Source organism: Ostrea edulis, chromosome 5, assembly GCF_947568905.1.
Source record: "Ostrea edulis chromosome 5, xbOstEdul1.1, whole genome shotgun sequence".
In the NCBI taxonomy this organism is placed as follows: Eukaryota; Metazoa; Mollusca; class Bivalvia; order Ostreida; family Ostreidae; genus Ostrea; species Ostrea edulis.
In genome coordinates, this window is record NC_079168.1 from 83,915,838 (window position 1) to 83,972,031 (window position 56,194).

The 56,194-nt window shown below is 37.4% G+C and overlaps 4 protein-coding genes across 5 annotated transcripts; 1 reads left to right on the forward strand and 3 right to left on the reverse strand.

Moving 5' to 3' along the window:
- The first annotated feature begins 26,569 nt into the window (after positions 1 to 26,569).
- On the forward strand, positions 26,570 to 31,721 carry LOC125651619 (lysophospholipase-like protein 1). The gene is made up of 5 exons (XM_048880308.2): positions 26,570 to 26,757; positions 28,434 to 28,533; positions 28,614 to 28,783; positions 30,627 to 30,742; positions 31,383 to 31,721. The coding sequence occupies exons 1-5, from the start codon at positions 26,667 to 26,669 to the stop codon at positions 31,602 to 31,604; spliced, it is 699 nt and encodes a 232-aa protein (XP_048736265.1). The 5' UTR covers positions 26,570 to 26,666; the 3' UTR covers positions 31,605 to 31,721.
- Positions 31,722 to 36,170: 4,449 nt separating this feature from the next.
- LOC130055031 (uncharacterized) lies at positions 36,171 to 38,192 on the reverse strand. Its single transcript, XM_056166190.1, has one exon. It carries the CDS (start codon positions 38,190 to 38,192, stop codon positions 36,171 to 36,173), a length of 2,022 nt encoding a protein of 673 aa, XP_056022165.1.
- A 19-nt stretch (positions 38,193 to 38,211) lies between these two features.
- On the reverse strand, positions 38,212 to 40,571 carry LOC125649571 (uncharacterized). The gene is made up of 3 exons (XM_056166191.1): positions 40,448 to 40,571; positions 39,767 to 40,155; positions 38,212 to 39,633 (listed from the first exon to the last, which is right to left on the reverse strand). Exons 1-3 carry the CDS (start codon positions 40,569 to 40,571, stop codon positions 38,212 to 38,214), a joined length of 1,935 nt encoding a protein of 644 aa, XP_056022166.1.
- An 11,473-nt stretch (positions 40,572 to 52,044) lies between these two features.
- On the reverse strand, positions 52,045 to 53,823 carry LOC125651620 (uncharacterized). 2 transcript variants are annotated; one of them, XR_007361290.2, is made up of 3 exons: positions 53,531 to 53,778; positions 53,281 to 53,345; positions 52,045 to 52,545 (listed from the first exon to the last, which is right to left on the reverse strand). XR_007361290.2 is itself a non-coding variant. In XM_048880309.2 (2 exons), exons 1-2 carry the CDS (start codon positions 53,558 to 53,560, stop codon positions 52,144 to 52,146), a joined length of 432 nt encoding a protein of 143 aa, XP_048736266.2. In that variant the 5' UTR covers positions 53,561 to 53,823; the 3' UTR covers positions 52,045 to 52,143. The 2 variants fall into 2 exon arrangements, 1 of the variants encoding a protein (XP_048736266.2); XM_048880309.2 differs by lacking the exon at positions 53,281 to 53,345 and having other exon boundaries at positions 53,531 to 53,823.
- Between the last annotated feature and the right edge of the window lie 2,371 nt (positions 53,824 to 56,194).

Below are 56,194 nucleotides of genomic sequence, written 5' to 3' on the forward strand. Positions count from 1 at the left end.
GCGACAACGAGCCAATTTCACAAAGAAATCAATCCACATCATCAAAAACTTGTACAAGAAGAACCTGGATCTTCCGTATCTGGACAACACCGTGGAACTGGTTGAAATCCAGAAAGGCATAACAGCAGAGAAGACGAAGAAGTGGCTCGGGGACAAGGTAAACCGTTCAAACAACACTCTCAGGCTTACATGTAAGGTGAAGATAACGAACAGTGATCAATCTCATAACTCCTATAAGCAATACAAAATAGATAGTTGGGCAAACACGGACCCCTGGACACACCAGAGGTGGGATCAGGTGCCTAGGAGGAGTAAGCATCCCCTGTTGACCGGTCACACCCGCCGTGAGCCCTATATCCTGATCAGGTAAACGGGGTTATCCGCAGTCAAAATCAGTGTGCCAAGAACGGCTTAACAATCGGTATGAAACGTATCAGACAGCATTTGACCCAATGCGAGGTTGTACTGACGAAGTAGATCGTTATAACGACCATAGAATTTGCGAAATGCTGACTTCAATGCAAGGTGAAGATAACGAACAGTGATCAATCTCATAACTCCTACAAGCAATACAAAATAGATAGTTGGGCAATCGAGACTTTTGAAATCCCTGTACCATCAACTTGTTTGTCAGTAGCTTACCTCGATTTAAAAACTGACTATACCCAGAACAAGCTCTTGCATATCGAATCAGTTGAGATATATAAACACCATATGCAGGTGATAATGGAATATTGCTACATGAATATGGGAAGTTGACGATGGAGAAGCTGAAATCATCCGTTTGTCATACAGTTGACGAGTCAGTTTGCCGTTAATGTCTACTTTCAATAAAATATCTAAGTATGAAGCAGAAGTGGACGACTCTGTGGTGTCCTTTATTTCGAGCTCACAGGGATATATCAAATCGACACTGTTCGTTATCTGCACCTTGCATGAATGAAAGCTATCATTGTTAATAGACAAAACATCATCGATATATCTAAAACTCGAATTGAAGGCCACAGCGAGAGATTTTTTCTTTTCACGTAGAAGTTTTTGAATAAATTCTGCTTCATATGAATATAAAAACAGGTCAGCTAACAAATGAGCACAATTCGTGCCCATGGGAATTCCAACAGACTGTTGGAAGACCTGATCACCAAAGACCACGAAGATATTGTCAATGAGGAACTCTAGCATATTTTTTATTTCAACTTCAGAGTACTTGTTCGTGGAATCAGAGTGGTATTTAACAAAGTATGTTTTTGAATCACTGATCACTAGATAGGAATATTTCCGTTTTTGTTGAAGACGCAACTGTCTATGATGCCAAAAGCCTAGGCTTTAATTTATCGTGAGGAATGGTCGTGTATAGTGTTGAAAAGTCATAGGTTTTAATGTTATTGATTTGGGAAAAATTCTGCGATTTCAAGTTTACTAAAAGTTCTTTAGAATTTTTTAGAATCCCCATTTGATTAACACCACTTCTGGCATAAATCGCAAAGAAGAAACGACAGTATTCATTCAACTGCTTTTATATTCATCAAGAACCAAACAACATTGGCCTTCTTCGGTAGGGGACTAATAAGATCCGGGTTAGAATAGGTCCTCAGTACCCCCTTGCTTGTCGTAAGAGGCGATTAAATGGGGGTGGTCCTTTGGATGAGAGCGGGAAAAAAACATCGAAATTCCGTGTCACAGCAGGTGTGGCACGACAAAGATTCATCCTTTGTTATTGCAAGCGCCGTCTATAGGAGTATATTTTGCAGCCCATCACCGGCAATGGTGACACTGACCACGTTAGGCGCGCGGTCCCTGGCGAATACAAGGATTAAATATGCATTTGATATTGCATTTCTATTATCTTAATATGTTGCTATCTCGCTCGAGATGAAAGCTGAAGTGTGCTTCTCTGACGTTTGTCGATCGTTCATTTGATTATTTGTCATTTGTATATACGTATGACCGGTCGCGGTAGCTCTGGGATAAACGGGAAGGTTCAAGTCCCAAGTTCTGATTAAATGGGGCGGTCCTTCGGATGAGACCACAAAAACCGAAGCCACGTATCACAGAGGGTGCGGCACGATAAACACCCCTCTCTGTTCAAAGGCCTAAATTTTCTAGCCCTTAAGCGGCATCGGTGACGTATCCATATGAATGAAACGTTAAACATTCATTCTCGTGTGAGACGTTAAAGCTGTATGGTCCGAATTACAATTTTTTTTTTCATCTCGTAAAAACGCTATTAAATCATCGCACGTATGTAGTTATGAAGCTGTACGACATATCATAAATTATTTCACCTGTTTTAACCCAAATTATTTGATTTTAAATCGATGTTTACAAATACATGTAACCGCGTCACTGCCATTTCAAGTGACAGTCACGTGACCAGTTCAAACTTTCAGATCATCGGAGGCCTTATCTGTGTAAAGCTGTGTATTTTGTTATAACAGTACTGTACCATAAGTTTAATAGAAATAAAATATCAAATATCTCTTAGTAATTCGTTGTTTTATGCTCTTTCAGCCTTAAAACTAGACAGTTGCGTATGAGTTAATACATCATGTTGGGATTCCCCTGACGCGCGTGGGTCTATTTATAGACGTCTATTGTGGGATGATTTATATATGTACCCACTATATTTACTTTTTAAATAATATTCGCACTGTTTTCTTTTACATGCAGATATTTTCAAGTATGTAATTAAGAGAAAGTTAATAACTTTATAAAGTAATTAATCTGCTTTAAAGTGATTATGTACCAAAATAATACATGAACATCGGGTCATACAGCTTTAAACAATATAACATCAATCAACCAATCGAGCCCCGTTCATAACATGATTGATTGTATCTCGAGAATTTTTCACTTATGTGGAGACGTTACCAAGACCGGTGACGGTGTTCAGATTGTGGCCTATGCTCGACACTTACGGCCATTGAGCAGTGAGGGTTCTTTAGCATGCCACACCTTCTGCGACACGGGACATTCACACCACATGCCGAGCGTTTGTCGAACTGTCACTACCTGTGTTAACGACGTGGGTCTGTCGCCTGCTGGATTTGAACCCCGACCTTTCGCATGCGGGGCGAACGCTCTACCTCTTGACCACCACGACGTAAATACATGTAAACATAAAGAGTGATTGCTTAACAGTAGAAGTGACAATCACGAGTCTTTCGGGTATGACCTTAAAAACGAAGTTCCTGTGTCACGGCAGGCGTTCGCACGTTAAAGAACCCTCACTTCACGCTATGCATGAAAGGTGAAGACAACGAACAGTGATCAACCTCAAAACTCCTTAAAGCAATACAAAATAGAGAGCTGGGCAAACTCGGTCCCCTGGACACACCTGAGATGGGACCAGGTGCCAAGGAGGAGTAAGCATCCCCCGCTGAGGGCCACACCGTGCCTGAGCCCCACAGGCAAATTGTGTCATCCAAGAACGGTCTATCAATCGGTATGAAACACGTCAGACAGCATCTGACCTATTGATATGTTATATTGGCAAACTATAACGTTATAGTAGAAGTCCGATTTTGTTGTCCTTCACCTACAAATGGTGACGTCTTAATTAATATTGGTGAAAAATTCTCAACGCGACCTAAAAATAATCAAACATATGTTTGTGAATATTTCCAATTTGTTTTACTTCCCAGAATTCTTCCATATTGAGACAGCAACAGGTGAAGGTAGGGGTCAGATACAAAGAAATAGTAAGAAAAATAGTATATACCCATACGTCAAATAAATATTCTAAAGTCCATATTACAATAATGCCGCGTCACACGTAGGACGTAAACCTGGGTAGTGATAGCTACTTCACCATACGCTCGGCATTTATTGATGTGAAGATAACGAACAGTGATCAATCTCAAAACTTTCTCGGCCTCCGTGTGCTTAGAGCATCGCGCTCAAAATCACACGGCCTCTCACCTCTGTCGTCGCGGGTTCGAATCCCGCGCGCGGCGGTAAGTGAGAAAGTTTCCCAGTTTACTTTCGGAAGGTCGGTGGTCTCTTCCCAGGTACATTGTATCTGGGTTCTCTCTTCCACCAATAAAAGCTGGGCGCCACCAGATAACTGAAAAATTGTTGAGTGTGGCGGAAAACATCAAAACAAAACAATCAAACCTAACTTTCTATAAGCAATAAAAAAAAAATAGAGAGTTGTGCAAACACGGCCACCTAGATATACCAGAGGTGAGATCAGGTGCCTAGGAGGAGTAAGCATCCCCTGTCGACACCTGCATAATCAGTCAATCCTCCTAAGCACCTGACCCTACCTCTGGTAGGTCCAGGGATGTGTATTTTATTTTTGGAATTATGTATTGTTATGTTGAGTATTGATCACTTCGTTATCTTTGCCTTTTCATTATGACAGTGACATGGGGATCCGGGTTAGAATAGGTCTTCAGTACCCCTTGCTTGTCGTAAAAGGCGACTAAATGGGGTGGTCCTTTGGATGAGCCCGGAAAAACCGAGGTCCCGTGGCGCAGCAGGTGTGGCACGATAAAGATCCATCCCTGCTCAAAGGCCATAGGCGCCGAGCATAGGCAGAAATTTTGCAGCCCTTCACCTGCATGGAAAACGTCTAGTTGTTTAAAATTTTTTTAGAATCGACATAATTTGATTTAAACCACTCCTAGCATAAGTTGTGGCACAATACGATTAAAGTTTCCCTTCACAGCCGTTAATATTATTGTGAGGAGCAAAGATAGGGGCTTGGTAGAACATTTACTGGATACAGCAATGTATCTATGCCTTTATGGGTTTTACTTTAGGAATCCGGTATAGCTACAGTAATTCATATTCATTCGTCCCATTGACTACTATATTAAATCCGTTTAAAACTGAAGCATAATTTTGAAGAATTTCGTGTTTTGAAGAAATGTCCCAGTGAACTCAAAATAAAAGACCAGTCTTCCACATTGTTTCATACTTAGATATTTTATTGACCATAGATGTGAACGGCAAACTAATAGTGATTTCAGCTTCTCCATCGTCAACTTCCCATATTTATGTAGCAATATTCCATTATCACTTGCATTTTATGTTTCTCACAGATCCGATAAGCAAGAGCTTGTTCTGTGTATGGTCAGTTTTTAAATTGAAACAAGATACTGACAAACGAGTTGATGGTACAGGGGTTTCAACAGTCTCGATTGAAGTCAGCATTTCGCAAATTCTATGGTCGTTATAACGATCTACTTCGTCAATACAACCTATCAATGGGTCAAATGCTGTCTGACGTGTTTCATACCGATTGTTAGGCTGTTCATGGCACACTGATTTTGACTACGGATAACTCCGTTTACCTGATCAGGATATAGGGCTCACGGTGGGTGTGACCGGTCGACAGGGGATGCTTACTCCTCCTAAGCACCTGATCCCACCTCTGGTGTTTCCTGGGGTCCGTGTTTGCCAAACTACATGTATATATTTTGTATTGCTTATAGGAGTTATGAGATTGATCACTGTTCGTTATCTTCACCTCATTTTTATGCCCCCGAGATCGAAGATCGGGGGGGGGGGGGGGGGGGGGGGGGCATATTGTTTTTGTCCTGTCTGTCATTCTGTCTGAAAATTTAACCTTGCTAATAACTTTTGAACAGTAAGTGATAGAGCTTTAATATTTCATATGAGTATTCCTTGTGACAAGACCTTTCCGTGGGTACCAACATTTTTGACACCTTGACCTTGGAGTTTGACCTACTTTTTGAAATATTTAACCTTGCTAATAACCTTTGAACAATAAGTGATAGAGCTTTGATATTTCACATGAGTATTCCTTGTGACAAGACCTCTCCGTTGGTATTTGACCTTGACATTTGACCTACTTTTAATTTTTTTTTATTACATTGGTCATAACTTCTAAATGGTAAATATTAGAGCTTTCATATTGTACATGAGCATTTCTTTTGACAAGATCTTTCTACTGGTACCAAGATATTTGCCCTTGTGACCTTGACCATCTTCGGAATTGGCCATTATCGGGGGCATTTGTGTTTCACAAACACATGTTGTTTAGTTTGCCGTAGCAATTTTTATGTTTTATGAGTTTTGTTAATATTAACCTCCAGTCACATAATTGAATGCGTTTGTTTAGGGGTTCTAGGTCTGCTTCCTGGTAGTTCCAAACGTTGCGTTTGTATCCAACATTAGTGTTGAAGTTCTGATAAATATGTATGTAGCTCCATGATCAGTAAATGTATGGTTAACGTTTAAGATACCAGAATCTTGCACTTTTATGTTTTCACTAATGATAATTGCATCTATAAGGGTATCATTATTACCGCTGATTATTGTGGGCTATTTTATAATATTTGAAAGTCAACAGCTTTTCATGATGGTGTGGAGTTTGTGCGAAAAATCAATGTTTAGGTCAACAAGTATAACAATATTGTGTGAGTTATCAACAGATGTATCTGCCAACAGACGAAGATAGATTCTGATAGAAATTGCTATTTAAGTGAGGTAGGGCAATAAAGTAAATGACATATATTTTGTGGTATTTCTACCCTGATGATCTCTGTATCAGTGGGTTTTAGATCTTCTCTACGAATAGCCTTTAGAAAATTGTCAACAAAAATCATGACAACTCCGCTAACAGAATCACTGGGGTGGGGGTTCTTCTAAAATTAGTCTTGAAACCCTTCTACAAACACACTATCATTTGTAATACTTGGGTCCAGGTGGGTTTCACGAAAACAAAGAATATCAAAATCTTTATACAATAGGGGACCAATCTTGTTTCTAATACTTCTAATATTAAGAAGCAAAATATACCAGGTGGACCCGGATTTGTTCGACATCGCCGGAGAGCAATAAGTTGTACAAAGAAATTGAATTCCAGATACCAAGATGCCAGAGTCTTGCATTGTTGTTTCAAAACGTTTGATATGAATATCAAAAACTTACTTTGTTAAACACCACTCTGATTCCACGCACAAGTACTCTGAAGTTGAAATAAAAAATATGCTAGAGTTCCTCATTGACAATATCTTCGTGGTCTTTGGTGATCAGGTCTTCCAACAGTCTGTTGGAATTCCCATGGGCACGAATTGTGTTCATTTGTTAGCTGACCTGTTTTTATATTCATATGAAGCAGAATTTATTCAAAAACTTCTACGTGAGAAGAAAAAATCTCTCGCTGTGACCTACAATTCGACTTTTAGATATATCGATGACGTTTTGTCTATTAACAATGATAGCTTTCATTCATATGTCGATTTGATATATCCCTGTGAGCTCGAAATAAAGGACACCACAGAGTCGTCCACTTCTGCTTCATACTTAGATATTTTATTGAAAGTAGACATTAACGGCAAACTAACAACTCAACTGTATGACAAACGGGATGATTTCAGCTTCTCCATCGTCAACTTCCCACATTTATGTAGCAATATTCCATTATTACCTGCATATGGTGTTTATATATCTCAACTGATTCGATATGCAAGAGCTTGTTCTGGGTATAGTCAGTTTTTAAATCGAGGTAAGCTACTGACAAACAAGTTGATGGTACAGGGATTTCAACAGTCTCGATTGAAGTCAGCATTTCGCAAATTCTATGGTCGTTATAACAATCTAGTTCGTCAATACAACCTCGCATTGGGTCAAATGCTGTCTGACGTGTTTCATACCGATTGTTAAACCGTTCTTGGCACACTGATTTTGACTGCGGATAACTCCGTTTACCTGATCAGGATATGGGGCTCACGGCGGGTGTGACCGGTCAACAGGGGATGCTTACTCCTCCTAGGCACCTGATCCCACCTCTGGTGTGTCCAGGGGTCCGTGTTTGCCCAACTATCTATTTTGTATTGCTTGTAGGAGTTATGAGATTGATCACTGTTCGTTATCTTCACCTTGCATGAATAAAATATTTTTCAATAGGTTAGCAGATTTTAAGATTATGACAGCAGACTTTGTCAGTAAACAGTGACTTTGTATGAAAAACCCAATATGGGCACGATATTGTTCTACAGAGTTACACATTGTCTATAATAGTATGGACATCCAAAATAAAGTTTAAGTTGCTTTTTACCCGCATTCAGATGGAATTATATAAAGAATGAAATGCTTTCTGTTTCATCAGGTGATGAAGGTAGCTACAATGTAGCATTGCAGAAAAAAATTCATAACCAATAAACAACAAAGAAAGACATTTTATTGTTTATATTTTTATGTATTGTTTTAAAACACAGGGGATGCTTACTCCTCCTAGGCACCTGATCCCACCTCTGGTGTGTCCAGGGGCCCGTGTTTGCCCAACTACACTGTATCTATTTTGTATTGCTTGTAGGAGTTATGAGATTGATCACTGTTCGTTATATTCACCTTGCATAAACTAGAATTAAGTACTAAGATATGATATGGTTGATACATTCGTTACCTTAAATGGAACAGCCATTGCACTCTTTGACCTTGATTACGCTCCATATTTGGTAATGATTACAGACAGATGGTACTAAAAGTCGGATCGAACTAGTTAGCAACAAACATGCATTCATTGTCGCACGGTAGCTAGAAATAGATTTTTATATACATATTATGAAAAACCATTACTAGTCACAAAAGGGATAACCTTTTATATCAAAAAGGTTTTTGACTTGATCCAGCGTAGTACTGGTCAATTCAGATCAGTCATGACGCTCGATGGGAAAAAAGCTTTATTGCCACATATTACACACTCGATAATTTAAGGTATTTCCACCCTCCTGTGACGTCATAAGATTTTGCAAAGTCAATGATTAATAAGATTTAAGCATGACAGGAACATAAATTTTGTTAGAGTCTATTTCAATAGTTATTGTAAAAAAAAAAATGTTAACCATAAGATATTTTCAAAGTCTTAAGTTATATATGGATAATCAATTATATGTTTCAGAATATTGAATCCAGGGGCAATAACTCTGTTTTCATTAAATTATTTATCAAATCCATTATGCGATAGATTTATTTTATTTTTCACCAACATTTTGGTATATATATTTTTTTAAAGAAACAGTTTCATGAAATTGTTATGAATACTATTATGTCGTAACAACCAGTTTTTGTGAAATTTAAAGAAAATGCAATTTTCTGACGTTTAGAACAGGGGTATTGTGTTAATTGATAAAAACAAATTATTAATACCATGACATGAACAGGTGTAGGTAGGGGTCAGATACAAAAAAAAAATAGTAAGAAAAATAGTATATACCCATACGTCAAATAAATATTCTAAAGTCCATATTACCATAATACCGCGTCACACGTAGGACGTAAACCTGGGTAGTGATAGCTACTTCACCATACGCTCGGCATTTATTGATGTGAAGATAACGAACAGTGATCAATCTCAAAACTTTCTCGGCCTCCGTGTGGTTAGAGCATCGCGCTCAAAATCACACGGCCTCTCACCTCTGTCGGCGCGGGTTCGAATCTCGCGCGCGGCGGTAAGTGAGAAAGTTTCCCAGTTTACTTTCGGAAGGTCGGTGGTCTCTTCCCAGGTACATTATATCTGGATTATCTCTTCCACCAACAAAAACTGGGCGCCACCAGATACCTGAAAAATTGTTGAGTGTGGCGGAAATCATAAAAACAAACAAACAACCCAACTCCATGCGATCTGAATTAATTGACTAGATATTGCTTAACGTCCCTCTCGAGAATATTTCACTCATTTGGAGACGTCACTTTTGGCCTTTGAGCAGGGAGGGATCTTTATCGTGCCACACCTGCTGTGACACGGGACCTCGGTTCTTGCGGTCTCATTCGAAGAACTGCCCCGTTTAGTCGCCTTCTACATGTACGACAAGCAAGGGGTACGGAGGACCTATTCTAACCCGAATCCTCACGGGACCCAATTACTTTGTCCTTTGTGAGAAAAACGTTAATGACGACGTTTAGTGTGAACTTGTCAGGGGGGGGGGGGGGGGGGGGGAATTCTCTTGTTTTTGTTGATGACAGACGAATTTGCCATTAAAAAAAACCCAGTAAATCATAATCTAAGTTTAACATAATTATATAATATACACTCGCTATGTGACAATTTTGATGTTGATTAGACTTGAATTATGCAGTTATTGCATATTCAACATGTGTTTTCTGTCTATAATACTCACTCCTCCCGGAGACAAAGAACGCCTTGACTGGGCCATATCGTAATACCTCTCGCTGGTCCCTGGGGCGTGCAACATGTGTCGGGCCAGCATCTCACATATCCAAGAGTGTGCCATACTGGTGTTCGTGGCTACCACCTTACAGTAATTTGTGGCGTTGAGGGTTTTGGTGGATCGTGGACCATAGCTGGCTCAACCCTTGGTATATCCCCGACCTCGAAAGTGGGCGGATGGGTCCGGAGATGTCAAGGGTGATGAAAACGGATTCCTCGCGCATCCTCTGCGTGTTGTATCCCGGAAGAGCTTGGACGCCTTGAAGGAAGTTCTTCATCCACGCCCACATGCGCTCCATAATCGCAAAGACCGCCGGAGCAACGTATTCCATCCCGTGTTGTGCTTGGCCACCTGTCAATAAAGAAATCATTTGAAACATTGCCGATCAATAACAAGAAAAGTAACTACAGTTTATTCCACTTACATTGAAGTCGGTTATATTGAAAAATCTGTTATATTGAAGTTAAAATGAATCCCCTAGTAGCAATATTTGTGTAATTCAGCATTGGTTATATTGAACTTTGGATATAATGAACAATTCAGGTCGGTCCCCAGAATTTCATTATATCCGGAGTAGACTACAAGTAATCTTTAAAAAATAATTTGCCATTAGAACAGCTCCCTCGGGGCGAACCTCCGCTTGTTCAAGCACCTAGGGGGTGATGGCCATCACGGCGCCAGTCCTCTGCCCATTTTCCATAATGAGGCAGAACAGCAAATAGTTTCTTACTCGGCGTAGGACGTCAGGGCTGGTAAAAGGCTGTGTCCTTGCTAAGCGCAACTGGATGGCGCGGACGCAATCTGAGGCGAGCACCTGCTGTATCTCTGCTAGCGTGATCATATTTGCTGTAAAGAAAGTAGATATGAATAAATGATGGAAATATGTATACACGAATATCAGACAACAATGAAGGAAAGGAACTCGCCCATGGCTTTTGTTTCGATTACGGTCCTCCTCTACAATATCTTCCTCCGCATCCGGCTCTGCATCCTCTTCAACTCACTGATAGCTGCTTCCGCCCTGGGTACACCCTCGCATTTCCTGGACGCAATGGTGTATTCCAGCAAGAGGACTAGTGACCCCAAGTAAGACTTGGTCGTCCCCGGTGCGACTGTCTGGACGAAATCCTCCACCCATGATGCCTTTGCGTGTTGAGGGTCGAGGAGATCGCTAATCTCGTACAAGTTCCCCCGACGCACCTCCGTCAAGATTGTAAACACCTGTCGATCGTGTTGATATGCTACTCGCGCATCCTTGCCCATGTCTACTGATGTGAGCCATCGGTAAAAGCGTCTGAGGAGGGGTACTGAAAAAGAAATGAATGTTGAAAAAAATGTAGACTACATATTCCGATCCCAATGCCGGCTGCGTAAATACGTAATGACGTCATAAAGTACTCACCTGTCATGAAGCCGGTAACGTCACTGGGGACCTCCGGGGACGCGGGCCGTTGGTGGGCGGTGCTGATGGATGCTCCTGTCGTCTGGGGGACGGGAGGAATGGCAGATGATGGCCCTGTTCCTGAGAGTGGGTCTATGAAATCCGGAAGGGGCGCTCTAAAAGAAGAAAAGAATATTTCGTTAGGGTTAGGAAAGAATCCACAATGTATATTGTTGTTTGAAGTGACAGAAAAGCATGATCTTAAGGAAGGCATTTAAAATTGTAGAAAGGCTCATAGTTTTCGTGAGTACATGTATCCGCCATGGTTGCCGATTTCGTTTTGTTTTCTCTGTAACATTTATACATCTAATTTGAAAAAGATTATAAGACTCTCTTGTGGATAACCATGAAATATAAGGTCATTCCAACCGAGGGTTGCGAAAAAGTGTTAAATCCCGAGGGTGGAATTACTTAATATTCCATGGCTACACATAAGAGAGTTTTTCTCTCTCATATTTCAAATTATGTTTCGTTTCCCTTGTGCCCCGAGACGCCATATTGAGAATTTCCAAATAGATTTAATCTTTGCTGTACATTACAATTGACCCCAGAATTGGATTCTACGACCTTAATTTTGGCAACTACAATTTACGTTGCTGACAGAAAATCAACGGATTAATGATTGCGTGAATAGTATTAGAGTTATTCCTCTTTGAATAAATTCCAAGAGGTTTGTAACACAGGATCCTGCGGTTTGTAAGCATGTTTTCATGCTTGCTGATATTAACTATACAGTTACACATATTTAACGACGAGTGTGATTGATTGATTGTATCTTGCTTAACGTCTCGCTCGAGAATTTTTCACTCATATGGAGACGTCACCAAGACCGGTGAAGGGCTTCAAAGTTAGACCTATGCTCGGCGCTTACGGCTATTGAGCAATGAGTGTTCTTTAGCGTGCCACACCTACTGTGACACGGGACATCCGTTTTTAAGGTCATCTCCGAGGACCTTGATATTCACACCTGATGCCGAGCGTTTGGCGATGGAACTATCACTACCCGTTTTAACGACTTGGGTCTGTCGCGGCCGAGATTCGAACCCCGGCCTACCGCATGCAGGGCGAACGCTCTAACCTCTCGGGCACCGCGGCGGTCTAACAGCGAGTGTGTGAACAGATTTCAAGTAGTATTTTTTAGTGGACATAGACATGGATTTTTTTCCGTTTCCAAACCTACATAAGCTCAAGTCTCATTTAGGCCTACATTAGAGACATTTGTTACATCGGAGACACGCCAACTGTTAGTCCCCGAGGGTCTCTACAGCCCAGTAGCTAAGTACTTCGTTACTAGCTTGAAAATACGGATGTATATTTAATTGCTGTTATAAAATTTAGAAATTCATTTCAAAATTAAGGATTATCTCCCTCATGCATAGCTCTTATCCTTGGACGAATTTGGCTCCACTTGTTTGGCACGCTGTTTTTGGCTATATTTAGATCTAAAACTTCATAGTTATTTCGGATTTCAAACATTTCGGTTGAGCATCACTGAAGAGACATTATTTGTCGAAATGCGCATCTGGTGCATCAAAATTGGTACCGTATAAGTTTTACATTATGACCCCTGGGTCGAGGCCTCTGCTGGTGGACTGTTAGTCCCCAAGGGTCTCTACAGCCCAGTAGCTAAGTACTTCGTTACTAGCTTGAAAATACGGATGTATATTTAATTGCTGTTATAAAATTTAGAAATTCATTTCAAAATTAAGGATTATCTCCCTCATGCATAGCTCTTATCCTTGGACGAATTTGGCTCCACTTGTTTGGCACGCTGTTTTTGGCTATATTTAGATCTAAAACTTCATAGTTATTTCGGATTTCGGTTGAGCATCACTGAAGAGACATTATTTGTCGAAATGCGCATCTGGTGCATCAAAATTGGTACCGTATAAGTTTTACATTATGACCCCTGGGTCGAGGCCTCTGCTGGTGGACTGTTAGTCCCCAAGGGTCTCTACAGCCCAGTAGCTAAGTACTTCGTTACTAGCTTGAAAATACGGATGTATATTTAATTGCTGTTATAAAATTTAGAAATTCATTTCAAAATTAAGGATTATCTCCCTCATGCATAGCTCTTATCCTTGGACGAATTTGGCTCCACTTGTTTGGCACGCTGTTTTTGGCTATATTTAGATCTAAAACTTCATAGTTATTTCGGATTTCAAACATTTCGGTTGAGCATCACTGAAGAGACATTATTTGTCGAAATGCGCATCTGGTTCATCAAAATTGGTACCGTATAAGTTTTACATGTGGACGTGAAAACACGATTACTTTTCATTGTGTGTAGCGTGCTGTGTACTGCAAATCATTTTACATTCATGCTTGACACAATGGCAACGTTTATTTAACACTTGTTCTAACCAAATGATTTCAGTAAACATCCCTCGTAAAATTCCAGGCGGTGTTTGGAAGACTTGAAACCGGGGCATTGTCTTCCGTTAACGCAGACCTATAATTTTTTTCTTTCCCTTTTGTCTTTTCCCTCCCCAAGATCATTATTAAAACTAATTAACGAAATCAAATTTGATTATGTTGATGATTCTGAAGACTATCTTGGTCGTTTAGAAATGGTAAAGTAAGCCCAACACCGTTGCATGTTCTAAAGTCCTGCATGACATACTTCCATATATTATCGAGGGAGGAGTAATCGGTTACACAATATCGCCCCTCTGAGACACCGATCTCTGTCCTTCGCTGTCAAAACATAATCGTACACAAGTTCTTTCTCGTTCACGATCGACACGGATCTTGCTGTGTAGTAAATTTTTTTACTGTGTTGCACACATGTTTGCTTTGTCGGGCAAATTTTTACTGAGTCGGAACAGCAGTCAAAACACAAATGGAAAACCCTGATGACTCGTGTATAGCTTAATGACGTGGCTTCTAAATATAGATTGCACCGTGCAAAGGCACCCTAGCCAAAACGGTTTCATGTACAGATTCTTATTGAATTTTGAATTCCTTAATTATTACAGAGGCAGGTTCAAACGGAAATTTTAACTGAAGGATGACCTGCTTCTGTGTCCCACTTTCTCCAAGAATGAAGGCAAACTGTCATCTTTTTATACATATTTTATACACTGTCCAACGAACTGTATTTCCGAAAAATTTGCCCCTGCGGATATGAATGTAAACCCCATACTAGATCGGTTACAAAATTACGACTACTTTAAATACGACCTCTTTACTACAAAGATGCATAAATTTGTATATAGATGGCGATAAACCGGAAACACGATGACGAAAGCAAACTCCAACTAGTGGCAATAAAACGCAGCTACGCGCTTTAAAAATAATCACCTCAGGTACCGTAACTGCTGTTTCTTCTGGCAACTGGGCATAACTATGTTAATCTGAAATGCGTATATTCAGTTTGAATAAAAATTAATGTTAATACAGGAAAATAGTTTTTCAACACCAAATATGATTCTGACATAATTGCAATATCAATGATAAAAAATGATATACATGTACTACTAAGAAAATAAACACAAAATATTAAACCCCTCGATCTTTAACCTAATAAAATCAATGTTGGAAATCTACAGGCCGTTGCAGGGGATGTCTACTTCTCCTAGGCACCTGATCCCACCTCTGGTGTGTCCAGGGGTGCGTGTTTGCCCACGTATTTATTTTGTATTGCTTATAGGAGTTATGAGATTTATCACTGTTCGTTATCTTCACCTTTCATGGGAGAGAGGTAATTAACTACCCATGGGTTTAAGACGGTATAACCAAATAAGAATTCTAGTACCAGCTAAGATGATGTAAAATTCACTTAAAATGTTTGGGGCATGTCTTTCAAGTTAATTGAAACATGTAGTACTAGAGAAAACAATAGCTGGCCTGAACCTGTTTCGAATATATTATAGGATTAAACATTCTTTTTGAAAAATTATGTGTAAACTCCGAACATTTTACTCACAAACTGAATAAATGTGCGAAGCACATTACTCTGGAAAATCATCCGTTGCTGTTCTTGCAGACACAGTTGATGTTGCTTTCGTTGCAGAAACTATTTCTGTTGCAGATATTGTTGGTGTTGCTGTTACGCCTGTTCTGGCAGACACAGTTGATGGTGCAGAAACTATTTCTGTTGTGGCAGATATTGTTGGTGTTGCTGTTACACCTATTGTGGCAGATACAGTTGATGTTGCTTTCGTTGCAGAAACTACTAGTATTTCTCTTGCAGATATTGTTGGTGTTGCTGTTACGCCTGTTGTGGCAGACACAGTTGATGGTGCAGAAACTATTTCTGTTGTTGCAGATATTGTTGGTGTTGCTGTTACGCCTGTTGTGGCAGACACAGTTGATGACTCTGTTTCTAATATCTGATATGTGGAACTAACTTGGAATATAATTCTAATTTTGATAGTTGGCATTTTAAATTGTCATGTATATGTAATTCATTTAAATTCATGTATATGTAAGTGAAATATAAGTCGGTTGGAGTCATCCTGTCTTACCCTTTAACCTACATATTTTAAAAACAAAACACAACTGTTATCTGCAATAGAAAATATCAATTAAACAAGTTTTTAATTTCAAAATTATTTGATGAAACGATAATTTTTATAACATTATTACTATAGCAAAGGACACAAGGTTTTACCTTCAGGTGTACAAGAAGACACTGTTTGCAAACTCTAAATGCTCATTATCACAGGTTCAAACATAACCAACATCTGGGACATTCTGTACAATAACAAGATCTGTTTCCTGAAATAAAATCACTAAAGTTTAAAAATGAAGCAAATATATATAGATTCTTAACCTAGAAGTTTAGGTACTGAACCATACTTTCATAAGAAAAAGACAGTATATATGTATGTTGTACATGCATTTCCATAAACCGTTAAAAACAAAAATAAATTACAATTTATATTACATACTAATATGTTTACCAAAAATTTTCATTATACAAGTGAATACATTTTTAGGGTGGGGGGTGTATCCAGGGATATAAAACTTAAAGTAACATTTAAGGTATTTGTTTCTCCATCCCAGTCCACGAGTGCAAATGCAGAAAATGTATCACCCAAAGATGCAATTCCATCATTTTGACTGAAAGCAAATCTACATAGATCAAAATCAGAGCTAGATGTGGTTCCATACAATTAATGTTTCCACTTATGGACAAGTACTCTGGAAAATCATCCGTTGCTGTTGTTGCAGACACAGTTGATGTTGCTTTCGTTGCAGAAACTATTTCTGTTGTTGCAGATATTGTTGGTGTTGCTGTTACGCCTGTTGTGGCAGACACAGTTGATGTTGCTTTCGTTGCAGAAACTATTTCTGTTGTTGCAGATATTGTTGGTGTTGCTGTTACACCTGTTGTGGCAGACACAGTTGATGTTGCTTTCGTTGCAGAAACTATTTTTGTTGTTGCAGATATTGTTGGTGTTGCTGTTACGCCTGTTGTGGCAGACACAGTTGATGTTGCTTTCGTTGCAGAAACTATTTCTGTTGTTGCAGATATTGTTGGTGTTGCTGTTACGCCTGTTCTGGCAGACACAGTTGATGTTGCGTTCGTTGCAGAAACTATTTCTGTTGTTGCAGATATTGTTGGTGTTGCTGTTACACCTGTTGTGGCAAACACAGTTGATGTTGCTTTCGTTGCAGAAACTATTTCTGTTGTTGCAGATATTGTTGGTGTTGCTGTTACACCTGTTGTGGCAGATACAGTTGATGACTCTGTTTTTAAAATATTCTTAGCAACCTCCGTTGTTGGTTGTTTTTTTCTGTTAGAGAAATATATTGGAAGATATTCAACTGTGTCGTTCCAGGTCACTACAGCATATTCATGATAAGTTTAATTAGTGTTCTGGGAATTAGCAACTCTTGTTCCTCTCCTCTTGGGAATTATCTTGGAAAAATCTCATGGCAATTCTCCAGCAATGAAAGGTTTCCCAAGTGAGGCTACTGTTTCTCTAAAATGGTAAATAACATTAGCATCTTACATGAAACACACCTATAAGGTGGATTGAAAGTTTGGTGCTTTACATCTATTATGCACCACGCCTCTGACAAGCTGTAATTTTGACCTACAGTGTATATGCAAAAATAGTCCCCTTTAAGGGTTATTTTACCTGATGCATCAGAGACCTACATAAATTCACATCTTGCCTATTGAATTATTTATAGAAGAAAAATGTTATATATCAAAGCCTGTATATACTATGCAAGGTGAAGATAACGAACAGTGATCAATCTCATAACTCCTACAAGCAACACAAAATAGATAGTTGGGCAAACACGGACCCCTGGACACACCAGAGGTGGGATCAGGTGCCCAGGAGGAGTAAGCATCCCCTGTTGACCGGTCACACCCGCCGTGAGCCCCATATCCTGATCAGGTAAACGGAGTTATCCGCAGTCAAATCAGTGTGCCAAGAACGGCTTAACAATCGGTATGAAACACGTCAGACAGCATTTGACCCAATGCGAGGTTGTATTGACGAACTAGATCGTTATAACGACCATAGAATTTGCGAAATGTTGACTTCAATCGAGACTGTTGAAATCCCTGTACCATCAACTTGTTTGTCAGTAGCTTACCTCGATTTAAAAACTGACTATACCCAGAACAAGCTCTTGCAAATCGAATCAGTTGAGATATATAAACACCATATGCAGGTGATAATGGAATATTGCTACATAAATGTGGGAAGTTGACGATGGAGAAGCTGAAATCATCCCGTTTGTCATACAGTTGAGTTGTCAGTTTGCCGTTAATGTCTACTTTCAATAAAATATCTAAGTATGAAGCAGAAGTGGACGACTCTGTGGTGTCCTTTATTTGGAGCTCACAGGGATATATCAAATCGACATATGAATGAAAGCTATCATTGTTAATAGACAAAACGTCATCGATATATCTAAAAGTCGAATTGAAGGTCACAGCGAGAGATTTTTTCTTCTCACGTAGAAGTTTTTGAATAAATTCTGCTTCATATGAATATAAAAACAGGTCAGCTAACAAAGGAGCACAATTCGTGCCCATGGGAATTCCAACAGACTGTTGGAAGACCTGATCACCAAAGACCACGAAGATATTGTCAATGAGGAACTCTAGCATATTTTTTATTTCAACTTCAGAGTACTTGTGTGTGGAATCAGAGTGGTGTTTAACAAAGTAAGTTTTTGAATGACTGATCACTAGATATGAATATTTCCGTTTTTGTTGAAGAAGCAACTGTCTATGATGTCAAAAAGTCTAGTCTTTAATTTATCGAGGAATGGTCGTGTATAGTGTTGAAAAGTCATAGGTTTTAATGCTATTGATTTGGGAAAAATTCTGCGATTTCAAGTTTACTAAAAGTTCTTTAGAATTTTTTAGAATCCACATTTGATTGACATCACTTCTGGCATATGTAGTCGCACAGTAAGTTTGAAGTTTCTCCTTCACAGCTGTTAACATTTTCGTGAGGAGCAAAGATAGGGGCTTGGTAGAGCACTTACTAGATCCAGCAATGTATCTTTGTTTGTAAGGGTTTTTATGTAGTTTAGGAATCCAGTATAGGTACGGTAACTCATATTCATTCGACCCATTGACTGGAATATTAAATGTGTCTAAAACTGAAGCATGGTTTTGAAGAATTTCGTCTTTTGAAAGGGCAGTTGGAGTATAAGTATGATTACCAAATGTGGAATTAATGCCAAGTTCGTTTAAAATACAGTTGTAATAATGAGCCTTACAAACAAAGACAATGTTGTTACTAGCTTTGTCAGCTGGAACCAAAACATATTCCTCATGTAACCTATCTAATTCTTTTATCACTTCTGGTTTACTAAACACAGAAGGATAGATGGTACGTACTTTTGTTTTCATGTGTCTAATTCGGGATTTTAATATCCCTCTTATGCTTTTAACCCATTCTGACAATGTATCAAGTTCTTCTTTTTCATATTTAGCCCATCGTCTTCGACAGAACTCATAATAGAGATGAAGTTCTGTCGCCAATTAAAAGACCGAGGTTCTCTGTATTTAGGACCTTTAAGAATAAGTGATTTGAGGTCCTCATTTTCAACTATATCAACATCACCAGTAATGACATGTCCAGCTGGACTGTAGTTGAAAGAAGACGAAGAACAAGAACATGTTGGTGGATTACGTATAAGATGGTCTATATCTAAGCACTGTAAAGTTTGTTTATAATTAAAACGTTTGGATGCAATAGTAGAAGTATAGCTGTAGGAAATACAGGGTGTAGACTTGAACTTGAAATAAGTTGGAATACACGACTGAACCCTTTTATGACGAAGAATGTTGCTTATGTTGACGGCATCTATTCCTTTGTTTGTAAATTTGAGCTTAAGGAACTGACGGCATGATTTGGAAGGACTATCATCCATGGTCCGTGCTGGTTTATAGAGCCTGTGGTAGGTAACATCCATAATCATAGAGTCCAGTCTATATTCAGGTGTTGAAAAATCCAAGTATAGACTAGCCATAGCTTCTTCAAATAACATATGTAAAACCCTCAATGGAATAGAGTAAAGTTTTGTACGAATATGATGTGGACCCAATTGTCTGTTGACGCGTTCAATATGTAATGTGTATTGTACAACAGCGCGATAACGCTATGCACGATTTCGTGGATGATGATACTCTTGAATAGCTCTATTCAATACCTTTCCAACGGTATAAACACGAGCCTTCAGCTCCACCTAGTTTTAAACTTATAGTCATTTCAATAGAGCCAGTCGTTGACCACTGTTGTAAAAATGGTTGGGAAACGGGTTGAGAATATTGAAGAAATTAAAGCTTATATAAAAGTTCGCACAAAACTCGGTAATGCAGATTTTTACTGAATTGGGGAAAATGTATGGGTCTGATAAGGTATCTTATGAGACAGTTCGTAGGTGGATAAAGAAATTTCTGATTGGCACAGAGTCCGTCAAAGAATAGATGCAGCAAAATCTGGCCGACCTGTGACTAACAGGCAAGGTTAATATCTCAAACGTCAAGGAAATAATTGAAAGTGATGGCAGATACACGATTCGTGACATTGCCAAAGCTGTTGGCATATCGCTATCGCGGGTGCATTTCATTTTGAAGCGTACTTTGAAAGTACGAAAGATTTCTGCCAAGTGGATACCGCATAATTATATTGACAGATGACCAAGAAAACGGATACGAGTACATACCGCTAAGCAATTGCTCAAAATGTTTCCCAAATTCAATCAAAGACAAGTTGCAAACATTGTTACTGGTGAGTAAATACAGTCAAAACTGCCATAACGACTCACTGGTCGTATGTGACCATAAAAAGTTCCCACCAAGACGGTACTGTATATATTGTACCTGTATTAAACGACCACCTGTCTGACGCGATCGACGACCATGATTTTTACAACCTTTTCGTGTATTTCACGAAATTTTACCTCTATTTAACGACTGTACATTTTTCGATTACAACGCGATTACTACTTTCGATTTTGGTTGAGTCGACTATTCTGGGAATTATCGCCCCTATACACTTTCGTTTTCAAACGCACGACTATTATGGGAATTATCGACCCTAACACTTTCGTTTTATAACGCATAGTTTGGCGATGATCTTGTTTAGTAGGCCCTCTCAATTAATTATTATACCCAATCTGTCAACATGCAGGGTCGTGTGTGGTTAATTAATAAAACCCAAGTTGTTTATTTAACAAAATCAAGGATCAGGGAATCAAGGCCGGTGTATTTGAAGGTGTGAATTTCGACAAACTTTAAGAAGTGCCGGGTACGCTAGATCGGAAATGAAAATCTACCACTTGTTATACCATTATGTGCAAAATTTGCCCGATTGCGATATAAATCAGGTAAATATTGTGCTTAGGACTGAAATTTTAAACGAAGTATTCGCAGTTTTCCTGCATGAGATACTCGAGGTTTCCAGAATAATGACCGGAACTAGCGGCTCACTTCGACATGTCCCGAGTATTTGACACGTCCGAGTGTAAGAAAGTTGCCTGCATTAGTTCAAAGCTTAAAAGATTTGCTGTGCATGTACAATGGATATTGTGATTTATTTAATTTTTCTTAAATTGAATAACATATTTCCAGCATGTATTGTACAAAAGGAGACACAACACTTCATCATTTGCTTTCTTACCACAAGCATTGCATTTTTTAGTTACACTGTACAAGTAGGCTATACATGAATACTCTTTACAACAAAGTGTTTATAAGTTTTAGAAAATTTACAAACAGTTCATAAATGAGATTTAAATCTCATGTAAATGTGTAATATGAAATGCATGTTTATCATTCTTAAATAGATTAAATGTAATTTTTGATGAATAATTGATTATGATACAACACATTGTATTCTAGATTTTTAACTAGTGTATTTAATTTATTTTACAACTATTAAAACCATACTTGATATTCTTAATAATAAATTCCAAATACATGTAGTAATTTTCTCCATTGTACAAATTATTTGCGAAATTTTATCCATTAACTGCGGAAAATAGGCAACCTGTATTAAGAGACCACCTGTCATATGTAACCTTTTTTTCCATTCTCCGTTGGACGGTCTCTTGATACAGGTTTGACTGCATGAGTTCACTATTTCGAAGCAGTAAGAAATATTGGAAACAAAATATGGCTAATTAAACACGGTAGAAGGAAGAACCATAAGCACAAGAAGGTTCTTTATTGTATATTCTTCTCATGTGATGGTATAGCCGTACAAATTCCGGTGCCGAAGGGCAAAAGTGTTACAGGTCGATATTACCGAGATGTTATACTAAAAAAGCTCAAGAAATATTATCATAAACGACGCCGTGTCAGGATTTAGGCATGTTCGTCTACTTCATGATAATGCTCCATCACATACATCTGAGCTTGTGAATCAATTTTTGAAGTCGGAGAAGGTTATCGTCTTGCCACACCCACTATACTATCAAGATCCAGCCCCATGCGACTTTTTTCTTTTTTCCAAAACTTAAAAAATTCTTATCTGTCTTCGCCCTCCCCCTGAACTCCCCCCCCCCCTCCACCAAGGCTTTGCACTGGACTCACTAGGGATATTAAGACAGTCCCCAGACATCCAGCAGTTTACTGCATCCTTTCGTTCAGAATTATCTAGATCAGCCATTTGAATATGCTGATCACATTAGACGCATATAAGCGATCAATTAATGGGGGGGGGGGGGGGGGGGGGGTTACACCATTACACTTAGCAAATACGGTACATTCCTGCGAAACGTGGCTCCTGAACTTTACCTCTTCAACATCTCGCGCATTACCAAATTCGATGATTAATCCATTGAATAGTTGTAACAAACCAAACTCGATGTTAACAATTGGTGGGGACCCAAGGGCCGAATTAAGTCCCCCGAATCTACTGAACTCTGACTAGATGAAAATGTGCATGCTTTTCTGGACAGTTCTATTTTTTTTAAATGATCAAGGAGGGTGCCATTACTATAGCTAGCTACGTATTTTAAAAAATAACTAGTCCTGCATGGACCTGGTCGCGGTAGCTCAGTAATACATCGCTTGGTTTGTGAGCGAGAGGTCGTGAGTTCGAAAACCGTTACTGTCATTGCCGCATCAAACCTTTGACATAAACAAAGACAGTGATTGCTCCTTTGCCAAACACTCGGCATTTAAAAGTGAGAATCACGGGTCTTTCCGTAATAACCATAAACATTCCGTATCGCTGCACAGGCGTTGGCTCGATAAAGAACCGTCATTGCTACGGCCCTGTGTGCTAAGCACGTCTACAGATGTGATACATCAGTGACGTTAACTAATGAAATCCTTCGTAACAAATCAAAATAAACATTCCCTGGATACAATACAAATGAAAAATTATACAATGCAAATTGAAAATATAGAATACAAATGGAAAATTATACAATACAAATGGAAATTATACAATGCAAATGAAAAATTATACAATGCAAACGGAAAATATAGAATACAAATGGAAAATTATACAATACAAATGTAAAAGATCAAATATTGCAAAGTTTGACATGCCATACTCCTGTAAACAAGTGCATTTCGAGTGTTGGTGTATTAACAGTGTGTGTTTATTTGAGATTACTTAAAGACCCAAAAAAAAACACCGTACGGTTGCTCCACAGATGACTGAATATGGGCGGAGCTTATCCATGGTCAATGTTATTTACCTGGAATTTACCTGGCCAAGAGATCGGTTGTTGTGTATATTTTTATGATATACACAGGAAATTTATCAGGTTATTACAAATTATGCTTAGTGTCTTGATTTGTGCAAAAAAAAAAAAATAATTAAAATTTCTACCTACATGCATACCGCATTTCTATATCCCGTAAACCTTCAAACTTGGTCATATTTATGTATTGCAAATGACAGGTTTAGCCCATTTCTAAACCTTTGCTTTTTAAAACTTCTAATTAAATTGTTATATATCGTATATAAATAATTTCCGAAATATAATATTACCCGGCGTTTCCAGGCACTTCCTGGTGTCCTGGGAGTTCGCGGTGTCGTGGGTGAAGTAGGTAAAATATCCATGTTTCGAGGGAATGAATAAATCCAAGTAGATCTGTGTACATGTACAACCAAATGAAGAATGGTCAAGATACCCCTCAATATGGGCCGTCTGTAGGGTTTCTGTAGCTGTAGTGTTTCGTAATGGTGGTATCCCAAACAGAAGCTGACACGAAGTCTCCCCCCTCCTCTCTCTCTCTCTCTCTCTCTCTCTCTCTCTCTCTCTCTCTCTCTGATTTCTGTGGACGTAGTGTTTGTGTAACGATGGCATCCCAAACAGAAGCTGACGCGAAGTCTACACCCCCTCCTCTCTCTCTCTCTTTAGGGTTTCTGTGGACGTAGTGTTTGTGTAACGATGGTATCCCAAACAGAAGCTGACACATAGCTAGTCTATCCCCCCCCCCTTTCTCTCTCTCCCTTACTCTCAATCATTGACTAAATGAGTAATTATTGTCATATGTATGCAACACTATTGCCATGCCATATTATTTCATCTATATTATTGCTACAGTTTTACACATTTCTCTCTCTCTCTCTCTCTCTCTCTCTCTCTCTCTCTCTCTTTCTTTATAAACATAAAACCGTGATAAATTATAAATAGCTCAATAACTCTCTCTCTCTCTCTCTCTCTCTCTCTCTCTCTCTCTCTCTCTCTTTATAAATATAAAACCGTGATAAATTATAAATAGAAATATCTCAATAACTCTCTCTCTCTCTCTCTCTCTCTCTCTCTCTCTCTCTCTCTCTCTCTCTCAATATAAAGCCGTGATAAATTATAAATAGAAATATCTCAATAACTTATTTATACTTTTTTACTGTTGTTTGATTTCTGATTGTGTAATTTATAATCCATGTGGTATCTCAAACAGCAGCATTTTTTAAACTACTGTAACAGTTTTACGCATGGGCAATATAACCATTATACATGTTGATGTGCTGCGCCAATAAAGAATTGTTCATGTTTTTATAAATGTAAAGCCACAATAAATCATTAATAGAAAATATTCCAATTACTTATGTTTGTTTGGTTTTTTTTTAATTATTATTGTTTGATTTCTGATTGTTTAATATATAATACATGTATAAAGATGAAGAGAGAAAATACGATGATAAATTGCATTGTATAGGGGACGTTAGAAATAAAAATATTCTAGGTGCGAGTCAATGCTATCAAAACTCAGGTATACTGGGGCTTTCCTCGAGATCTGAAGACTGCCGGTCATCATTAGCCATGATTGTTATCAAAACATCTTTCTCAGGTAGCTGTAGACCAAAATACAAACCTCGTTGTCTTTAAAGATAGAACCCAATGATCTCTACCCATGTGAAGTAATTGTATTGATGACGGCGAGGTAGATTGAAATTGCTTAAAACATTTCTATGAATTTGATTTAATGTCGAAAATTGGAGCAAGATTTGTCATTTGAAGACCATATGATAAAACTGACTGAAGATAATCTGTAGAGTTTGGTTCGTGATATCAGAACAAATCCTTCCCCGGGGATATTTTCGTTATGAGATAATTTAAGAGAATAAACCCGTTTTTTTAAAAATCAGAATCATTATTACCTTCTTAAAGTTCCTTTTCTTCCATTTTTTTTTTAGCCTTATTTGGTTCCTCACTTACCTCATTTTCCAAAGCAGCGGCAGAATCAGGAGCTGGTACGACATCTTTGCCATAATCAATCGGTCGCGGTTTTTACCTTCCTGAATTTTTTATCATTACGATTTAAATTATCTTTTGACAACTGTTAAAGATTAACAATTTTCTTTGTCCCTGAAATATTGTTCCCAATTTATAATTCCATTATTTTCTACTGTTAACTTAGCTAAACATGCCTGTGACATTGTGGTCAAAGCTTTCACGGAGATTTTAAAGATTTTTTGGCCGTCCGTTTCAATAGTTTTTACAACAGAATGCTTATCAATAACAGGATCACACAAATCATCACAACGGACCCTCAACATAATCTATAATATCACCAGGTTCTAACAATTTCTTTAGGATTACACTCTCATCTTTTGGTATCTGTATACAAGAAAAATATCTAATAATTTGTACTGACCAATACCCGCCATTCCACATTGAATAACTTGTAAAAATATCTGTACTATACATGTAATTGTAAATTTAGAGCAAGGCATCAAGGTTGTAGTTTTCATTGTTACGCACAGTTATTCGTACGCGCCATTTCAAAAACGTTAATTAAAGCTTTTTGGTGAGAGAAATTATTCGTTTTTCTATTTATAAAACATAATTAAGTCATAAGAACTGAAACTTTTAATTATAAGTTTCATTTCTTAAAGAAGGAAATCAGTCATTATGACACTATAGTATGCCTCTTTATTATTTGTAATGATAAAAGTCATGTCGGACATCCTTAGAAATACATACCTGTAACAAGTTGAATATGTTTTATCAATTGGACAAAATTTGCCAAAACATCGGACCACACAGCTGATTCTTTGCGAACGCGACAGGAAATCAAATCGGGATCGGAATACGGTCAAATGTAAACAGTGTGCTTCTTCGAGTATAAATAATAAAGTCATAAGTCACATTACTTCCTCTTTACCTTACTGTCTGAGTATCTTATGATGGCGAGCAAGTGGAAAGTTTTACCAAGGATAGTTTCTCCATCTGGACCTAAAAACAGTGCCTCTGTGATATGGCTACACGGTTCAGGTATTGCACAATGATTTTAAAGAATTTGCACATGTATGTTTGAGGTTCAAGAACTGAGCGTATCACGGTGATTGTATTAGAATAACGATGTATTTAACTGTTTAATCTGACTCGGTGGTTACCTGTAGATGAAGTCAGATATGTAATTCATTTTAAATGTGATTAATGGCAGGGGTCTATTACTATTATTTACAAAACAAACACAAACAAGAGGCCCATGAGCCACACTGCTCACCTGAGTCACATTGGCTCATATTTAAAGATTTTCCCTATAGATTCGCTTGTAAAACTTTGATCCCTATTGTGGCCCGATCCTACTACCAGGGCCATGATTTTTTCAAAATTGAATTTGAACTATGTCAGGAACTTCCGAAGCTTTCATGTAAATGTAAACGTTTCTGGCCTAGTGATTTTTCAGAAAAAAAATCAATGATTTTCCCTATACATTAGTATGTCAAAATTTTGACCCCCGGGGACCATGATTTTTACAAACTGGAATATGCACTATGTCAGGAAGCTTTCGTGCAAATGTAAACTTCTTTGGCCCAATGGTTCTTAAGGAGAAAATTCTTTAAGATTTGTTTCTATTTATTAGTTATGTAAAACTTTGATCCCCTATTGTGGCCCCATCCTAGTCCCAAGGGTAATGAGTTTAACGAACTTGAATCTACACTATGTCAGAAAACTTTCATGTAAGTCTCAGCTTTTCTGGCTCAGTGGTTCTTGAGAAGAAGATTTTAAAAGATTTTCCCTATACATTTATATGTAAAACTTGGATCCCCTATTGTGGCATCGTAGCCCCATCCTACCCCCCGGGGCCATGATTTTAACAAACTTGAATCTGCACTATGTTAGGAAGCGTTCAAGTAAATTTCCACTTTCCTGGCCTAGTAGTTTTTGAGAAGATTTTCCCTAGTATATATTTGTATGTAAAACTTTGATCCCCTATTGTGGCCCCATTCTACCCCCGGGGCCATGATTTTAACAAACTTGAATGTGCAATATGTCAGGAAGCTTTCATGTAAATATCAGCTTTTCTGGCCTAGTGGTTCTTGAGAAGATTTTTAAAGGGTTTCCCTATATATTTGTATTTTAAACTTTGATCCCCTATTGTGGCCCCATTCTACCCCAGGGGCCATGATTTTACCAAACTTAAATCTGCACTATATGAGGAAGCTTTCATGTAAATTTCAGCTGTTCTGACCCAATGGTTCTTAAGAAGATTTTTAAATGACCCCACCCTATTTTTGTGATTATCTCCCCTTTGAAATGGACATGGCCCTTCATTTGAACAAACTTGAAAGCCCTTTACCCAAGGATACTTTTGGCCAAGTTTGGTTATAATTGGTTCAGTGGTTCTGGAGAAGAAGTCGAAAATTAAAAAGTTTACACAGATGGACAACAGGCGATCAGAAAAGCTTACTTGAGTTTTCAGCTCAGGTGAGCTAAAAAACGGAGGTCGCGGCAGGCGTTGGTACGTTAAAGAACCCTCACTGCTTCGACCGTAAACGCTAAGCATAGGTCTAAATTTGTAGTACTTCACCTACAGCTGGTGACGTCTCAATATGAGTGAAAAATTCGCTATAGAACGTAAAAGAAATAAACCGATAGAAGATTTCATGCGTTAATGTTTTTGGGGGAAATGTGTATTAAACCTATATTATTTAAATTCACAGGTGATACAGGCCCGGGTTTGTTGGAATGGATAAAAATGGTGTGGAAAGAAGACTTCAATTTTTCGCACATTAAAGTGATATTTCCCTCGGCAGATCCCATGTAAGTTCACCAGGCAGTTTTATTTAAATCTGTTACATGGTGATATACTATTGCATATTCATTTTTTCCCACTTTTTAAGGCCTTACACTCTCAATGGCGGTAATTTGTCAACAGTATGGTATGACAGACTTCAACTGTCACCCAAGATTCCAGAAAATTTGCCCTCTATAGATGTCATGGCAACAAAATTGAACGAATTGGTTCAAACAGAGGTCAACAGCGGGATTCCACTCTCCAGGATTGTTATAGGTTAGTAATTGTCCATTGTTTCCGCCTGGAATGTTATGTTCACATTCTCCTAGGGGGAAATACTTCTTTAAAAAATACAGCCTAGATTTCATAATCGCTATATAAAACTTGCGCGGGAAATCACAATTAAATAATCATTCTCTACCCAGAGTTCCGTGCCCTACTGGCATTACACCTCTGTCAAGGGCTTTTTACAGAAATCTTGTAAAAGTTTCTAATATCCAACATTTTTGTATTGGACTAAATATTTAGTCTTATCATGAAATGGTTTTGGTGCAATTAAAGTGATGCTTACTGTAAATTGTTTAAAATCGCAGTTTTCTTATCCTAAATTTGGAACTACATGTACTTCGTAATATGCGTATGGATGTAGGACACTCACGTGGTGGAGATTTAAATGTAAACATGTAATCAAAAGTAAGAAAGGTGTAAAATATACGATAAAACCTGTAGAATAAGAGACAAACAGCTAAATGGTAAATATCAATCTAATTGAAATTAGATGTTGGATCCGCTTGCATACTCGCTACACAAACATCTAAAAACATCCCATAGAGGGTCACGTCAGAGGTCAAATTCGGTATCACTCTAGACTTATCGGCTTCAACAAACAGTCAATGATTTTGCCAGCGGTGATTTCATTGGTCAATCGAATTTGACCTCTGACGTGACCCTCTACGGGATGTTGTTAGATGTTTGTGTAGCGAGTATGCGAGCGGATCCAACATTTAATTTTAATTAGATTGGGTAAATATGTACTTATCTAAGTGCCAGGGGCAATGAAAAAGAGCCTGGTGAATCGAAGCTTGCGTAACGCACCCTCTGGTGAGAGATCGTTAAATAATATTGCACATAGGAAGGACTTCTTTAATGAGTGTTTGAATTGTTGCGCACGTGAATTGAATGAACGATATCTTTAATTCAAATGAATTTAAGATAAATTTTTGAATAATTACGTGCATTAGATGTTATTTTTAATGATATCATATACTGTAACAGTAAATAAAACTTGATTATTAGGAAATCACTTGCAGCTCCAAATTAAATGTTCCTTATGTCACATTAACGATCTCTTTCTGTATTGCAAATAAGATAAGATAATGATGTTACGAATGCAATTGTAATCCGTCATGTCGATAGTTGAGCAAAGACAAAATGAAGGGTCGTTCATCATTCCAAAATTTTATAACTATGGTTTTTGTCCAGTGCGACAATTTAAGGGCAAAATTATGAATGCACATCGTTTCTTCTCGTCAAACGCAATAATAGAAAACATGATGCACAATATGAATGCAGGGATGGATCCAGGAATTTTTGAAAGGGGGGTTCTACCTTTAATTTTGGTTTTCAAAAAGGGGAGGTGGTCCACCCTCAAAACGCGTTATTTTTACCCTTTTCAAGCAAACTTTTCTGACGAAAGTGGGGAGCCCCCTCTGGATCCGCCACTGAAATGACAAACAGAAAAAACTGCTATTTTGTAAACAATGACCTGATTTCTTGGACATTGTCAGGTAATGAACAACCTAATTTCGATAAAATGTAAACGGTGCCTGAACTCACTTAGTCTGACTATATCTTATACTATATATAAATAACTAAGATCTCGTCTACTGAAAGTTGCCCAAGTTAACGCAGAAAACGTGATCTCGTTGGGCCTACTAAATATTAAAATCGCGACGGAACCAGAGACGAAATAATGGTTCCAATATTCCGTATTGAGGATGATGGAAAAGTCGAAGTTTATAGTGTCTGAACGCGTTTTATCAATTTTTTGTCATGTTTTTTCTATTCATTATCATTTAGCACAAACGTAGTTTTAATTGTTATAGATTTTCTTTTACAGGTGGGTTTTCCATGGGTGGAGGGATGGCACTACACTTGGTGTACAGGTATCAGAGACAGGTGGCGGGTTGTTTTGCGCTGTCCAGCTTCCTGAATAATGACTCCAAAGTATACAAAGTAAATATTACGTCTGGATTACTGAAGACTGCACATTTACATCTATGAATATGCACGGACAGTTAGACAGTAAAACATGCTTATAGCGAAGTGCTGAGGGCGAACAAATTTGATTCCTTATAAACGTAATTCCTTATGTCCAATGAGTTCATAATATGTTTTAAAATTACAGGTATGGTTTTTTTTCCCTTAAACAATTCCTTGTGGATATGATTAATTTCCATTTAGGTCTGAGGACCCGGATGACAAACAGGTTTATAGTCATTGGAACTCCTTTTACCGTTCAGCATGTAGGATTCTAGCGTTTTGATAAATTGTGTTTAGTCTGCATTGTCCGCAATAAGGTTTCTGATGTTGCAATTGAGTTATAATTTTTGAATATACTACATGTATATATTTAATATGATATGTATAATATATAATTGAAATGATATATATTACCATTTTGTGCCCCCATTTTGTTCTTCCAGCTAAACATAAGGGTTTTAAAACACAGCAGTAGTATCTTAAGCAGAATCGCATACACGTGACTTTTTTCTTTCTTATGTCACATGTTTAATACTTTAAACATGTGCGAGTTTCCAGCAGCATAGAAAGTGCTGTAATGGATGAATCCATTTGTAATGTTTTATATTTACAGGAACTTAAAAATATCCAAGGCCAGCCATCTCCTCCATTATTTCAATGCCACGGGACCAGAGATGAACTAGTCCTGTTTGACTGGGGCAGAGAAACGTATAAGACATTAGAGGGCCTAGGTGTAAAGGTCGATTTTCACGACTTTGATTTGGATCATGAATTTAACAAAGAGGAACTGTCGATATTGCGGGAGTGGATACTAGATAGGTTACCCCCTGTTTAGAATTAGTTCCAGTCACATACAGTATTGTTGTCATTCGTAGACCATCTGCCCGATATGCATAAAACCCGTGCAAGTGATCTTTCATAATGTTTGACAGTAATATCTACATATACACGATTTATGTGTCTTTGTTTATTTGGATTATGTCTATTCGATAATGTTGCTCTCATATAGAGACCTCACCATCTGTAGGTGAAGTGCCACAAATATTGACCTAAGCATAGCGCTCAGAAACGTAAGAGTGCGGGTTCTTAATCATGCCAAAGCCTGCCGTGACACGGGACCTCCGTTCCGAAAGAACGATGATTTTCACTTCTAATACAAGGCGGAGCAGTCAATAGACGCACTACCTGTGTTCTAATACAAGGCGGAGCAGTCAATAGACGCACTACCTGTGTTCTAATACAAGGCGGAGCAGTCAATAGACGCACTACCTGTGTTCTAATACAAGACGGAGCAGTCAACAGACGCACTACCTATGTTAAACGCCTTAGGTTTGACGCGGCTCTGGGATTCGAAATCAGGACCTCCAGGATGCTAAGTGAGCGCCCACCACCAGACTACCGCAACTGGTATCTGCAAGGCGGTCACACTTGTAGTGGATTGCGTTTTGGTTTTATGTCAGACACCACCTCTGTAATCTAGCCTAAAACCAGTTAATATTTTTTTTAGCACTCCATCTTGAAATATGTAAAGACTGCTTCGTTGCAGATTGCATTTTAGTGGAGTTCCACTCGACTTGGGATTTCTAGTCCCCTACCGAGTCTGTCAGTCCGCCAAATCAGTTTTGAGCACTTTGTATGCTCCTCGAAAAACTAAATGTAGAGTAAGAAGGCCTCTACGAAAAATGTAAATGTTATGATCCATGGGGTAGAGGTTCTGATCCAAGGGTGGGTCCAAAATTTAGTATTATATACACTGTAGTATACATGTGTAAAACATTCAAATAATATCTTCTAAAAGGGACTAGTGATACTTTTAACTAATACTCAGGTGACCGATAAGGCCTGTGGGTCTCTTGTTACTAAAAGTGACATAATGGAATCTGTCATGTCTGGTTTTATTTTATATGACCTGGCTATTTTTGTGCATAAACTGGACGAATGGTTATTCACGAAGACGCAGACGACTTGACGTAGCGCGGGTAGGGGACATGTATTACTTTACAATACTTATAGAATGCTTGTTACGTCTTATTTTTTTTCGAGTTAAGATCCAATTCAATTTGCACGGGTCAACTTGCCCCCGATGCACCTGAATCTAGGCAGGGGGGGGGTCTACTGCACAAGCGGATGTCCTTTCGGTTGTGCAGTAGTTCGATTGGTACCAGTGCGCAATATGAACATTTGCAAAACACGTCAGACAGCACTTGACCTAATGATAGGTTGTATTGGCAAACTAGATCATTATAACGACCATAGAATTTGCGAAATACTTACTTTAAACGACACTGTTGAAACCCTGTAACATCAACTTGTTTGTCAGTAGTCTGTCTCGATTTAAGAAATGATCAAACACAGAACAAGCTATAGTGTATCGAATCAACACCATATATATCCAGATGATAATGGAATATTGCTTCAAAAATATGGGAAGTTAATGATGGAGAAGCTGAAATCATCTTGTTTGTCATAAAGTTGAGTTGTTAGTTTGCCGTTAACATCTATGCTAAATAAATATCTAAGTACTAAGCAGATGTCGAAGTCTCTTTGTTGTCTTTTATTTCGAGTTCACTGGGATATATCGAATCGACATATGAATGAAAATGATTATAGTTAATAGATAAAACGTCGTCGATATATCAAAATGATTATAGTTAATAGATAAAACGTCGTCGATATATCAAAATGATTATAGTTAATAGATAAAACGTCGTTGACATATCTAAATGCCGAGTAGAAGCTTGTGTCAGACATAGTGTAAGTTTATTTACATATTAGGTACAGGCGCGTAGCCAGGAAGAAAATGAAGTGTACGCATAGTATGGCAAGGGGTAAGGCGGCCCCCAGTGGGTCCATGACAGTGGGGGCAAGTGGACGAACCTCCTGAGTTTTACCAATGAAATCGCCTATATTTTGTGCCTCTGGGGTTTCTTGTCAATTTCCAAACCCAAAAGAATTAACAAATGTTTTATTATGCCGGCTCAACGTTGTGTTTAGATTCCTTTTTACAAATTTCCCCCCGTTGTTTTCGACTCGTTTATATGGTAAATGTTCCTAGTATCATGGAATATCCAACATTTCGATTTATGTATATACCGTAAGTTAGGTTGTCGTCTGCAATATTTAGTAGATAGTTCATAGATGTTGAAGATGGCTAAGAAAATAATCGATATTAATATTGTATCGATGAGGAACGAGTGATATACGTTGTATCACATTGTCGTGGATTCGTTTCTGACTTGATTGTAAGATCTAAGGTAGCTCGTTACATCAAAATTTTATTTAATGGCTCTTTAAAACACATCTTGTGAAGTATGGTTTCACCATCGAAAAAGTGATACAAGCTCTCAATTATTTTATATGAATTTTTTGTGATTTTTCCCGGAATGATAAAAAGGGTGTTTTGTTTGCAAATAAGAGATTCTAGAGTCCAAATTTCGGTGTGATTTGGTGCATGATATGAATATCTAATAAAACATACATAAAAAATTCAAATATATATGTTCTATTTTTTTAGAAAAAAATATGAAAACGTTATTTGTTGATATATTTTAAATCTACGGATAAAATCTTCAAAAAACATGTCAGTTAGAAAAGAGATATATCGAAGAAATATATTTTAAAAAGAAATTGAAACGAAATTACCAAAATTCAGATATTATCACTATATTTGTACTGGCCACCGTCCATAATAAATAGAAACAAATCGTCTATGCGTATGCCTAGAAAATTTATTCTTAAGTCAATGATTGGCATCATGTGACTTCCTCAACTTCATACGATATACTGTAATAAAACAAAACAATAATTGTAAACAGTGAATTGATACTGACAACACATATGATCATGTATAATAATAATTCAAACTATCCAAAAACCTAGTTCAATACAGAAAATTGCTGTTTATAACACAGACTGCACCAAACGAATAGTACTCTGATATAAATTACAATAAATATAAAGAGCATCTGTATTGCACAACAAAACAGAGTTATTGCCCCTGAAGTTACAAAAAGTTTGAGTGCAACTAGTTTTCACCTTATGAGCAAAATTAATCTACACATGGTCTTACTATATGTCATATATATCTTAATACTAACATTGAATTATATTGCACAATACTGTAATTCTGTAAACATAGTTTGCATAAATATTCAGAACATGAACTACGTACACATGTGTTTACTCAGAGAACATGCTTTATACACTATCAATTCAAATAATACACGTTTTCAAATAAATCTATGGAATGTGCTAATGTTCATCATTGTCTTACCAAATAAGTAGTTTCTCTAGAAAACAGCAGTTCAGTACAATGTCCAGTGAAACAGGAACATAATACCCACATTCTTCGCAGCGAGCTCGTGCATACACAAAAAATATATGTGCCCTAAAAACTATGACGTAGCGCGCGGATAACGTGTACAAATTGGCGCAAAAATTTAAATGTCGAAATTGGCTGCTACAACCCAGCCCCCTAATTGTGGAGGGCAATGTGACAGAATTACAACTAGTGCACAATAATGAAAAAATATATACAGTCACTTCGTAACGAACGGAATAAGTAATAAAATGTACTTAAGTCATGATACATGCATGGATATTGAACATACACCCAAGCAAATGCATATATGCAACGAATTCTGTCCATAATGTTCGTTTTTAATCCATTTCAAAAATGAGGCACAATTTGTCTATTGGACGAATTAAAGTGTTTGTTTGGGTTTTAACTTTCACTTGACGCACAAAACCTGCACCATCCGGAATAGTTTCTGTAACGACTCCCATAGACCAGGAATTTCTAGGAGCACTAGAATCCACTATCAGAACAATGTCACCAATTTTCATGTTTCTCTTCACATTACACCATTTCTGTCGCTCTTGAAGTAAAGGTAGATATTCCCTCATCCAACGATTCCAGAAGAGGTTTGCCATATACTGAATTTGTTTCCAGCGCCTTCTACAGTAGTCATCAGTCTTCACAAAGATGTCTTGTGGTAAGATTGGTTTAGTTTTCATCAGAAGTAGGTGGTTTGGCGTCAAAGCTTCCAAGTCTCCTGGCTGATCTGAACATTTCGTGATGGGGCGTCCATTTAGAATTGATTCAATCTCACACATGAGAGTACGAAGCCCTTCGTCATCCAAAACTTGCTCTCTCAGGACACTATTCATCACTTTTCTAATAGATCTGATGACTCGTTCCCACACACCACCATGATGAGATCCAGAGGGTGGATTAAACTGCCAGTCAATATTTCTTTGAAGCATAGAATCCTGTATCTGAGATAGGTTCCAGTCATTGATAGCTCTTGCAAGCTCACGCTCAGCTCCCACAAAGTTGGTCCCATTATCTGATCGTATTTTGATGACTTGACCTCGGCGTGCAATAAAACGACGCATTGCATTAATGTACGGATGCTGCAACTTCAATGTGCACAGCACGGCAAGCTAAACATGTAAATGTAACTCCATAGCGCTTGACATGACTTCGCTTTTGCTTTACTTCGAATGGTCCAAAGTAATCTACACCAACTCTTGTAAATGGAGGTTCGTTGGGAATCAAACGATCTTCTGGTAAACTAGCCATCTTCTGTTCTCCTACCTTTGAGCCTAGACGACGACATACAGTGCACTTAGATATAAGCTTCCGAATGGCTGAAGGTGCATGAATAAGCCAATACCTCTCTCTTAGAGCTGCTAGCGTATGATTTCTGTCACTGTGTTTCAGGTCGTGATGAATCTGTCTAAGAATCAAAGATGAAACATGATGATTACTTGGCAGTATTATCGGATGTTTACTTTCTGCTGGCATACTGGCTCTGTGAAGTCGTCCACCGACATGCAAAAGTCCATCGTTTTTATCCAAAACCGGGTCAAGTTTTCGTATACAACTGCTTCGTGTCACATATGAATGTTTATCAGCAAGTGTATGTAGTTCATCAGCAAATGTTTGATGTTGAACATAAGACAAAATAGCAGTTTCCGCTTCTGTCAAATCTTGAAATGAAATATGTCCCATGTTGTAATGTGTAGAAGGGACTTTGACGTTAGATGATTCATCACCACCACTCTTGTAACTCCTTTGTTGGATACGACGTAACAGTTTTTTGCGTATCTTCAGAATCCATGCGACACTCTTCCTTAGGGTGTACCAAGACGAATGATAATTGAGGAGATTGTTAACACTCTCCATGACATCACTTGGTTTTTGTATATTGGCTACTGCAGCTCTGACACATGCCTTAACTTCTGGATCAACATCCGTCGTTCCTTCTAGTATTCCTGGTGGTGTTGTTGGCCATTGTTCAGCTGGAGCCCATAAAAAGTCAGGAGCCTGGATCCAGTAGTCATGCTGTATGATCTCATCTGCAGAGAGTCCTATTGATGCATAATCTGCTGGGTTGAGTTTGGTATTAATGTAGTGCCATTCACATGGTCTTGATCCCTCATGAATCACAGCGAGTCTATTTGATACGAATGTTTGAAATCTAGACGTCTCATTTCCTATATAACGCAACACGGTCGTGCTATCTGTCCAGAACATACTTTCGTCTATAGGAATGTCTAATTCTGCTTTCAACATTTTGTCTGTGCGCACAGCAACTGTTGCTGCTGTCAGTTCTAGCCTTGGAATGGTAGTTTGCTTTAATGGAGTCACACGAGACTTGCCCATAATAAAAGAGCAATGGGTTTCTTTGATTGTGTTTTCTAAACGCAGGTATGAAACAGTCCCATATCCAATTTCACTTGCATCCGCGAAATGATGTAACTGAACAGAACACAACATTCCGAATCCAACGGGTTTTATACACCTTTCTATCGTGAAATTAGATAATTTTTGCAAATCACTGAACCAATTGTTCCACTGTATTGCAAGATTCTCAGGAATTTCATCATCCCATCCAAGTTGAAGTTTGGAGAAATTTTGGAGTATTTTCTTTGCCCTCGATACGAATGGTGCCAAGAATCCCAAAGGATCAAATACACTGCTTATTATCGATAATATTCCTCTCCTAGTAAGCGGTTGTTCCTTTACTTCAATTTTGAAGCAAAATGCATCCGATTCCACGCACCACTGTACTCCTAGAGCTCTCTCCATTGGAAGGGTATCATGATCTAAGTCTAAATCCATCACTTCTTTTGCTCTTTCTGAAACTGGAATGGACATCATGACGTCTCTATTGTTGCTAATCCACTTCGCTATGCGAAATCCTCCTTTCATTAGCAATTTTTGCAAATCGTTAACTAAACTGACAGCATCGTCAACAGTTTTAACTGACTTGAGACAGTCGTCTACATAAAAGTTCCTTATCACGGTATTGATAACCTCGGTATCGAAAAGTCCTTCAGAATCTTTGGCAGTTTTCCTTAGAGCATAGTTGGCACAACTGGGTGATGAAGATGCACCAAACAAATGCACGACCATCTGATACTCATTGGTTTGCTTACTGGTATCTCCATCCATCCACCAGAAAAATCTGTGAAAACTGGCATCTTGACGAGGTAAATGTACTTGAATGATGGAACATACTGTCAATATCTCCCATCACTGCGATCTCTTCTTGCCTGAATCTCAATAGTGTACCAACAAGTGTATTAGTCAGATTTGGTCCTGGTAGAAGTTGGTCATTTAATGAAGTGCCTTGATATCTAGCTGCACAATCGAACACCACTCTCAACTTCCTTTTCTTTGGGTGATAAACTCCATGGTGTGGCAAATACCACACTCTTCCGTCATCTAGACCGAGTTCTTCAGCTGGTACCTTGACGGCGTATCCTTCACTTATGATCTTGTTCATGAAATCACAATACTCTTTGTGAAAGTTTTTGTCACGGTTGAATCGTTTGGCAATAAACGACAATCTTTGGACGGCTTGCTTTCTGTTGTTTGGTAAGCTCACATTGTGATACTTAAAAGAAAGTCCAATCGTATGGTGACCATTCTCATAACGAATTGAATTAGATACACGTTCTAAGAATTTCCTGTCATTTTTGGACGGTTCATGAACATCATCAATTATTCTCTCACTGAAATCATAGTTGAATTGGTCACAAATCTGTTCTTCCAGTTTCCTTACATCAATGCGATTGACAGACACCGATGTACTGTAGTTGTCATTATTCATAATCACTTCAAGTGGTCCGTTGATAACCCAACCTAGTAATGTTTTCACTGCAAAGGGTCCATTACTAGCACTGGGAATAATTTCCCAAGGCTCCAATGCTTTTGGCACATTTACTCCGATCAGAAGTCCAATGTCACAATCGATCACATTCAATTCAACACCATGTAAGTGTGACCACCTTTTCACATCTTCCAGGAAAATCACATCCTTCTTGGACACTGGTAAAGTAGATTGTGTAAAAACAGGTGGTAGCTCAATGGTATTGTCACCATTTAGGTCGATCACTTCCAGACCACAAATAACGTAACTGTCGTGAACCTTTTCCTGTCCCATAGTAACTAAATTCAATTTGGTTCTCTTTCCTTCCACGTTCAACAAGTCGGTAAGTGACTCTAAACAAAATGTAGCATTGCTACCAGAATCTAGGAAAGCGTAAGTTGTCAGATATTTATCACTACATTTAGATTTTAGTCTAACAGGTACAATGGGGAGTGCTTGCCTTACGGAGTCTCCAGCCCCCATATGAGCAGCCACTGACAATGCTGTTGCTCCATTGCCACTGTTCGAATGACTTGGTATTCCGTAACCTTCATTTTTCTTCTGAGGGTCAACATGAAGAACGCTAGGGTGAAGTTTCTTACAATGTACACAAGACAACTTCCTTTGACAATTACTCTTTAAGTGACCAGATCTCAAGCAACCGAAACACAGTCCTTTTGACTTCAAGAATGTATATCTGTCCTTCAGGGACAAGGTTATGTATTTTTTTTTTACACATATCCATGGTATGAGTTTCTTGACAAAATGCACACGGCTTTGTAAATGCGATTCCTGTCCTTGACTTGTTTTGTGTAGTGTTTTCGTTATCGCATACTTCTGAATCCTTAGATGGTTCCTTTGCTATAATTGCAAAGTTTTTGTGTGTAGTAGAAAACTTTGTTATTTTCCCAGTTTGGTTATCCTGTGAATTTTTAACGACTGCCTTTGAAGTGCTCATGACTTCTCTTCCGTAAATTGGGTCTGTGGCTTTCTTTGCTTCTTTGTGAACGAAGTTGACAAGATGATGGAACTTTACGATTTCTTTTCTTTGCTTCAGTTCGTACACTATATTTCTCCATTTTTCATGTAAGTAATAAGGCAACTTTTTCACTAACTGTTTCAAGTTTTCTGAATATTCTAATATTCTGACAGCTTCCACATTTTGGATTGCGAACTGACACTCTTTGAGGAAAATTCCGTACGAGTCTAATGCCTTTGCACCGTCTGGTTTTATAATAAGCCAATCCAATGCCTTTTCACATACGCTTGGGCTATAATATCAGGGTCTCCATATCTGCCCTCATGTGAGAAAATCCTAACGCGATTTTGTGTGCTTCGCCTATGGTGAATTGTAACAAAAAGTTCAGTCGCTCCTCATAAGAATCAGTATTTGCACAAATTCTTGTGTTGAATTGTCGTAGAAACCCGTGATATTCCATAGGATTTCCATCAAATTTTTGTATTTCTGCCTTTGGTATGTTCAGTTCACGTGCTACTGTAAGAATCTCATGATTACCATAGTTTGGAACTGGTAGTGGAAGTGTGGAACACGGTTGCTGATTTGGAGAAATGCTGTATATAGTATTTTCATCCATGCGAGGTGGAGTAGGAATATATGCACTATAATGATCTCCTGCCATATTCCTTGTTCTGTATGACTGATCCTGAGATCTTCTATGAAAAGCACTGGTAAGTTGGGGTACATATGGTGTACTTTGTGGCATTTGACGAGTGTCAACATTGGATGTTGCACATGACTGAAAATAGTTCCTTTGGTCTTCCCACTAAGGAGCGTACGGGTTAAGTGTCACAATTTCCTTTCTTTCAGATATCTCACTGTGAAAAAGTTCATCCTTGTTTAGGAGAAATTCATCTAATTCTTGGTCATTTATTTCACTTTGTTCCAGTTCTTCTAAAATTTTAGCTTTAGCGTCACTTATCTCAATTTCTGTTTTAATTTCAAGTTCTTCCTCCTTTAGATTCAAATGGAGTTTTGCTTGTTCAATTTCCTTTTTTTGTTGTTGAGATAATGCTGCTGCTCTGGCTACCAGTTCAGCTTTGCGTTGATGCTCCTTTAGCTTTTCTCTGGAGACATGACTTGAGGAGGTCCTTGAAGTTGTTTTTGAACGTATGGATCTCTTGTCAACAGGTGTTGTGTGCTTTAAAATCCACTCTTCCACAGATTCCTTCACTGCGATGTGTTTTTTTTATTCTTTTGTTGAAATTCTTCATTGTCACTGATTTTTTTTCAGTTGATGGGGACAAAAGTTTCTGATATTCCTCATGTGAAAGTAGAAGTTCTTCATAAACTTGCAACCACTTTGTATATTCACTTCTCACAACATTTTTTTCAGGATTGTGTAACAGCAACTGATCTAATAGTATATTCTTAATTAAGTTGGAAAGCTCCTGATCAGCTCTCTGCCTGAACTTGCATCGATGTTCGAGATGATATGCCAATCCTTTTTCTGTCATAACTCTCTTTCGTTGTCGTTCTATAACTGGGTGTTCTTCACCATCACTCATGATTGTTCCTGTATACTTATTCGTATATGATGTACTGGCCACCGTCCATAATAAATAGAAACAAATCGTCTATGCGTATGCCTAGAAAATTTATTCTTAAGTCAATGATTGGCATCATGTGACTTCCTCAACTTCATACAATATACTGTAATAAAACAAAACAATAATTGTAAACAGTGAATTGATACTGACAACACATATGTTCATGTATAATAATAATTCAAACTATCCAAAAACTGAGTTCAATACAGAAAATTACTGTTTATAACACAGACTGCACCAAACGAATAGTACTCTGATATAAATTACAATAAATATAAAGAGCATCTGTATTGCACAACAAAACAGAGTTATTGCCCCTGAAGTTACAAAAAGTTTGAGTGCAACTAGTTTTCACCTTATGAGCAAAATTAATCTACACATGTCTTAATACTATCATTGAATTATATTGCACAATACTGTAATTCTGTAAACATAGTTTGCATAAATATTCAGGACATGAACTACGTACACATGTGTTTACTCAGAGAACATGCTTTATGCACTATCAATTCAAATAATACACGTTTTCAAATAAATCTATGGAATGTGCTTATGTTCATCATTGTCTTACCAAATAAGTAGTTTCTCTAGAAAACAGCAGTTCAGTACAATGTCCAGTGAAACAGGAACATAATACCCACATTCTTCGCAGCGAGCTCGTGCATACACAAAAAATATATGTGCCCTAAAAACTATGACGTAGCGCGCGGATAACGTGTACAAATTGGCGCAAAAATTTAAATGTCGAAATTGGCTGCTACAATATTCAAATGAGAGGAAAAAGTACCGATCCCGATCAAAATTGATAGAAATTGCTAAAATAATCATATTGTTGTTAATTGTATGCACTGTTCATCAAAAAATAATTCATTTAATTTGTAAACCAATTTACATCAAAGTAATGTAGTTTTCCAATGGCAAATAAAACTTCAAATTACTCGCCCTTGATTACAGGTGGCGCACGATCCGTTAACGTCCAAGGCGTTTCTAACCTCAAGTTTAAGAGAGCGTCGGAAGGACATGTTTAGATTAGAAAGTTGTTGAATATTTAGTAACGATGGCGGATTACGGTTCGTAGGACCTCACTGCGGTTAGAGACGAACTTAGAAAACGCATTGCAAGACTCTCTGGGCGGAAAGGAAAGCACGTTGAGAGTTTCAGCTGTAACCGAATTTTCTCTGTCACATCGATTAAATAAAGACATTCAATACACATTGAACGTTTTTCATTATAAACTACTTCGTGGTGAAGTTTACATACTTAAACAGTAGTTTAGGTTGAATATATAATATACAATACATCATAATTCTTTATAAGTTGTTGAATTGCATGTTTTAAACAATAAGATGCACCCCCCCCCCCTCTCTCTCTCTCTCTCGATCGAGGATTAAGAATATCAATTATAAATATATCCATATACAGTGTATATCTGAAATTCTATTATTAAGCTCAAATTTCCCCTGTTCGATTATAGATCTAGTCTAGAAAGGGGGGGGGGGGGGTCATAGAATTATAAGATCATTGATGAATGTATCACTAAGGATAAATAAAATTTCAGCATAAAACATTCATGCAGAATATTACGATCTACAGAGCAAATGTTTAATCCCCCGTAAATACTATCTGCAACAAAGTCGTCATCTGATATCTGTGAAGTCGGACTGAACTGAAGACTGAAGTTTATAGCGCACGACGCTGAGTGCAACTTAAAACGATCGTTGTCGCTGTCACATTTGATGACAATGAAACAGTTGATTTTTTTAAAAGCTTCATATCTCGGGAATTCTACCCCCGCTCCCTGTTTGCACAACAAAAACCTTATAAATCTTATGTACACCGGAAGTCAACAAGGACGTAAACGAGTCTTGCACCACCTATGTTTGAAATAGGCGAAACAACTGACAAATATTCGCAATTACAATGTTCTCTATGACTACTTTTTTTTATAATTCCAATCGGGCTTGGTTCAAATTTGAAAAATCGTAATAGTTCTGAATTTTGATGACCATTTCATTTCAATATCTGTATAAAATATATTTCTCTGATATATATCTTTTTTCTAATTGACATGTTTTTTAAAGATTTAAAAAATATTAGCAAATACCATTTTCAATTTTCATAAATAATTTTTTATTTAAAAAGTCTGTCTGAGTCGTTCGGGCATGTTTTCTTAGATATTCATATTATGCATCACATCACAGCGAATTTTGGACCCCAGAGTGTCTTATTTGCAAACAAGGCACCTTTTTCATTATTCCGAAATAAATCACAAAAAAATCATATAAAATACTTGAGAGCTTGTATCACTCTCTCGGAAGTGAAATCATACTTCATAAGAGGCGTTTTAACGAATCATTAAATAAAACTTTAGTGTATTGAGCTACCTTAAGAAAAGGGGAAGCACAGAAAACGAATCCGGAAGCGGGCAACCACGAATTTTGGATCCCAGAGATGAAGTGATTCGGACTAACTGTAAAACTCCTCTCAGTGATTTAAAACCAACATATTTAATCAACACAGTTCTACACAAGAAGCACGACGAACTGCACAGCGATGTTAATATCGCAAGGGTACCACAGGCGTGTTGTCAAGAAGAAAGTAAATGGTCAGCGGGAAAAAGAAATCTTTTAAATAGTTATACAGTTATATATATGTAGTTAATAGATAAAATGTCACTGATATATCAAAATAACGAGTTGAAGGCCACATCAAGAGATTTGTTCTTCTCGTGTAGAAGCTTTTGAATGAATTTTGCCACATAAGAATATAAAAACAGGTCAGCTAATAAAGGAGTACAATTCGTGCTCATGGGAATTCCAACAATATTTAAAAATGTACCTTTTATCACACGTTTCATTTGATGTTGAACATGCTGATAGGTACTGCTACGTCTTATTTTGGAAATGTAATTCCGTAAGACATGAATGCATTGTCTTACAGAATTGCATCTATGAAACATGTATTGTGCAGTCATTTTAAAAACCATATTACCCTGTCTTCTATTTTTATACACATTTCTCACTGATTCCCTCTCTGGAAAGTCCCTAGCCCATTGTTTGTGTTGAAAATGCGTGGTCTGTAATGCGGTATGGAATACGGTAACGGCCATTTTGAATTTGAAAAGTTTGATAAATTCAAATGGCCATAACTTGAAGACGCCCCTACATAAATTTGTCAAACAACTCCCTTTTTAACTTTATACTTTTGACACACTTTCAAAATTCATAGTGTAGAAAAATCCGGGCGGGATGGGAGGTGGGGCTAAAGTGTTACTGGGCTAAGATCTGTAACTACTCAAGCGGGATTATTTCAGCTTCTTCAATGTCCCATACTTATATACCACCAATTCCCTTATCACAACCATACGGCTTATATCCTTACTGATTCGATACGCGAGAATACGTTCGACGTGTGATCAATTTCTAAACCGAGGCAGGCTATTAATAGGTAATTTAATCAACAGTCTCGTTTAAAATCAGCACTTCGGAAATTCTATGGTCGTTATGAATATCTTTCTTGCAAATAAAGCCTGTTGGGTCGAATCTTATCTTATGAATTTCATACCAATTATTCCTTTCATAGTAATTTTGACAACGGATTACTCCGTTTACTTAATGAAGGCAGAGGGCTCACAACAGGTGTGGCCAGTCAACAGGGGGTGCTTATTCTTCCTAAGCACCCGATTCCACCTCCGTGGGTGTTTCCAGAGGTCATTGTTTGCCCTATTCTATATTTTGTATTCGTTAAAGGATTCATGATGTAGCCAGGGTGAACATCAAGTAAGTCGGGTTCCAGCTTGATGTCATTTATTTATTAATTACAGATATATGAATAACCAAATATAAAACAGACACAGACAACAAATACTGACAGAACAGCCATAGGCATTTCATATTCATTGTTTATACAAAATATTTCCTTACCCGAGACTTCTCATCGGCTGGAGAATTCCATATATACTATTACGAAATGCTGACGTCTTGCCTAGACATGGGTTAGGCTGACAGTACCTGGGTGGAAATCGCGCAGCGGGAAAATGCTACCAGTCACATGTCATTTGATCGGTCAGTGTTTCCTTTATACGTCAAAAACACATATTTTCAAATATTTAAGTGAAATGTGAATTATTATCTGCCCACTTAGCATGTACTTTATATTGTGCTACAGACTTCCTAATCTCTTTTATGATTTTCTGTTTACGTTGACTGTTGGATATCGTTACATTTGCAAGTATCGAAAGGGATTGACTAGTTCTAGTATTGCGTGTCATATTTGTACAAGGTGTAGATGGTGAGTCAGATTGTGCTGGTTTGTCACAGAAAAGTGAGCCGCGGTTTTCCTCTGCACACCCTGGTTACTGTCGGTTGTTAAGCGGCTCGAATTTATTCAAGAGACTCCCACCTGAGTTTTCTAGCATTGTCAATTTTTAAGTACATTTTTAATTTCGGCATGGAAGGTAATTTATGAAATCAAAAAGAAAAAAAACTGGGGTCATAGCATCGTCGCAAACCACGGTTTTGAGTCCACTCACGCTCCCTGATGATGGAGATAATCGAATAGAAGTACCCGTGGGTAACCGACGATGGGGTCATAGTTGCAGTGTGTTAAACTTGACCTTATTGTACGTAAAATTTACCTTCGATTTAATCGCATAAACTAGTCTTGTCTATTGGTGTCAACCCAACATAAATAACAGAACTCAATCATTACATCAAATTAATACATGCTCATGTCTGTCTACAAAATAGATATCAAAAGTTTAATGATAGAAGATGGAATATAATAATGACCTTTTTGCACTAAAATACGGGGAAATATATGAGCCGTTCCTAGCAACAACAAAAAAAGGCTCTTATCTTATCCAACAATATTTTTCAAAAACGTCACAATGAAAAACCGTAACATCATTTTTTGCATACTTGTAAAGAAAAGGGTCATGATTACCAATCACGAGTTGGTTGTCATCCTGCTCTAATACTATAGTATGTTGAGGGATGTTCTCTATAGTTCAAACTTTAGCACTGATATACTTAATGGCCCTTTTTGCTAGGAACGGCTCATATAGAATTTGAGAGTTCAACAAAACATACTAGGAGTATTGTCAGTTATTCGAATTGCACAAGCATTACAAAGTCTTAAGGACTTGAGATGAAACGTGAAAGAGTGGATGAGTTGTGTGATTTACGTCCCGTCGAGAATTTTTCACTCATAGTGAGACGTCATTATCTGTAGGTGAAGTGCTATTTAGACCTATGCTTAGCGCTCAGGGCCGAAACAGGGAGGATTCTTTAACGTGCCCCGACACGTTACCTCCGTTTTTAAGGTCTTATCCGAAAGATCCGTGATTCTCATTTCTAAATGCCAAGAGTTTGGCGAAGGAGCAATCATTAACTACATTTACGTGTTAGGTTTGACTGCCATGGCACGAGCGGGGCTCGAACTCACGACCTCCCGGGTACGAAGCTCTACCACTGAGCTACCGCGATCATCATTTTGTTTTAATTATTGGCCAAAATACTAAATTTTCATACAAAATTTCAGATAAATTAACACAGACTTTTTATGTATTCATTTTGGAAATATTATTGACCAAAATTAATGACTTTACAACATTTGAATTATTTCCAAGTCTCTACTACATGTAATATAAAGTAGAAATACACGTCTAGGAGTATGAATATTGACAATATATTGGGTAAAACAGAAACGGTAAATTCGTGTAGATATTAATCAATCCTTCCGCCACAAAATGTAGTCCGTTCTAAATTCTTTCAAAAATTTGAATTGACATACAGATTTTCAATTGGATATGCATAAGTGATAAGAATACATTAATATTTGGACCAATGGAATAAGCATTGAACCGTATCTAGATAATTATAATATCCTGTGTACTTGTGTATAAAAGCTGAGGAGATAACTCACGGAAAGTTGCTTTTTGTACATTGTATATACACGGGCTACATCAAGTTAAATATTTAATTTTTATGTCCCCGTTTAGATGACTGGAGGGCATGTATTTGTCCTGTCTGACAACATTCTCTAGTTCTATTCCACGTTTCTTAACATCACAGTTCCTCTAGAGTAGAGAGAGGCCTTAATAGATTTTTTTTTAAATGTAGGAATTGATATACCTGTATATCAAAATTCTCTTAAAATCTCATAGCATGGTACACTTTGTCCGGTCGAGTTAATATGCAAGTATCCTCATATTGTGTAGCTTCAATATTCTTTACTCCATGACCCGAATCTAAATTGGGTCTACTTGAGTGCTTTCAATATACACACTTATATCATGCACACGCATATGGTGAATATACTGAATAATAAACGTATTTATGATACCATGGTCTGGACGCGTTGTACAGGGTAACACTGCAATGACAATGTTAAAAAACCATTCCAATAACAAATATAACATTTTGTGAAAAGTATAGGCAAAGACCCATAGACAAGTAGTGCATGTATATATATATAGGAGTACTTCGATTATTGCTGACCAGTTATTGCTGTTCCTATAAGGTCTCTATGAGCTTATGTGAGCCTTGTAGCTCCTGGGCTATTTGTTACATTCTTAGTGAATTTCACAGGATTTTAGATCACTTGCGTAAACTCAGGTGACCTATTGCAATTGGTCAGCGTCCGTAGCTGTTCGTTAACAATTGATTATTTTGATAGGTACCATTTTAATTAGTCCCCTACAGACGAAATCGAATGGGACTTTAGGTTAGCGCTCCGTCCGTCTATCCGCCAATCCTGTTTTCAGCAATTTCTCTGTTCTTGCAGATATTTATTTTATATTTGGTGCGTTGCTTTGCCATAACAAGTTGCAGATCAAGTTCGAATTTCGTCTTGGTCCGTTGATTTTTCACTTAGTTATGGCCCTTGGACTTAGAAAAAAAACCCATGAATTATCCGTTTTCCAGACTTTTGTTGTGGTGCTTGCAGATATTCATTTGATGTTTGGTACATTGCTTTGTCATAACAAGTTGCAGATCAAGTTTGAATTTGGTCTCAGTTCGTTGATTTTTCATTAACTTATGGCCCTTGGACTTAGAAAAATAGCACGAATTGTTAGTTTACATCCAAGTTTCTTATCTCTGTAGATAAGAGTACTACACTCATTAAAACTTCTAGCATAATAATACAAGAATATAGCGAAATTATTCATGCTCACCTACATGTCACAGTTTATTGACTTGGTTAAAGACCTAAACCTAATTATAAATTTGTCTTTTTTCCTGGTCTTGTCTCTACTCGAATAGTAGTTGATTTCCAACCATTCCTATCCTGGTTCCCCAATTTTCCCTTTTACCATAACCTACATAATGAACTTTGAATATTGTTGTGGTACAGTAATTTTTGCAACCGGTAGGGGACTATGTATTGTCATGCAATACTCACAGAATATTTGTTCTTGTCAAATTTGGTTGGAATGTATATGTCCAGGGGTCCGTGTTTCCCAACTATCTATTTTGTATTACTTATAGGAGTTGTGAGATTGATCACTGTTCGTTATCTTCACCTTTATAGGAGTTATGAGATTGATCAATGTTCGTTATCTTCACCTTTATAGGAGTTATGAGATTGATCACTGTTCGTTATCTTCACCTTTATAGGAGTTATGAGATTGATCAATGTTCGTTATCTTCACCTTTATAGGAGTTATGAGATTGATCAATGTTCGTTATCTTCACCTTTATAAGAGTTATGAGATTGATCACTGTTCGTTATCTTCACCTTTATAAGAGTTATGAGATTGATCACTGTTCGTTATCTTCACCTTTATAGGAGTTATGAGATTGATCACTGTTCGTTATCTTCACCTTTATAGGAGTTATGAGATTGATCACTGTTCGTTATCTTCACCTTTATAGGAGTTATGAGATTGATCACTGTTCGTTATCTTCACCTTTATAAGAGTTATGAGATTGATCACTGTACGTTATCTTCACCTTTATAAGAGTTATGAGATTGATCACTGTTCGTTATCTTCACCTTTATAGGAGTTATGAGATTGATCAATGTTCGTTATCTTCACCTTTATAGGAGTTGTGAGATTGATCACTGTTCGTTATCTTCACCTTTATAGGAGTTATGAGATTGATCACTGTTCGTTATCTTCACCTTTATAGGAGTTATGAGATTGATCACTGTTCGTTATCTTCACCTTTATAGGAGTTATGAGATTGATCACTGTTCGTTATCTTCACCTTTATAGGAGTTATGAGATTGATCACTGTTCGTTATCTTCACCTTTATAGGAGTTATGAGATTGATCACTGTTCGTTATCTTCACCTTTATAGGAGTTATGAGATTGATCACTGTTCGTTATCTTCACCTTTATAGGAGTTATGAGATTGATCACTGTTCATTATCTTCATCTTTATAGGAGTTATGAGATTGATCACTGTTCGTTATCTTCACCTTTATAGGAGTTATGAGATTGATCACTGTTCGTTATCTTCACCTTTATAGGAGTTATGAGATTGATCACTGTTCGTTATCTTCACCTTTATAAGAGTTATGAGATTGATCACTGTTCGTTATCTTCACCTTTATAAGAGTTATGAGATTGATCACTGTTCGTTATCTTCACCTTTATAAGAGTTATGAGATTGATCAATGTTCGTTATCTTCACCTTTATAGGAGTTATGAGATTGATCAATGTTCGTTATCTTCACCTTTATAGGAGTTGTGAGATTGATCACTGTTCGTTATCTTCACCTTTATAGGAGTTATGAGATTGATCACTGTTCGTTATCTTCACCTTTATAGGAGTTATGAGATTGATCACTGTTCGTTATCTTCACCTTTATAGGAGTTATGAGATTGATCACTGTTCGTTATCTTCACCTTTATAGGAGTTATGAGATTGATCACTGTTCGTTATCTTCACCTTTATAGGAGTTATGAGATTGATCACTGTTCGTTATCTTCACCTTTATAGGAGTTATGAGATTGATCACTGTTCGTTATCTTCACCTTTATAGGAGTTATGAGATTGATCACTGTTCGTTATCTTCATCTTTATAGGAGTTATGAGATTGATCACTGTTCGTTATCTTCACCTTTATAGGAGTTATGAGATTGATCACTGTTCGTTATCTTCACCTTTATAGGAGTTATGAGATTGATCACTGTTCGTTATCTTCACCTTTATAGGAGTTATGAGATTGATCACTGTTCGTTATCTTCACCTTTATAGGAGTTATGAGATTGATCACTGTTCGTTATCTTCACCTTTATAAGAGTTATGAGATTGATCACTGTTCGTTATCTTCACCTTTATAGGAGTTATGAGATTGACCACTGTTCGTTATCTTCACCTTTATAGGAGTTATGAGATTGATCACTGTTCGTTATCTTCACCTTTATAGGAGTTATGAGATTGATCACTGTTCGTTATCTTCACCTTTATAGGAGTTATGAGATTGATCAATGTTCGTTATCTTCACCTTTATAGGAGTTATGAGATTGATCAATGTTCGTTATCTTCACCTTTATAGGAGTTATGAGATTGATCAATGTTCGTTATCTTCACCTTTATAGGAGTTATGAGATTGATCAATGTTCGTTATCTTCACCTTTATAGGAGTTGTGAGATTGATCACTGTTCGTTATCTTCACCTTTATAGGAGTTATGAGATTGGTCTCTGTTCGTTATCTTCACCTTTATAGGAGTTATGAGATTGATCACTGTTCGTTATCTTCACCTTTATAGGAGTTGTGAGATTGATCACTGTTCGTTATCTTCACCTTTCATTGTGAGTGGGACGCTCGAGATTCTTTCAGTCAAAAACTTTCCGACAGCCAAAAAACTATGTCAATGTTCTCTGCTTCTGTCTCACGTAGAACTACCATTTTAGTATATATTTGTTCCTGAGAAAAGTTTTCAAATCTTGATACAAGTTTTGTGACAATTCGTTATTGATAAATCTGTACTTATTCGTTTGAATTTTCCCTTGTGTTGACTTTCGTCACGTTATTCGCCACTGTGTTCAGGGTGGGGCGAAAATTATTATAATAATTATTTGAAAAACTTCTTAAAGTTTGCTAATATGATATAAAACTCAAAATTGTGATTAAATATTTGCAACTAGCGTTATTCAATTTGATAATATATTAAAATAATGATAGTGGTTTTGGATATATATTATCAAGTTTATTATTGTATAATGTACTCCCGTGAGGATTCATGTTAGAATAGGTCCTCAGTATCCCTTTCTTGTTGTAAGAGACGACTAAATGGGGCGGTCCTTCGGATGAGATCGCTAAAATCGAGGCCTCATGTCATAGCAGATGTGGCATGATAAAGATCCTCCCTGCTCAAAGGCCGTAAGCGCCGAACATACGCCTAAAGTTTGTAGCATTTCACAGGCAGTGGTCGTGACGTCTCCATATGCATGAAAAATTCTAAAGAGAGACGTTAAACAGTATAAAACCAAACCCAACTATAATGTAGGACCGCGGTTAACCGCTTTCTAAAACCATAACATATTATTGTCCGCTTCCTGGTGACCGATAATAAACCAAGAAAAAAATATTTATATATATAATATTGGAATGCAATGTAATCAACTCATTGTGGGAGGAAAGCCAAAACAAACAAAAAACCGTAATAGATCCAATAAATAAATTACTATTCATGAGTGTAATTTGGCAATAAAGAAAATCTTTTCGACGTCCTTCGGCAGTTTGGAATTTCCTCGTGGCTTTGATAAGAGTAGGTTCCGTCGCAGTTACAGTACCAAGTAAACTTGAAACAATATTTACTCGTAGTTGTAAATGTGTTGTAAGCATCAATCAAAGCGCCCGTGTCACGGTTGGTACATTTAGCACAGTGCTGTGTACACACGTCATACTGTTCGGAGGTTGGGCAGTACACCGTTCCACTGCATCGACAGTAACACTTCCTCATGGTGCACGCATTAACGGAGGTCACAAAACTAGACAAAAAGTCGTAGTCGTTTCCTTTGTATTGGCAATTGCGGCATGATTCTACGACCAGTGCAATAATGGAAATCAAGAGAATACGTTGTATCTGAAATGAATTTTAGAAAACTTTAAGCTTGTTTGTCTTTTAACCTTTAACCTTCACCACAACATTTGAATGAATTGTGCGTTCATATAACACATGCGCATTCCTTAGTAGAATTCTGTTTGATCTTTATACTTTACTCTCGGATACTTACATATTTTTGAAAAACTTTTAACCTTGGCCATGACTTTTAAAATGGTTGGTGATATGGCTTTCATATGTCACATGTGCATTCTTATGCCAAAATATTTCGTTTGGTATCAAACTGTTTGACCTTGTGATTTTCACCTAGAAGTTTGACCTACTTTTAAAAAATTTGAATTGTTAATGATAGCCACTATAGGGCTTTCATATTTCACATATATAATTCCATTTGATAAGACGTTTCTTTTAGTACCGAAATTTTTGACCTCATAACCTTGACCTGGGGATTTTGCCTACTTTTAAAAAACTTTAACCTTGGCCATAACTTTTGAATGTAATATGGCTTTCATATTTCACATTAGTATTTGTGACACGACCTTTCTTTGAGTACCATAATTACTTTGGTGCTATAAGGAGGCATCAGTGTTTGACAAACGTATTTCGTTTCTTGTGGTTTGTTTGAAACATTGAAACAACGGATAGTATGTGGTTTTTATCCGTATTCTTTTTTCACACATGGACATGGAATAAATTCTAGAAATTCTGCACGTACATAAAATATAGGAAAACTAACGCTTTATACAACTTTTATACCACATAAAAGAGCAGTGTAATCGATCCAGGATGTCGGTTAGGCAGGCCAATCTTCAGATTCTGTTCTACAAGGAATTTTGAAAAAAAATTGATTTCTAATTGAAATCAGAGAAAAAATCCAAAGGTTCTGCCTGTACACATCAATGTATAACAATATACTTACCAGAGAGAGAGAGAGAGAGAGAGAGAGAGAGAGAGAGAGAGAGAGAATACAAAGGTTTTGCCTGTAAATGTATAACAATATACTTACCATCCTTTCCCCACTCTTTGAACTTCTCATTGAAAAAAAAATAAGTAAGATTTTCTTTCCTAATTTTCCGTTGAGTTCCCGTTATTTATCACAATTTCGTGACCGCGTTAGTTCCGAATTCAAATCAAATCATGCATGCGTCAACATTTCCATGAATTTTTCGTCGTCAGTTGTGGGATGAGGCCAATTACCAATTATCTATATATATTTTGTCATTTGAATATGACCAAATTTGCAGCTATGCTTTTAAAGGATAAATTCTTGCCATTCTAAATAGACATGACGACTGTTATAACTGAAGTCAAGAGAGGCTCGAGTTATCAATATAACGATGTCATCGACTAAGCCAATATCTCACACCTTCTGCGCAGAAAAGTAATTTCGTGGAAAACGCATTATGTAGAAATCGCCATATGTTTATTCAATGTATAATGACCATATTTCATTTCTAATGAATGGATGGTGGAATTTTTGTAATCATGGTATCATTTTGAAGGGTTAAATAAAAATAATCCACCATAAAAATTTTCAAAATTTTGTTTACTGCTTGATTTATTTCACCTAGAATAAACATTGAAGTATATGGGAAAAGTATGTTTTATTACAATATTTTAAAAAGAAATTATATTTTCATACAAATCTCTTGGTAGAAAGTTACATACACTTTCTCTTAATGAAAATATGAAATAAAATTAATCATTGACCACAAACGTTTTTAAAAAATTAGATTTTTCTTATTTTTACAAAGAGCAGACAACTCTTCCAAAAAGTCTTAAGTGCAAAAAAGGTCAGCTTCTAATCGTTTACCAGTCATGTGAATTTCATCTACTTCACTTTCATCATTATTTAAAAATAAACATTTATGTTGATCTAAATCCTTCAAAATTGTTTATTCTCCATTCATTATACATGGAATACTTTAATTGTGGGATTTGTTTCTATTATGGGTGATGCAATGTCGATAATTATAATTCCGATCTGGTTTGTTTCAAATTTGAAAAATCGTAATATTTCTGAATTTTGACCAATTCATTTCAATTTCTTTTTAAGATATATTTCTCTGGTATATTTTTTTCTAATTGACATGTTTTTTTGAAGATATTATCTGTAGATTTAAAAAATATCAGCAAATCATACACATTTTTCTTATTTAAAAATTATCTCAAGTCTCTTATAACAAGCCAGTCATTACAATCCTTGAACATTTCACACAGCGTAATTAACACTTCCGCGCATTCAGGTTCCTTCCTTTAGTTTTGTGGACGCGCTGTAAGTCTGGCTGATTCTTGTAAACTTTTGAGGAAATCGTTTTCAGTTGGATCAGCAAGTCCGTTGATATTATGCGCTCACTTAATGAAATAAACGGCTAAACTGACACTAGAATGAGGAGCACCAGAATCCAATAAATGTGTGATGTACAATGCTACATGAACCGAATAGAATCATGCCCCTGTGCGTGAATGAAATGTTCCCATCTTCTGAAGCCGTTAAAGTACGATTTGCTGGTACTCTCACTTTTAGAAGCTAACATGTAATGTGCTATTCTGTCCAAGAAGCCAAGTAAAAACGTTTCATATATCCTTCACCTTAGTCTGAATATTTTGCTCAAGATTTAATCCTGTAAGAAAACTACAGATTAAAATTATATTTTAATTGCCAAACATTTTAAATTTCTCTATTTGGTCGACCAAAAATACCATTATTTCCTCTCCCTTTATGAGTTACATTATCTATAAAGTATTTGTTAAACTTGACAAAGTTTTTAAAACCCAAACTATCACAAATATAAAGTCAGAACGGTGCAGTGTGCCATTCTGGTAGCCCTATAGTGCCTGAAACATTTTCTTTCTTAGCTATTTTAATTGTCTGAACAATCAAATTCGGAGGCGGCACGAACCAATTATTGTCAAATGACCATACCTACATAAAGGCCTATGCCACTGTTTTGTTCACTCCAACATTTTAAATTGAAATTGTCACCTTTCCTATCGTACTTACTTGCACGCCTATCACAGGTATGCTGTCCCCACAATCTAATAATCTAGTGACTGAAACGCCCACTAATGGATCCCCCATTCGTCACAATCAAGTTTTCTACTTATTCTATCAGCCACTTCAGTTTCTGACCTTGGTATCCACTCAGGTTTTAAGGAAATATTATTTGTCTTGCATTTGCGAACAATCTCACTATGTATGTCGTTCAAGGTAACTGTTTTGCTTCCTATTTTCAAAATAGTTTTTACAGTTATGTTATGGCTAAAACTTAAACGGTCTTCTCCTTCGTGATTTCAACATTATGACAAATGAGCCTGTTCACAGCTTCCAGTTCCCACCACGTGGAACTACGTGACACTTCCTTTGCGTCCCAAATGCCATGCATGACCGATTCAGTGTGCTCATCAGATAACCAAATACCCACCGAAGCCTACATCTGAGGCATCACAAAACATTTAACATGTAATGTCTGCAACTTTTTCTCTCAGTCGACTGACTAAATCTGTGAGCAATCTGACTGAATCTCTCAACATTTTCTGACCAATAGCTTAACTTCGTTTTCAGCTTCTTTAGTAACAAACACAGGTGCCTTCCACGAGGCCCTTTCGTTAACACATTGATAAATATAGCATAACTAGTGCGCAATTTTAGAACATCACCAAACACACC

Coding starts and splice junctions, on each gene's coding strand:
- LOC125651619 (XM_048880308.2), top strand. CDS start 26,667: ATGATGGCGAGCAAGTGGAAAGTTTTACCAAGGATAGTTTCTCCATCT. Junction 26,758..28,433: donor GATATGGCTACACGGTTCAG/GTATTGCACAAT, acceptor TTAAATTCACAG/GTGATACAGGCCCGGGTTTG. Junction 28,784..30,626: donor ACTCTCCAGGATTGTTATAG/GTTAGTAATTGT, acceptor TTTCTTTTACAG/GTGGGTTTTCCATGGGTGGA.
- LOC130055031 (XM_056166190.1), bottom strand. CDS start 38,192: ATGGTCGTGCATTTGTTTGGTGCATCTTCATCACCCAGTTGTGCCAAC.
- LOC125649571 (XM_056166191.1), bottom strand. CDS start 40,571: ATGGCAGGAGATCATTATAGTGCATATATTCCTACTCCACCTCGCATG. Junction 40,156..40,447: donor ACTACCAGTTCCAAACTATG/GTAATCATGAGA, acceptor TTATAAAACCAG/ACGGTGCAAAGGCATTAGAC. Junction 39,634..39,766: donor AACCATCTAAGGATTCAGAA/GTATGCGATAAC, acceptor TTGTCCCTGAAG/GACAGATATACATTCTTGAA.
- LOC125651620 (XM_048880309.2), bottom strand. CDS start 53,560: ATGAGAAGTTCAAAGAGTGGGGAAAGGATG. Junction 52,546..53,530: donor CAAAGAGTGGGGAAAGGATG/GTAAGTATATTG, acceptor AATTCATTTCAG/ATACAACGTATTCTCTTGAT.